General features: G+C 43.9%; 1 protein-coding gene and 1 long non-coding RNA gene across 8 annotated transcripts; one reads left to right on the forward strand and one right to left on the reverse strand.

The window, feature by feature from the left end:
- Positions 1-4,080: 4,080 nt before the first annotated feature.
- Positions 4,081-11,291, reverse strand: PDCD2 (programmed cell death 2). Of its 2 annotated transcripts, XM_050787127.1 has the most exons (6): positions 10,978-11,291; positions 10,186-10,428; positions 9,743-9,874; positions 6,708-6,811; positions 5,556-5,669; positions 4,081-4,435 (listed from the first exon to the last, which is right to left on the reverse strand). In XM_050787127.1, the coding sequence occupies exons 1-6, from the start codon at positions 11,258-11,260 to the stop codon at positions 4,277-4,279; spliced, it is 1,035 nt and encodes a 344-aa protein (XP_050643084.1). In that variant the 5' UTR covers positions 11,261-11,291; the 3' UTR covers positions 4,081-4,276. The 2 variants fall into 2 exon arrangements, with proteins under 2 accessions (XP_050643084.1, XP_050643085.1); XM_050787128.1 differs by lacking the exons at positions 4,081-4,435; positions 6,708-6,811 and having other exon boundaries at positions 5,582-5,669.
- Positions 11,292-11,390: 99 nt separating this feature from the next.
- LOC126952486 (uncharacterized) lies at positions 11,391-52,945 on the forward strand. Of its 6 annotated transcripts, none has more exons than XR_007724913.1 (8): positions 11,391-14,082; positions 21,981-22,046; positions 32,692-32,853; positions 37,424-39,374; positions 41,418-42,456; positions 43,239-46,713; positions 47,624-47,749; positions 49,621-52,945. It is a non-coding gene; the product is annotated as an uncharacterized LOC126952486 (long non-coding RNA). The 6 variants fall into 6 exon arrangements; XR_007724914.1 differs by having other exon boundaries at positions 43,239-44,140; positions 46,553-47,749; XR_007724912.1 differs by having other exon boundaries at positions 43,239-43,512; positions 43,886-47,749.
- Positions 52,946-63,775: the final 10,830 nt, after the last annotated feature.

Genomic DNA, 63,775 nt, shown 5'->3' on the forward strand with positions numbered 1-63,775 from the left:
TCAGGTGGACATTTGTGGGTTCTTAGGTTTCATTGTTAGGGTGGTTTTTTTTTTTTTTTTTTTTAATTGTAAAAGTACATCTTCAGGTGACTCAGGAATAAAATCAGAAAGGGGAGGCCCTTCCTTCCTTCCTTTCTCTTCTGCCTCTTTCCCCAAGATAATGACCAGATTAGTGGGTATCTTCTAAGCCCATTCTGTCTATCCTCTCTGGCATTTGATCCCATTTTTGGAAAAAAATGATAGAATGCATTCAATTGTATAGCTTTCCCTTTTTTCAGTCAATATATCATAAACCTATTTCCATGATTGGGAATCTAGGATGCTCTTGTTAGGTACCTTCACTTACTGAGCTATTCCTGTAATTACAGTCATTTACATGCCCTCCAGTTTTTCAATATCATAAACAGCGCTGCAGGAACATCCTTGTATGTGTATTTTTTGGATGAGTGCAGGTATTCATGTAGTAAACTTTCCTGGAAGAAGAACTAAAGACTATACATTCTAAGTTTTAATCAGTTGATACCAGATTGCAGTCCAAAGAGAACGGCGTATGAAATGCCCTTTTCTTGCGTTTCCCAATCATTAGTGATGCCAATAATGTATGGATTAACTGGAAAGACATCATTCCAATATTATCTCCTATCTAAGAAAGAAGTATCCCTTCGGGTATGTAGGTCTTATGTTCCTCAGTAAAGTTTTACAATCTTTTTCACACAGGGCTTTTATATTTCATAAGTATTACTTCCTTAAGATATTACCATTTCTGTTGTTTTATTACTGGAAGTTTCTCTTAACACTTTAAAATTTATTGTTGATAATATTTTTGTTATTCCAAGTTTACTGAACTACTATTACTGCTGATTTAGTTGATTGCATTGAAAGTTCTAGGCATGTAATCATTTGTAAATAGTAATTCTATGTTTTCCTTTCCAATATTTTTCCTATCAGTGCCTAGGACTTTAATGTATATAACTTTAAAAAAAATCATCTTTTATAGTTGTAGCTACATATACAGGAAACCTAACAAATGTATAGCATAATGTATTATTCAAAGGCAGATACCCTTGCAGCCACCAACCAGGTCAAGAAACATAATTTTGCTGCCTGTCCTAGAAGCCCCTCCTTATGGTCCTTCCAGACACACACTCCTGGCTTCCCTCAAGCAGGAACTATTATCCTGACTCTCATGCATTTAAAGATAATTGAAGTTCCTTATCCATTTCTTTTCTTTCCAATTTACAGGCCATTTAGTGTTTAGAGCTTCCCATAGTCTGGGGTTTGCTAGTTGGAAATTCATGGTGTAGTTTCCCTATTCTCTGTATTTCCTGCAAATTGGAAGCTGCCGTGTAATTCCTAGATCTATTAATTCATTAGTGGGTTGCAATGGCATTTTAGTCATTTCTTTTTCATTTATTAATGTGAATACTTTTATAAAAGGATTATACTCCATATAACAGGATAAATACTTGCTTCTTTCCCTTTTTAGGTTTTCAAGATAAAATGATTTCATATTAATATGTCCAATTCAAAGCTCACAGGGTTTTTATTTAACCAATTCTATATTATATATACTCTTCCTTCTACAATGAGAATTTTATTTCTTAAAGACACAGGGGATGAGGAATTAGAATGTCCCATAATTACTCATTTACTTTACATATTTACTTTATCATTACTTTATCTGTTATATGTGCAATTTTTTTTGAGACATGATCTCACTCTGTTGCCCAGGCTGGAGTGCAGTGGCACAATCATGGCTTGCTGCAGTCAAACTCCTGGGCTCAAGTGATCCACCTCAGCCTCCCGAGTAGCTAGGACTACAGGTGCACATCAACACACCCAGTTCACTTTTTTTACTTTTTGTAGAGACAAAGTCACTCAACTGTTGCCCAAGCTGGTCTTGAACTCCTAGGCTCAAATCATCCTCCCACCTCCACCATACCATTCTTAAGAGTAACAAAAATACTATCACCAATATGATTGCCAAAAACACTTAAAACCGTTTTTTTTTTTTTTTTTTTTTTGGCTGTACTATCTGAAACTGTCAAAGGATATTTAGTATCTGAAATAAAAAGGCAAAGCTGAATATGCTGCTCTCTACAGCAGAGGAGAGCTGCTGTGGCTGGACAGTATCTGAACCAAGCAGATCTTAAAACTTTGTAGGTATTGAGAAATGGTGGATGCATGGACAGCACTGTCTGTGGAGCCATGATTACGTAGGTGAGACTTCTCATTACCTTGTAGTGTTTTAAAATGTCTTCACATTTCTAAAGGCAACTTGCTTAATGCATTTTTTAATTTAAATTTTTTATATTGTACAGTTTATTTTTAATATAGTTGCTATTTTTTAACACAGATGCCCAGTCGGTGCTGTGACATTTTCTTTCTAGTGATTTGGACCAGTTTGTCTCCCTCTTGATATACCTGTTCCAAATGGAAAGGCCCTGTAAACTTTTAGGATCATCTCTGGAGGTTGACTGGAATAAACACCAATGACAGCTTGGCTGAGTACGCCAAAATACCTGCAAGAATGTCCATATCAAGTAACAGTTTTTACCACAGAAAGACCGTAACACGTTTGCTTTAAAAGCCCGTAGCATTCATAACGTACTAACACATTCTGCCTATGCAGAATAATACATAATTTTAGATATGAAGGCCCTACTAGTCCAGGTTTCCTTACGCCACTGTGCTTCCTACTAAGTGTTGTGACCAACTCGTCACTAGTTGATGACAACTTACTCCAGTAGCCACAGGCTGACACCATAGTTATAGGTGGTTCTCATTGATTTAGCCATCCCAGGTTCGAAACTAGTACCCTCTAGCTCTTAAGTAGCCTAGTGTCAAACCTCCCCATGGGAGAAACTCCATACTGCAGTTTTCCATATGGTGCTATGTATAACTGCATCTTACACACACAGTTAGTACAAATTGCATATACATACTTATATAATACGGACTACTAGGACAGAAATTTCTAAATTACAAATCAAATAGACAATTATATTAGCAAGTGACGTTACCTATGAAAACGTGAGGATTTATGGTGGCAATGCATTTCAGTTAACAGGGATGTGTTAGGGGACAATGTGAGCCAATGTAGATTAAGGAAATAAGCCTGAGAAATTGATCAGAATTAGCCGTCAGTATTCAGGCACTGATCAACAGCAATGTGTCTTCAGGGCAGGCATCACTGGTGCTGAGAGAACTGGGAATTGTCAAGTGTGAGCTACTAGGGGATGGAAGGAACCTTAGTGTAGTCTTCGGAGCCACTTGCTTAAACAAATATATCAGAAACATAATAGGCCAAGGTCCTTAAACAAATATATCAGAAACATAATAGGCCAAGGGTCAGCCCTTTGAAAACTGACTTCAGGGCCTTCCTTTCTTCAGGCTGCTGCCTCCTAGGCCAGACCCTTATCCTGGCTTACATTCCATAAGCCTTGTAAATGCGACAGGGAACATGTGTACAACGCTGACATGGAAAGGGAAGACCATCGCCTTTTGCCTTTCAGTGTCTCATCTGTCAGCAGGGCCACTGGCTGCCGAAGATCGGTTCTGAAGGTAGAGCCTCTTCCAGTTCCAGTTCTGTGATCACAAAGCCACTGTTCCTGATCTGCCAGCTGTGATACTGCTGCTTCAGAATGACTGGGTTTCCTGTTTCTCGTACTCACCAACCTGAGGTTTGGTGTTTTTCTAATGTTCTGGGCTTCCAGTACATACTAGAGCCTGTGATAATCAGCTAATGATCAGACAAGTTTGTTGGAGTTTTACCTAAGTATTTTTCTTTGTGTTTTAAAAAACTTAGGGTGGGAAGTGCTCTCAGAGTGAGATAGTTTGACTTCATTAGGCACATAACCCATTTTTATTATAAAAAGAAATGCACGTATAAGTAAAACGATCATTTTAGTTAGTCCCACCATTCGTTGGTAACCAGTGCACTAAGTGTACATCTTTGCAGATTTCTGTGCGTACATACAAATATTTTTACAAGAATAGGATCAAACCACGAATACCACCTATAATGGTATCTTGGTTGTCAATGTAGGTGTTATAATTAAGACTGTGTAGCCTTCCACGGTGGATGTACCAAAATTTATTTAATTCTCTGTCAGTGGACACTTTAGTTTCAGTAATATGTAGACACTGTGTAAGCAATCTCTCAACATCTCTGCACCTTTATTTTTGGTATAAGTATTTCCTTAGGATAAAATCCCAGAAATGGAATTGCAAGGTATAAAAGAGCATTAACATTTTTCAAGGCTTTAAGATGCCTTTACGGTGTAGCTGTTACATCCTGCTTCCACACAAATTCTTCTGTATAGCCAGTACCCAAGCTGCAGCTCTCAGCACAGGTGAAGACAGCCAGGATGCCCCAGTCAATGCTCTTGCCCAGTCTGTCAGCCTTCAGGTAGTTTAGGAGCTGAGGCATGACCTGAGAAGAGGGTGACACAGTTAGAAAGCCGCTTCACAGCAGGGAGCACTACTTTTAAGAGACCTTCTCAGCCAGGATGATTATAGGAATCTTGGTCTTTCAATCCTCATACTACAAAGCAGGATTATAGACATTATACAATTAACATGTTTTAACAATCTAAAACTTCCTTATGACTTCAAAGCCCCTCTCACCTTCTGTTTGATGTTTTCCATTTGAGAAAGAAGTTCACAAGTGGCTGTTAATAAATTATTTTCATTACTAATATGCCACTCAAAAGGGCTGAGGCTTCTATTTAGGCAACTTTTACTTTGTATCATTGCAGATATTGTTACTCTTGACTCAAGAAACACTAATTACTAGTCATGAATACAAAAAGGACATCTGTCAATGTAGTTATAGAGACCAGAGAAGAATCTCAGAAGTAGTCTAATTGAAAGAGTGAATAGGCAGAACAGCCACCATCCTGTCACCTCATTTTGGACCCTGAGAGCTCTGGCACTAAGAACCAAGCAGAGTTTTGGTTATGGTCCTCATAATTCCTTTTTTACCCAAAGAAACAAACCAATACTAGCTATGACTTTGGGAAGATTAGTGAATCCATAGCTCAAGAGCATTTCCACCCAAAATGGATTTTGGTATTTTGATGCTAACAGATCCTTTTGGGCAGGGGGGCACATTTTTCTTTAATGCTTATATCCATTTGTTCTAACAAATCCACAAACTAAGATTAAACAGTAAAGACTCCTCTCATAAAGTATGGAGTCAAAGACTTCAATTAATGGAACAAGGAAGGTATAAATTATTTAAAATAACAAAAGTTAACAGAGGCACTAACAATAATGACGTAACCACACTGGAGGTGAGACAGTGTAGATACACTCATCTTCACAGAAGTCAGTCAACAGACAGTGTCTGAAAACTAGGAAACAGAAAAAGACAAGACAGTTCCTTCCAGGGAACTAGCCCCAAGGTGAGGCAGGAAACTGACGGTTTTCATCATAGGCCACCCTTCCGTACTGCCATTGGACCCATGTGCACAAATTACCTTGGCGCAGTTTTTAATGTTTAAAACAATCATGGTGATTACACACTAAAATCGTCCTTATTTAGGTCATACCTGGAATTCCAGTATTCTCTTGGCACCACAGGGGCAATCTGGAATATCCTTTTCTTGAGGAATATTTTCACCAGAAATCCAGATGGGGGCAATACCTCTGCCATATCTAAGAATCTAAAATCAATGAGGATCATGTTCAAATAATCAATACCTTACCTAAAAGTTTCCAATGGTAATATGCTATCTACTCCATGAATGTTCCTACTCTTGATGTAGCACTGACCCAAAAGGCATGTCACAGTTCCTCCATCAGACCTGGCTGTGCCAGTGTGCCATTAATGCCTTCTCAATACCCCAAAGTGACTATTTCAGCTTATCTGACTCGGAGGGCATCAAAATATATTTCCTAGATGATGCTTTTACTACCTAATGTTGGAATGTTAGTCCTATGAATATATTGTGAAGGGACTAAGAATGAGCCTCTGCTCTGATTGCAGAGTTCTGCCCAGAGTCTGTGCCTGCCTTCATGGTTAAAAAATTTTAGGAGGGACAAATACCAAGTGAAACAGTGTTTTGAAAACTACTACAAACATAAGTAACATTTCACCGTAATAAGCTTCCTACAGCAACTGAGTAGTTTTCTGTATTTTGTCTAAAAGCATATGCATTGCTAAAAACTGCCTTAGTGTTTAAGACCTAGATCTATTCTTCCTATAAACCCCTGGGTATTTATTTGAACCAGTGACTGGTTTATGGGTTTTTCCTCCGTGATTTACGTTTATGGTAGGGGAGGTTAAGGAGAAAATGTTAACATGCCACGTTTGTTTTACAAGCCAAAGGTACCTGTTGGAAATGGGCAAAAATCACCTTTTTTCTTTTTGTGGGGGGGCCATTTGTGCCTAAACCTCATGTACCTCAGGCAACATCTCATTCATCTCCCATCCCTGATGCTTTCTTTAGAAAATGAACCCTGTATGATAAACAGTATAACCTTTAGTCTTTTAGTAACTATTAAATGGATCAGCACTGCAAAGCACCTTTCTACATGGCCCATCTGTGTGAGAAACTCCTCTAACAAGATAACAAAAGCCTGCTTTTATAGGCTCCTAAGGAACAGACTAGTGTTACTATGAAGTTATTTCTTCTCACAGATTATACTCATAAAACATGGCCTGAAGAGAACACAGTGAGGAGCTGTGAGTTCCACTTTACCTGTTCTGGTTCAAGGGCTATCTGAGTTTTAAACTTCTGAAAAATTGTATCTTCCCTGGATTCATGTTTTGCCATGGAATCCAGTTCTTCCTCAAGTGCTTCACCTGAAAAATCAACGTAACTATTATGAAAACAGGAGTAATCCCCACAACTTGTCAATTCACACCTGGAGAGGGGACCCCCTTTTAATCAGATAGCTTTCCCTATTTATTCACTCATTCAAGTTGGACCATCTGAATTTCCAGGTACTCCATGCAGCTCTATTATATGGGCTCCCATTTAGTGCATTTCCTTAAAGCTTCAAAATAACAGAATGGTCAAGGGCTTAGGACTGCCCAGCACATCACAGGACACCTAACAAATGTGAGCCCTTCTTATCATTAGTATCCTCAGCTGGTAGGCTCACTCACTCAGTCATCAAATGTTCATTTCCAGCCCATTTCTGGCCTGGTGCAGTGGCTCACGCCTGTAATCCCAGTACTTTGGGAGGCTGAGGTGGGCACATCACCTGAGATCAGGAGTTCAAGACCAGCCTGGTCAACATGGTGAAACCCCGTCTCTACTAAAAATATAAAAACTAGCCAGGCGTGGTGGTAGGTGCCTGTAATCTCAGCTACTCGGGAGGCTGAGGCAGGAGAGTTGCTTGAACCCAGGAGGCAGAGGTTGCAGTGAACCGAGATGGTGCCACTACACTCCAGCCTGGGAGACAGAGTGAGACTCTGTCCTAAAAAAAAAAAAAATGTTCATTTCCTTCTCCACATTTCTTCCTGGGATTACAGCCACCCTGAGCCACTGCTGTCCCCAGCAGACCCATGTCTCTAAGTATAACCATTAGTCTTTGTAATGTACATTAAAATAGAACTGATATACCTTGAGTAAGAGAAGCTAAAGTAACTGATGAAACTGGAAAGACTGATGGTGTTCACTTGCACCATCAGGTCTGATGGAGGAAGTGTAGGATGCCTTCAGATTGATGTTCCATCAATTATACGAGGAAAGTTTCAGTGTAACCATTAGGACACTGTAAACGCTGTTCCCTCAGGCCCTACTGCCTCCTGCCAAACTCTTTCATCTGGGAACTCAAATTCAAGTCTCAGGTAAAACACGGCTACCTCCAGGAAGCATTTTTCTTTTTAATTCTCCTTTTATTTTGGAACATTTTGAACATACACAAAAGTGGAAATACTATAATGAACCGCCATGTACCATTAATCAGCTTCAACACTTATCAAGTCCAGTGTTTCCTTTCTCTGCCACTTCCAACTCCATCATTACTCTGAAGTAAATCCCACACATATCACTTTATTCATAATTAAGTTATGTACCCCTAGAACTCAAACTCTTTCCTTTTATTTACCAATTTGAAAATAAGTCTGTTCCTAAGTATCCTACAAAGATGATTACTGAGTTTTTTAAAAGTATCATTTTGAACCCGTTAAACATATCTGATGCAGTTAGTGTCCTTGGAGATGTTCAAACTGTCCATCTTTTGCCAGCAGGAGCCTTTTCATGTTGCTTGAGTTCTGACATGGCCCTAGTAATCCTTCCTGGCATCCTTAATCTTTGATATGACCACGTTCCCACATTATATGAACATTTCCTGACCCAGTTCTGGAACCAACCACCTCTCCAAAGAGCCTGGAGTTCCTTTTAGAGAGAAATGGTACATAGACACAATCAACATTATCTTCCTCCTACGCCCAGCGCCTCAGTTTTCAGTAACACCAACATAATTACTCATTTCCTTTATCCCCCCAATATACACACAACCATCTCAAAATAACAGCAACAGGTTATTAATAACATGTTTATTGAAAATACTAACACTGTTACATTCTTTTCATTCTCAGGGTATATTCCACTAGAGATGTACTGTCCCATGTGTTGAAGTCACCTAGAAGAGTTCTTAGTGTGGTTATATGACTACATCAAGAGTTTTTTACTTGTGATAATTAGGGACTGCTTTTTAACTTACCTTACTTCATAATCTTAAAATACACAGTTCCACAGTCACATTTATACTAATAAGGCATATTTGAAGTCCAGCTTTCATCCTTGATCCTCCTACTCTAGGCTCTGCCTTCTCCTAAAGGTAAGCATTTTCATGATTGTTTTTATCGTACAGGTATGAACACACGTGTGGTCCCTTCCAGGCAGTCTTCAGTGATGTCACATGTGTTCTGATGGCACCAGTATTATACTCTTATCAGTCATTACATGGAATGTAACTTCCCCAAGTATTATTTGGGATCCTCCATGAGACTGTGAGCATCTGACCACTGGAGTGTTGCTTCCCATTATATCCCTATTATCAAGCACAAGGTCAGGCACAGAGTAAGACTCAAACATGTTTTGGAATGTAGGACTGGTATTAACTACAAACCAGTAAGCTAATGTTTTCATTTTGAGTCTATAAATCTAATTTTGTGGCGGTTTTGTGTATGGCTCAAGGCTCAAATTGTAAAATTTAACATTATGTGACCAAAGCAAGTTATACCCAGAACCTCAATTTCCTCACCTTCAAAATGGGGCAGTTTCTGACTTACTGGTCTGCTGTCAGGATTTTAATGAGCTCATGCACAAACAGTATGTAAGGTAAGTGCAGGATAAATGTTGGCTACTATAATAAAATAAACCTCTAAGATACTTGGTCAGCACAAGTACTACCCGAGTATGCACTGTAAGTAAACTGACAAAATTGTGTATCTAAAACTGGCCAGATGAAAGAGAAACTTTTAAGGGGCCCTTCTGCATGCCCGACACTGTGCTAGGCACTCACACTATCCCAACCTGAGAAACAGATCTGGGACCCAGAGGAACTTAGCAAGCTTCCAGCGTCTTGTGCAGCCCTATTTATGCGACCATCTGGATACCCACCCTTGTCTTTACAGGGAGCGGAACACACCTCATAGGTGTCAGAAAACACAGTCCGGGAAGTATATTTTCAGCTGAGGTACCTCTGCTCTAGACACACTGAGCTTTCTTCCAAGCATTATGTTTAACCACTTAATGGATGAAGTCCTCAAACTGCTTACCCATGCTCCCTGTAATCTCTGAGTAATCTTCCTTTTCCACAACCTCAGGCATAATCTCCTCTTCTGTTTCTATTACAATTTCAAATTCTGGAAAAAGGAAGTTGTGGTCTGGAATTATATGGTCGAAATGATCTGAAACGAAAGGGACAGCACTATTAGTAATCATTTGGTTTTGAAGACAGTTTAATAAATGGTCGTCTCTAAAGTACTATATTCCCTATAGTTCTGGCATTTTAGATAAAGGGTCATAAATTAAATGCCTGTATGGTGACATTACTCAGTGATTCAGACTTTACAGCCTCTTTTTTACAAAGGTGTTCCAGGTATGAAAAATTTTGAAGTACTATACCTTCCCTAATTTTAACTTTAAAGTTATCCTGGAAATATTTGGGTTGACAAAGGCGATGAAACCGAACTGAGATTTTTAAAAAAAGATTACTCACCTGGTTGTGCACAAGTCTGCTTATGTCCCAATCTCCAGTCTAGGGTCTGATGCTCCTTGCTGCAGTAATACGCTTTGTGGCATCTGGAGCACGTTTTGGGGCCTAAACAGCCACAAACCCTGCAGAGATGAGCACCAGACTTAAGCTGGAGACACACTGATTCTCCTGTTTCTGGGGGAGGATTCTCAGAAGGTGGCTCATATGAGTAAAAATCGTTTTTCCTGGGTAGCTGATTCCTAAAAACTAAAAGAGAATGCAGAGAAAAGTTATATCTTCAAACAAAACAGCAATTCAAATATTTCATCCTCTACACATAAAACTGAAAATACTTTTTTAAAAAATGAAAGTTTTTGCTTTCAGGAATAAGCTTTTAAAATCCCGAAACTAGATTTCGTCTGGTACGCAATTGAGTTGCCTCCTGGAGCTAGTCTGAGTTAATCCAATTAGTAAGACTGATCGTTAAGAACGACTGCCAAAAATACGAAAAAGCTACTGGGACCCATCTTTCCAAGACAATTTCTATTATCTGAATAGCACCATACCTAGCACCCACTGATTAAAAGCTGGGGGCTACCGATGCGCATGGGCAGTTAGAAGCTTGTGTAGTAAAAATGAGGACATCCTGGAAGGGCCCGGGAGAAGGTGCTCCTGGGGAAGCGCGGGGGAGGGAGCTCGAGGATGGGGCGGCAGCGGTGCTTTCCGCCGTCTCCCTCCTGGCTCCCGGAATTAACGCGCACGCGTGGCAGGCATGGCCCCGTCTCGGCCCCGTCTCGACCCCGTCTGGCGGCTCACCTCGCAGGCCGGCACAGCACGGCGGCTCGCGGCAGCAGAAGAGGAAGATGCCGCGGTGGAAGGCGTCCGCGCGGCCGGGCAGCGGCGCGTACACCTGCAGCAGGAAGGAGAGCGGGCGGCCGCACAGCGCGCAAGCCAGGGCCCGGGGCCCGGGCAGCCCGGCCGCGCCCAGCCATGCCGGCCGCCCGCCCACCTTGCTGGGGAACTGCTCGCTGCGCAGTCGCCACGCCGGCGCTGACTCGGCGAAGCCCAGCTCCACAGGTCTGGCCCCGGCGGCAGCCATGCGGGGCGCGAGCTGGCGTGAGGGGCGGGGCTGGCGTGAGGGGCGTGGGGCGCAGCCCACAGCCGGGCCGGTAGGCGGAAGTCGGGCGCGGGGCGGAAGGCAAGAGGCGGGCACTTTCCGGAGGGCAGGAGGCGGGAACGCGTCTAATGGGAGCGGCTGCAGGCAGGACCCAAGCGAGGGAGCGGGGCAAGGAAACCTCCCAGCGTTGGCCCCGCCCCTGGCGCCTCTGCTTCCGAGCCGCTTACCTGGTTCCTCCGGGTGCTCAGGGATGGTTCTGGTCTTTGGAAGAGTCGCAGCTGGTGACGGCGCCCCCCTCACCTCTGCTCATGTCCTGCTGTGGGCCTGCGGGTGACCACCAGCCAGGCAGAGCCGTCACTCAAACCTTGCCTGCTGGTGTCCTCAGGATGTGGGAAACCTGTGCGCTGGCCAAGTGTTACCCAGGAGTAGGCAGTGAAAGATAAATGAAGGTTGAACAGGTAAAGTGAGGACCGTACAGTGGAAAGCGAGAATCCTGTGTGCCCTGAAGGTAATGAAGAAGCCTCTGCAAAAGAGTCTTTTCTGTCAGTCTTAAGGTCTCTGTTTTAACGTTAATGCTGGCTTGCTGTGCCTGAATTCCAAGGGAGGCGTGTATTATGAGGCATGGCCAACCCTCACCCGTCATTGCCTGAACTGGTTTTTCAGGTTAACTTAAGAATGCCCTTGGGCAAGCAGAGGGTCCATCAGTAGGTTGGAGGGTTTCGAATTTTACTGTTGGTTTGCAGAGGTCTGAAAGAAACATGCACCAGCTGTTCTCTCTGAAGACTTCTACCTGTGAGGTCTCATTTACATAACAAGACCGTGGTTGTCAGCCAGGTCTCCCACTCCCATAACCTGTTATGCCACAATCCAAACCCCCATTCTGTAACCTCAAGATGGTATATAAGCTTCTGAACCCCATTTGGGGCTTCAGCAAAATCACTCTAGTTCTCCCCCATGTGCATGTTAATAAATTTGTATGCCCTTTCTCCAATTAATCTGCCTTTTGTCAGTTGACTTTTCAGTGAACCTTCAGAGGACAAAAAGAAAGCTTTCCATTGGCTACTACAGTGGCTTTAATGGAAGTAAAGTCATCAACGTTTATTTTTGACAAAATCACAGTTTAATTGGCAGTATATTTGTTTTCTTTTTGTTTTATTTGAGATGGAGTCTCACTCTGTCGCCCAGGCTAGAGAGCAATAGCGCGATCTTGGCTCACTGCAGCCTCCGCCTCCCCAGTTCAAGCATTCGCCTGCCTCAGCCTCCTGAGCAGTTGAGTAGTAGTATATTTGTAATGGTACATAAAATAATGTCTGTTTTTAAATAAACATTTACATTGTGAATCAAAAGTTATCTCAACTCTCCATCAATTTTTTTTTCTTTTTTGAGATGGCATCTTGCTCTGTCACCCAGGCTGGAGTGCAGTGGCTGCAACCTCTGCCTCCTGGGCAAGTGATCCTCTTGCCTCAGCCTCCTGAGCAGCTGGAGTTATAGGTGTGTGCCACCACACCCAGCTAATTTTTGTATCTTTGGTAGAGACAGGGTTTCGCCATGTTGGCCAGGCTTGTCTCAAATTCCCGACCTCAGGTGATCTGCCCGCCTCAGCTTCCCAAAGTGCTGGGATTATAGGCATGAGCCACCGCATCCGGCATCCATCAGTTTAGAAAGTTTATTTCACCAAGGTTAAGGTTGCGCCCATGGCAGCCCCAGAAGGCCCTGACAACATGTGCCCTAGGTGGTCAGGGTACAGTTTGCTTTTGTACATGTTAGGGAGACATGAGACATCAATCAGTATGTGTAATATGTACTTTAGTCAGGTAAAGCTGAACTTGAGGCAAGGGCTTCCAGGTCATGAGTAGATAAGAGGCAAAAGATTGCATTCTTTTGAGTCCTTGATCAGCCTTCCACTGAATACACAATTTAGGCTGGCTCAGTGAATCATCATTTTTACATAAACAGTAGGGGAGGGGAAACAATCATATATGCATTTGTCTCAGGTGCACCTTAGAGGGATAACTTTTGAGTTCTGTCCGTCCTTTTTCCACAAGGAATTTCCTTGTATGCAAATTTTAAGGGAGGTATGTAGCCTCTTATCTTGGTAGCTATATCTTATTTAGGAATAGAATGGGAGGCAGGTTTGTCTGACATAGTTCCCAGCTTGACTTTACCCTTTTAAGGGAGGAGATCACCCCTCATATTGTCTTATGCCCAGTTTCTGCCTCCAAAGAAAGATGAAGTGAAAGCTAAAAGGCAGAAATCCACAAGCAGACAGCTGAACGCCACACCCTGGGCCTGGTAGTCAAAGATCGACCCCTGACCTAATCAGTTATGTTATCTATAGATTACAGACATTGTATAGAAAAGCACTGTGAAAATTCCTATCCTATTTTGCTCCAATTTAATTACCAGTGCATGCAGCCCCCAGTCACGTATCCCCTGCTTGTTCAATCGATCACGACCCTGTCATGTGCACCCCCTTAGAGTCATGAGCCCTTAAGAGGGACAGGAATTGCTCACTTGGGGAGCTCGCCTCTTGAGACAGGAGTCTTGCCAATGCGCCCAGCCAAATAAACCCCTTCCTTCTTTAACTCGGTGTCTGAGGAGTTTTGTCTGCGACTTGTGGAACATCCCTGTGGGGGACTCCGACCAGCCCAAGTGACGTGGATCCTGAGAGCGCTCCCAAGTAGGCATTTGCCCCGGTGGGACACCTCGCCAGAGCAGTGTGTGTCAGGCCCCCATGGAGAATCAATGCAGGAGCTGAACACCGGGAAGGAACGGGCACTTGGAGGCTGGACATCTAAAACTTGGTAAGACTAGTCTTTGAAACTTGCCCCCTCTGTTTGAGTGGAAGCATGGCCTGATCACCCATGGCGTGCCTTTATTGGCACTTTGGTTTTGGTTTTGGTTTTGACTTGGTTTGAATTGCTTGACAGGATTGGTCTTGGGAACTTGCCCACTCCATTTGAGTGGAAGGATGGCCTGATCACCCTTCGTGTGCCTGTACTGGCACTTTGGTTTTTGTTTTTGACTTGACTTTGATTGCTTGATACTTTGGTTTTGGTTTTGACCTGGCTTGGATTTCTGGATACTCTGATTTTGGTTTTGGTTTTAGTTTGGCGCAAACTGCAAAAGTGTGTGTGTGCCCTTTTTACCCATTCTTTGTTTTGTGGTGTGCATGTGGTGTGAGCATGGTGTTTTGTCTCAAAGAAGCATAGGTCAGGCACAAATAAGCCCATGCTACTAGGAACTATATTGAAAAATGTCAAGAAAGAATTTAAAGGAGACTATGGAGTACTATGACTCTAGGAAAACAAAACTTTGTGTAAGATAGACTGGCCAGCATTAGAAATAGGTTGGCCATTGTAAGGAAGCCTGGAGAGGTCCTTTGTTTCAAAGGTATGGCACAAGGTAACCTGTAAGCCAGGGAACCCAGAGCAGTTCCTATACATAGACACTTGGTTACAGCTGGTTTTAGATCCCCTGCCCCCAACACACAGTGGTTGAGAGAACAGCAGCATAAGCGGCTGGCAGAGGCAAGGAAAGACCAGCAGAGAAAGGAAAGCAAAGAGACAGAGAGGAAAAAAGGCAAAGAGAGAGAGGAAGAGACAGAAAAGAAGAGACAGACAAAGAGGGAGTCAAAGAGAGAGAGAGAAAGAAAGAGGCAGAGAGAGAGAACAGATAGAGGCAAAAGAAAAGTCAAAGAGAGAGATATACAAGTAGTTAAAAAGAAAGTGTACCCTATTCCTTTAAAAGCTAAGGTAAATTTAAAACCTATAATTGATAATTGAAGGTATTCTCCATAACCTTATAACACTCCTGTACCACTTTGTTGTCAGTGTAAACAAGGACTTATCCTGAAAGCACTGAGGCCTTCCTATCAAAAATCCTTAACCCGTTAACCAACAGATGGCCCAAATACATTCAATCTGTAGCAGCAACTGCTTTGCTAACAAAAAAAAAGTAAAAAAAACCCAAAAAACTCTTAGAAGAAACCTCATTGTGAGCACACGTCACCAGTTCAGAAGAATCCTAAGGAAAGAAAAAAAAGGACGGACTCATCACACCCGAGTCAAGAAAGTGCCATGACCTCCAGAGTCATGGGCCATAGTCCCAGTGGAAAACCCTACCAAATTAAAGCTAAGAAAAATTTAACTCTTTTCATCTATTCTATTACTCTTTTTTCTTTTCTCATTCTATTGCTGACCATCTAGTTATTAACATAACCAAGTCAATTTCACCTCTAACTCTTGCATTTAATGCTTGCTTTGTTATACCCTGTGAGGACTTGCCAAGTCAAAGACAGCTTTCTACGTCAGAAAAGTACTTCTGTCCCTCCTGACTCTCCTCAGACTGGGCATTAGTAAACTGGGACCATTTAATCCAGGGAGATTTCGATAAAGACCCCTGTGCCAATCAGGAGTGTTGCCCCCTGATGTAGAGCTTTCATGCCACAGTTGGTCCAATGTTCTGTGGACCACTAAAGAGCAAGGATGGACTGCCCCAACCAGTTTTTGTGATTTCTTAAAACCATACATTCATTTTACTAGAGGATCATAGAATTTAAAGACTTAAAACAAACTTTAGCAATTAAGATAGGATACCAAGATGCAAATGCCTGGTTAAAATAGATCAAATATTCCATCTGCATGTTAAACAAAAGCAATTGTTACACTTGTGCACATGGCAGGCCAGAGGCCCAGATTGTCCCCTTTCCACTAAGGTGGTCCTCCAGTTGACCAGGTGTGGGCTGCATGGTAGCTCTTTTCAAGGATTCTACAGCCTGGAGTAATAAGTCATGCCAAGCTCTCTCTGCTATATGCCAAAGTCCAGCACCATGCGAGTCAGCCCCTGAGGGCCATCCAGCTTCCATCTCCCAAAACTAAGTTCACTTCGTGTCTCTCACAACAGGGAGAAAACTTAGTGTTCCTTGGAGACCTGAAAGGATGCAGTGAGCTTAAGAATTTTCAAGAGCTTATCAATCAGTTAGCCCTTGTTCATCCCCAAGCAGATGTGTGGTGGTATTGTGGTGGACCTTTACTGGGCACTCTGCCGAATAACTGGAGTGGCACTTGCACTTTAGTCCAATTGGCTATCCCTTTCACCCTGGCATTTCATCAACCAGAAGGAAAAAAAATAAGACATTGGAAAGCGAGAGAAGCCCCTTATGGGGCTTTCGACTCTCATGTCTATTTAGACACAAATGAAGTCCCATGAGGAATACTAAATCAATTTAAAGCTTGAAATCAAATAGCTGCAGGATTTGAGTCAATATTTTAGTAGGTGACAGTTAATAAAAATGTAGATTACATAAACTACATCTATTACAACCAACAGCAATGAGCTTTTCATGAGTTAAAAGAAAAACTCATGTCAGTCCCAGCCCTGAGGCTACCTGACCTGACAAAACTCTTTACACTGTATGTGTCAGAAAGAGAAAAAATGGCAGTTGGAGTTTTAACCCAGACTGTGGGGCCCTGGCCAAGGCCAGTGGTCTATCTCTCAAAACAACTGGACAGGATTTCCAAAGCCTGGTCCCCAGGTCTAAGGGCCCTAGCAGCAATGGCCCTGTTAGCACAAGAAGCGGATAAAGTAACCCTTAGGCAAAACCTGAATATAAAGGTCCCCTATGCTGTGGTAACTTAATGACTACCAAAAGACATCATTGGTTAACAAATACTAGATTAACCAAGTACCAAAGCTTGCTATGTGAAAATCCCCACATAGCCATTGAAGTTTGCAACACCCTAAACCCCACCACCTTGCTCCTGGTATCTGAGAGCCCAGTTAAATATAACTGTGTAGAGGTATTGGACTCAGTTTCTTCTAGCAGGCCCAACCTCCAAGACCATCCTTAAACATCAGTAGACTGAGCGGTACGTGGACGGCAGCAGCTTTGACGACAAGCCCTACTCCAGTCACACTCAGAAGCTGATTGGTCCATGCACAGCCGAAGCATAAGGAAACTCATCGCAGGACTCATTTTCCTTAAAATTTGGACTTTTACAGTAAGGACTTCAACTGACCTTCCTAGACTGAGGACTGTTCCCAGTATATACATCAAGTCACTGAAGTAGGACAAGAGGTTGCTACAGTCCTATTGTTTTATGGTTATTATAAGTGTACTGGAACTCTTTAAAAAGAACTTGTTTGTATAATGTTATTCTATACAAGGTATGTAGCCCAGGAAATGACCAACCTGATGTGTGTTATTCTCCATCTGAGCCTTCCATGACCACATTTAAAAAAATAAGATTAAGGACTGAGGACTGGTGGGGGCTCATAAACGATACAAGTAAAGTGTTAGCCAAAACAGAAGAAAAAGGGGTGCCCAAACAAGTCACTTTAAAATTTGATGCCTGTGCTGTCATTAATAGTATTATGTTAGGAATAAGGTGTGGTTCTCTTAATTGGAAAAGAGGCTATATGACAGAAAATAAGTACATCTGTCATAAATTAAGACTGTGTGGAAATAAATGTAAATATTGGTCTTGTGTCATCTAGGCCACTTAGATTTAAAAAAAAAAAAAAAAAGAAAAGAAAAGGATCCAGTTCACCTTCAGAAAGGAAAAAATGGCCCTTCCTGTACTAAGAGACAATGTAACCCCTTAGAGCTAGTAATAACCAATCCCCCGATCCTCGCTGGAAAAAAGAGGAGTGTGTGACCTTAGGAATTGACGGAGCTGGACTGGATCCTTGAGTAAATATCTTGGTTCAAGGAGAGTTTACAAACGCTCTCCTGAGCCAGTGTTTCAAACTTTCTATGATGAACTAAATGTGCCAGTAGAAATTCCAAGAAAAACAAGAAATTTGTTTTTACAATTAGCCTAGCATGTAGCCCAGTCTCTCAATGTCACTTCATGTTATGTATGTGGAGGAACTGTAATGGGAGAACAATGGCCATGGGAAGCCCGAGAATTAGTAACTACAGACCCAGTTCCTGATGAATTCCTGACTCAAAAGAATCACCCTGATAATTTCTAGGTCCTAAAAGCCTCAATTATTGGACAATGTTGCATAGCTAGAGAAGGAAAAGAATTCACTCACCCTATAGGACAACTTAGTTATCTGAGACAGAAACTGTATAATGGTACCACAAAAACAGTCACTTGATGGAGTTCAAATCACACAGAGAGAAATCCATTTAGTAAATTCCCAAAGTTGCAAACTGTGTGGACCCACCCGGAGTCCAACCAGGACTGGACAGCCCCCACTGGATTATTCTGGATATGTGGGCATAGAGCTTGCACCAAATTACCTGACCAGTAGGCAGGTAATTGTGTTATTGGCACTATTAAGCCATCTTTCTTCCTACTGCCCATAAAAACAGGTGAACTCCTGGGGTTCCCTGTCTGTGCTTCCCATGAAAAGAGAAGCATAGCTATAAGAAATTGAAAAACAGATAAATGGCCCTCTGAGAGAATCAGACAATATTATGGGCCTGCTACTTAGGCACAAGATGGCTCATGGGGATATCGGACCCCCATTTACATGATCAACTGAATCATATGGTTACATTTATGCTTGCTGCATAAATGCAGTCTTAATACAAATCCCACCTTGTTACCACCAGATAGCTGTGCTATTTAGAACTTGAGTCATTACAGACTTTGCTGCCCTGCACATTGAAGGTTCTACAATGTTCCATCTGTTCTCCTTAAATCTTTTCCTTCCAGAGTCATATCCATGGGGAAATTGAGAACACACTTGGTTTCAGTTACTAAAGTTTTGGATACAGCACAACTAAAATGAAGCAGCTGAAAGCTCCAAACACACTCACTGTCCAGGCTGAAAGAATGCTCCAGGGCTGACAGGGCCACTCTGCCATCCCTAACCCATGGCTTCCCACCCAGAGCCAAGCATTCCACTGCTTGCTAATCCTAGGCCAACAGGCAATGGGCAAGGTGGGGTGGTGGATAATGGGTAGATCATCATTTCCACTTAGGTTCATTGGCCAGAGCTTGCTTTGGTGGTAACATCTAGCTGCAAGGGAGGCTGTGGGATAGACCTTGCTAAAATTGAAGAAGATGGAGATAGTCAATTTTTAAAAAGGGGAGAAATGGATATCAGGGGAAAATCACAGTATCCAACATACCACTTTAATGAGGAAAGTTCTATTTGCAGGTGTCTGTCACCTCCCTCCCCCCCGCACCCCCCACCCATTCTGTGACCTCCCAGCAAGCTGAACCTTTCCTACTCTTGCCAGTGGAAGTTCAGCTCTGTATCCCTGCCTCAGGGCTCAATTCACTGCCTGTTCAGGAAGCTGTCCCAGACCCCCTTAGCCCAATGACAGTGTCTGCTGTGTTCAGTGAATGTGTGTATTACAGTGAAGTACACTCATCTTAAGTGTACAGCTTGTTGATCAAGATGTGGAACATTCTAGCATCCAGGGAGGTTCCTTTATGCCCTTTTCTAGTGAGTACCTACTCCCAGGGTAACCACTATCAGGGTCTGTATTGCCAAAGACCAGTTTATTATTAGGCTGAGCACTTTCTGTCTTCTCTAGTTCAATGTCATGTCTTCACGATCCATCTGTGTTGTATGTATCTGTAGACCTCACTTTTGATAGAGGCTTAGTATTCCATTGTGTAAGTGAACCGCAGCTTGTGTGTGTCCTGCTGATGGAGGTGGGGGCTGTTCCCAGCAGATGTTCTAGCCCATGTTCTCTGGTGGCCACATTCGGCACATAACATGCTTGCTGTTTTGACTACTCACACGGAAACGCATGCTCATGACCTTTAGCCACTTAGGATGACAGCTTTATTTATAAGATGGGGTCTTGTTCTGTTGCCCAGGCTGGAGTGCAGTGATGCAATCATGGCTCACGGCAGCCTCTACCACCTGGGCTTGAGTGATCCTATGTTGTATGTATCAGTAGACCTTACTTTTGATGGAGGCTTAGTATTCCATTGTGTAAGTGAACCGCAGCTTGTGTGTGTCCTGTCTCAGCCTCCCGAGTAGCCAGGATTACAGGCGCACCCCACCATGCCCCACTAACACTGGCTTTCAGTGATGCAAATCTGCCCTATGGGGGTGGTCTCCGTCATTGATCTTACCTACGACTCAGCACTGGGATTGTTCCTGGTTCCAGTGTACACAGAGACTGTGACCCCTATCTGGATTTGGGGTGAGGCAGTTGTACATCCTGGAGGACTTCAACCACAGCTTATTAGCTGTTTGTTGATTAATCAAAATTGGAAAAGATCCTTTATCTTACAAAATTTAAGGTCCCCGCTGCTGATGTGTGAAGGGCTTTCACAGCGCTTCTTCTAATTCTGTGGTTTGATTGGCTGCTCTTATGCATTTCCTGGCTTTCCTTGAGTTCAGACCAGCTGACCAATCTCTGGGGCCCTGCTGGTGGGCTGGATGTTGTAGGAGAAGCTGGGACCTGAGATGAGAACAGGCCTGGCACTGTGCCAGAGGTCCCAGGACATCTCTGTGCCGGGGCTCTTTGTGTACAATGAAAGTTGGACAATCTTTCTTGGAAAACGTGCCTGAGCTTCACGTGTGGAATGAAGACCTCACAGCAGTTTCACTCGTGGTGAGCTGTGGATACCCGCAGGGCCAAGAGCTTGCACTCCACCTTCAGCCTGGGAGGTGTGCCTGGCTTGCCTGGCTGGCAGCTCATCCCTTCTGCACTCATGGGAGGGTGTTTGTGAAGCCTTTGTCTCGAGGGCTGTCAGAGCACTGTGGGAATTTCTCTGCTCCTCCTAAAAGGCCGCCTGCTGAGTGGGTGCATTTATTTTCTCTTATCACATCAGTACGCTTGTCAAAAGCTGGATTACAAATCAGTTCTGTGATGTCAGATCTCTCTTTTTGCCTTGACTTCTGAGATAGGATAGATGGTACGCATATGCATGAGGTCCTGTGTGAGGCCCACTAGTGCCAGTCAACTGGCTATGTGGTGGCACACGAGTGATTGGTGCTGAGTATTAAATCCTATGCCACCTCAGGTGGGTTTGTTTTGTTTAAAAACTTTGCATGAATATGCTCCTTTGCCAGAGGTGGGATAGTTTGCCTGGAAGGTGACACTGTGTGTCTGCATGGACAGGAGCAGCAGACATCAGAGAGATGTGATTGAGATAAATGGTATGTTGATGTAACCCCACTCCACTCCTCAGGAGGTGAGCAGCTGGGATCCCTGCATGTGTGGAGGTCTGTCCCTTGAGGGTCTCACTGTTGAGGAGGCTTCACTCCACTCCTCAGCATATGAGCAGCCCCAGGTCCCTGTGTGCAAGGAGGTCTGCCCCTCAGAAGGGTTTACCTGTGAGCCCACACTCACCTGTCCTGCACCGCGAGCTGGTAGCAGTTCCCCAGGGATGTGGCCCCATGGGTTGTAGGAAGGACACCACTCAGGGATGAGCTGCTTCCTAAATGCCCTCATGCATCCTAGACCCTCTTCTCAGCAGCCTGAGCCTCTGATCCTGCCCATGAATGCTGGTGTGGGTGTGTTTGTCCCTGTGTCAGGTCTGTCTGGTGGAGATGGGGCAGGTGCAGTGATATGGTTTGTCTGTGTCCTCACCCAAATCTCATCTTGAATTGTACTCTCATAATTCCCGCATGTTGTGGGAGGGACCCGGTGGGAGATAATTTGAATCATGGGGGTGGTTCCCCCATACTGTTCTCGTGGTAGTGAATGAGCCTCATGAGATCTGATGGTTTTATCAGGGGTTTCCCACTTTTGCATCTTCCTTATTCTCTCTTGCAGCCACCATGTAAGAAGTGCCTTTCACCTCTCACCGTGATTCTGAGGCCTCCCCAGCCATGTGGAGCTGTAAGTCCAATTAAACCGTTTTTTCTTCCCAGTCTGGGGTATGTCTTTATCAGCAGTGTGAAAAGGAACTAATACAGTAAATAGGTACCAGTAGAGTGGGGCATTGCTGAGAAGATACCTGAAACTGTGGAAGCGACATTGGAACTGGGTAACAGGCAGATATTGGAAGTTTGGAGGGCTCAGAAGAAGACAGGAAAATGTGGGGAAGTTTGGAACTTCCTAGAGACATTTTGAATAACTTTGACCAAAAGTCTGATAGTGATATGGACAATAAGGTCCAGGCTGAGATGGTCTCAGATGGAGATGAGGAACTTGTTGGAAACTGTAGCAAAGGTAACTCTTGTTATGTTTTAGCAAAGAGACTGGCAGCATTTTACCCCGCCCTAGAGATTTGTGGAACTTTGAACTTGAGAGAAATTATTTAGGGTATCTGGTGGAAGAAATTTCTAAGCAGCAAAGCGTTTAAGAGGTGGGGTGCCATTAAAGGCATTCAGTTTTATAAAGGAAGCAGAGCATTGAAGTTTGGAAAATTCGCAGCCTAACAATGTGATAGAAAATAAAAACCCAATTTCTGAGGAGAAATTCTTGCCAGCTGCAGAAATTTGCTTGAGTAATGAGGAGCCGAATGTTAATCCCCAAGACAATAGAAAAATGTCTCCAGGAATGTCAGAGAGCTTCACGGCAGCCCCTCCCATCGTAGGCCCAGAGGCCTAAGAGAAAATGGTTTTGTTGGCCTGGCCCAGGGTCCCCGAGCTGTGTGCAGCCTAGTGACTTGGTACCCTGCATCCCAGCTGCTCCAGCCATGGCTGAAAGGGACCAATGTACAGCTCAGGCCGTGGCTTCAGAGGGTGCAAGCCCCAAGCCTTGTCAGCTTCCACGTGGTGTTGAGCCAGCAAATGCACAGAAGTCAAGACTTGGGGTTTGGGAACCTCTGTCTAGATTTCAGAAGATGTATGGAAATGCCTGAATGTCCAGTCAGAAGTTTGGTGCAGGGGCGGGATGTTCGTGGAGAACCTCTGCTAGGGCAGTGCTGCAGGGAAATGTGGGGTTGGAGCTCCCACACAGAGTCCCTACTGGGGCGCTGCTTAGTGGAGCTGTGAGAAGAGGGCCAAAGTCCTCCAGACCCCAGAATGGTGGATCCACCGACAGCTTGCACTGTTCGCCTGGAAAAGCTACAGACCCTCAGTGCCAGCCTGTGAAAGCAGCTGGGAGGGAGGCTGTACCCTGCAAAACCACAGGGACGGAGCTGCCCAAGACCATGGGAACCCATCTGTTGCATCAGCATGACCTGGATGTGAGACCTGGAGTCAAAGGAGATCATTTTGGAGCCTTAATATTTGACTGCCCCACTGGATTTCAGACTTGCATGGGCCCTGTAACCCCTTTGTTTTGGCCAGTTTCTCCCATTTGGAATGGCTGTATTTACCCAATACCTGTACCCCCATTGCATCTAGGAAGTGACTAGCTTGCTTTTCATTTTACAGGCTCATAGGGACTTGCATTGTCTCAGATGAGACTTTAGACTGTGGACTTTTGGGTTAATGCTGAAATGAGTTAAGACTTTGGGGGACTGTTGGGAAGGTGTGATTGGTTTTGAAATGTGAGGACATGAGATTTGGAGGGGCCAGGGGTAAAATGATATGGTTCGGCTCTGTGTCCCCACCCAAATCTGATCTTACATTATACTCCCAGAATTTCCACATGTTGTGGGAGAGATCTGGTGGGAGATAATTTGAATCATGGGGGCGGTTTCCCCCACTATGTTCTTGTTATAGTAAATGAGTCTCACAAGATCTGATGGTTTTATCAGGGGTTTCTGCTTTTGTATCTTCCTCATTTTCTCTTGCCACCACCATGTAGGAAGTGCCTTTCAACTCCTACCATGATTCTGAGGCCTCCCCAGCCATGTGGAAATGTAAGTCCCATTAAACCTCTTTTTCTTCCCAGTCTCAGATATGTCTTTATCAGAAGCATGAAAACAGACTAATACATGCAGGGAGCACAGGCCCAGGACTGCAGGCCTGGCCACCTCATTCACTTCCGTCAGCAGCCCTGCAGTAGGCTTTCTGTAGTGGAGGTCAGAGTACTCCTGGTGACCCACCCCACCCACCATAGACCCTGGTGTGGATGTCACCTAGCAGAGGCCGATTGAATTGTGTGGCTTGGGGGGTGGGGACAGAACCTACCACTCTTTATCTCCACTCAGAGCTGTGGGCTCTGGTCACACTCAACACAGCTTTTCGCTCATGGAATTATGAAAAGATTCTTTCATTTTTAAAAAGTGCCCTGAAAACAGCCACCTACCAGCAGTAAAGGGACAGGCCTAGGAAAGCATTGGCTTCTACTCAGAGATTAGGGCTTGTGGTTCAGCTGCAGGAAGGCTGAATCTGCCAGCAGCTCAGGCCCACAGTGTGAGCCCAAAACAGACTTACTATTCTGCACTATTATAATGCCACACATGCAAGAGGTCACCCTTTACTGTGCTTGCAACTTTGGGTTTTTGAGAAGGGCTCAGCAGCCATCCCTGTGGATGGCTGTGAGATGCTGAACGCATCTCTAGGCCTGGGGGAGAACAAACAGCTTGGTGAGCAAGTTGAGTGTATGAATTGCTCCCATTGGCTGGGGTCTTATACACTCACCAGGGCCTGTGTTGAGCACAGAACATGTATTCATATTAGATTCGCACTACTACTCTGGGATGAATGTTTTTATCCATTTTACAAAGGGGAAACAGGATCAGAGAAGTTAAATAAATTATCCAAAGTTACACAGCCAATACAGGTGAGGATTGGAACCCAGGTGTGTCCACTCAGAGCCTGGCTCTTTGCAACTTTGCTGTGTTTTCTGTCTGTATTTGTACAACTCCAGTGACCCAGTCTGCATCCCCTCAGCCCCTCCCAGGGGGCAGCACAGCTCGGATGCAGAACTGCCTAATTCCTCCATGTTTCATGAGCTCACATTGGAATGGGACCCCACTTTCTTCCACAGGCTGGAGTTCTAGGCATCTGCCTAAGTGAATTAACCTTTCAGGAAAGTCTTGTGAAGGCAGGGACAGATGAACAGCCTGTGCTCATGCCTCACACACTTGGGCCCAGGCCAACTCCCTGGCACCCCTCCCCTGGCCCCACTTCTCAGCACTAGAGTCTCCTGAGCCTTCACTTGTTCCTGGAGTGGCCCTGGCCCGTTCATCCTGCTCCCTTGCTGATGGGCCATCCTTGTCCATTGCCTCCGTGAGGGGCATCTCCTCCCACCTGGGGTGTTTCTTCCCACAAAGGGCACCCCTTGTATCTAACCTTCCATTTGGAATTCTCTCTCCCATCATTGTAGCTCTTTAGGTGTTTTCAAAATTGCCTTCTTGAATTCAGCCTCAGCTCCTCATTTACTAGCCTTGTGACTATGGGCAGGTTATTAAACCCCTCTAGGTTTCAGTCTCCTCATTTGTAAAGTGGGAACAATGTCACCTCCCTAGAGTTGCCATCAGGATTAAAGACAGCATGCACACAAAGCTTGGCATAGACTCTGTCTTCTCTCCTGTATGATAAATCCCTTCTGGACAGAGACCACATTCATAGACCTCTGTGTCCTCCACTTCTACCCCTCCCCAACTTCTACATTATCAGGGCTGGGTGCGTCGATGCAGAACACATGCGTGAACCAGAGTGGCAGGCCCTCTGCAGCGACTGTCTCTGCTCAGAGGGGACCACAGGGTACAGTGGGTTTAGCCATCACCCTGGGCAGTCTGACACGATGCTTGTCTGGGCAGTTCTGCGAGTGCCAACGGCTGGGCCATCATCACTGTGGATCTTGGGTGGATAGCACCTGGGCAGGCGCCAGGCTCCACCTCATCTGACTCATAGGTGTGTGGCCCGATTTTAAACGGTCCCAACGTGCCAGCCCAGGAAGTCATTCCGTAGCAAACAACTGCCGAGTCCCATGCTCCAGCAGGTTCCTCATTAGGATGTCCGCCTGTATTTCTTTTAAGACCGATTGCACTCTGTTTTCCTACATGGAGTTCTTTCTGTGTTTCTTAGTTTCCTACAGGACACAGATGTGCACATGTGCTCCCTGGCTTGAAGGTCCGAGGCGGCTCATGTTTGCCATGCACACGCGTGAGCTCCTTTACAGCTGGAATATCCCTGGGCTTGGATGGTAGGCCAGCATCGCCATCCCCTCCCAACAGACCCTGCTCTAGGCCAGGAGCTCTGACAGTCTAAGGCGAGTCTCAGCCCCTGCCAGTGAATGGTTTAGAGCTGCGCATGTGACCCCACCCTGACAGTGAGACTTGAGGGTCTTCTTCCTCTGATGTGGTGATACTGTGACCCTGTGACCCACCTGGATGCGTGGGGGAATGTGGGAGACACCTGAAGGCCCCCAGCACATCCTGGAGCCAACTCCCGTGTCAGCGTTTCCCTGGAGCATCTCAGACACACACAAGCTCCTGCTTGCCTGGCTGCCCACACCGTCCTCCTCGTTCCTGGGACTCTCCAGGCTCCTTTGGTTGTGCCATGGGATGAAATGCTCTCTGTCCTCATGCTTCACCTGATTATTTCCACTCCTTATACACTCAGTTTAAATCAGGGCCTGTGTTTTCCAGTCTTCTTTTGCGTCTCTCAGAGTTTGCAATTACATATTTGCATGTGTGATTACTGTCTTAACTTCTGACTCGAGCAAACCATCAGCCGCATGAAGACAGGTCAGTTATTCAGCACCTTGGAGTCAACACCCATTCAGGCCCAGGCCTCTCTGGCATTCATTTTGTTGAATGAATGAACACTGAAAGACAGCCGATAGCTGTGACTAGTGAGATGCTTACTGGGCTGTTTATGACCCTGTTTTTCAATCTTTAATGTGCACATGAATGCTGAATCTCGTGAGAGTGCAGATTTGGACTCTGGGTCTGGTGTAGAACATCTCCAGCTGGCTCTAGGGAATGATTCTGGTTCAAGGAATATCCTTGAGGAGCAGGAGCTAGAACTTTCTGAAACGACCTTGCCTGGGCCCAGCCCAGAGGTCCTGACTTCTTTGGCCTGAGTGGCTCCTGGCTTAGACAGGATTCCTAGCCCAGGGGCCTTGCCCATCTGTGCTGTGTTGTGCCAAAGTAACTTCTGACCTAATTGGGACCTCACTGCAGATTCGGTGTTGTGTTCTTGTGTGTGTGTGTTTAAATTTACTACATTGTAAAGGCTTCCTTGAGCCCCTAAACCCTTTTAAAATATCACTTCTGGCTGGGCGTGGTAGCTCACACCTGTAATCCCAGCACTTTGAGGGGCCGAGGCGGATGGATCACGAGGTCAGGAGTTCGAGACTACCCTGGCCAACATGTCTCACTGCTCACTGCCGTCTGCCCCGTGGGATGCGACTTCCTGAGCCCTGGGTTGGGCCCTTTTCCTGCTGTGCTCAGAGGCCTTGAACAAAGGTAGGGCCTGCCTCATGCTGGTCACCTGTCATTTAGTAAACGCTTTTAGTATCTACTGTATACCAAGCTCTCTTGGGGATAAAATGGAGACCACATTTTCTTTTACTGTTCAGCCCAGCACAGGAAAATATGGATTCAATGAGTAAGTTTCTACCTAGCTTGAAGAAGTGAGTTCAAATAGAGACACAGCCACTCAAGAGGACACTTCTGTGAACCTCCTGGCCTTTCTGAAGCCCTGGTGGCCTGGTGGTTCCCGGGGTTGCCCTCTCATAAATGGGATTTCTCAGACGTTCTTCTCTTTCTAGGGTCTGTTCTGCTGAAGGGAAGGATGTGGGATGGGGAGTGGGTGGGAAGTCCTCAGACTCTTAGGAGAATCCACTTGCCTGCAACAGACGCAGTGCCTGCCATGCAGTCGCTAGTGTGGAACACCACCTAGTGTGTGTGACCCGGTGGCTCCCACCCAAGTCTGACCAGAAGAAGGGGGGAGCTGGTCAGAGCAATTCAGTGCTTCCTTCTTGAGTTATTTGGAAGCAAAGCCTTTTGCAAGAAAACAGCCTTGCTTCTTGTCACCGTGTGCAAGTATTCTTTGAAACATTGCCTCCCTGTTTCTGTTGTTTGAAAACATCTTCACCTGCATGCTGATATTTGGCTCCAGATGGGGGAAGATTATGGCAAATGCAATGTCCACAAGGCCGGACTGGTGGGACTCATTGCTTTATAAGGGGCATGGAACACATTTCATGACTTTGTGCTCAAACCTTGTGCTGTCTTCCTGTTTTCTGACATTGTCAGCCAACATCAATTTAATAAAATTTTAGAGTTTTATTTTAAAACTGGTCAAGTCAGGCCACGCCTGTAATCCCAGCAATTTGGGAGACTGAGGCAGGAGGATCACTGGAACCCAGGAATTTGAGACCAGCCCTGGCTACATGGTGAGACCCTGTCTATACAAAAAAAAAAAGAAAAAAAATTAGAGTGTGGTGGTTGTGAGCTTATAGTTCTAGCTACTGGAGAGGCTGAGGTGGGAGGATTGCTGGAACATGGGAGGTTGAGACTGCAGTGAGTACTGCTGCACTGCAATCTGGGCAACAGAATAAGACCCTTTCTCCAAAAAACAAATAAACAACAACAACAAAAAAAACTGGTCAACAGGTTTAATTCATTAATTCAGTGAAGATTCCAGTGCCTGCTGTGTGCCTGTAGTCAGTGGTAAGCCACAGCAGTTTCCTGCCACTCATAATATGACAATTAAAACTTTTAAATGTATGGCTGCTTGGGGTCTGGGAAGTGGCCTGTTCCTCAGCAAATTTTGACTGATAAATTAATGCCTGGGTCTTCAGCCTGGTTCTTTGCTGGCCAGTGTGACAGGAGCCTGTCACATCTCTGGGGGCACCTTATAATTATGAGACGTAATCTTTCTCCAGTTCAGGGGCAGCTGTGAATCAGGGGTACTGCCCCAGTAGAACTATGAACATCCAGCAAAAGACTGTTTTCAAAATACTCCAATTAAATGAAAAAAGCATGAAGTGGGCCAGTGTGGGTAGTGTGTACCACTGTTTAGAAAAGAGGGAAGATAGAGACAATTCACATTTGTTTGCCTTCATATGCGTAAGAAATCTCTGGAAGGGCACATTAAAAGCTGAAATCATTGGTTACCTCTGGGGAGTGGGCTGGGTAGCCGGAGATTTCACTAAATACCTTTTGAATGTTGAGGTATGTGGTTATATAGCTCTATTCAAACCATAAAGAAAATATAACAGTGTACGATCCTAATTTTTTAAAAACATAAATGTTAAAGAAGCCTGGAAGAATGTCTTCTAACACATTAGAGTGGCTTTCTTTCTGGTGGGGTGATGTGCACAGTTAGACGTCCTTGTGTGGGGCCCTTGTGAGCAGCCCAGAGATGACTAGGTGTGCTCTGATCTTCTTGTCCTCTGGCAGCACCTTGGGTGTCACAGTAGACCTGGACTTCCCTCTTTGTATGCCTTGTGCATGTGGGAGGGGGCATCTACATTGAAACTTGCTACTTTCCCCAGCTTCTCTGACTACTTCAGGCAACACTACCTTGATTTGGGTGCAAAAGAGAGAAAGAATGCTTTTGAAAAACACGAGTATTTTGAAGAAATGACAAAGGACAATAGAAATGCAGTGTCAGAAACATTTGCCCTTCAAGTTTAATTTTGCTTTTTTGTGAAAACCAGCCTGAAGGGGGAGGTTAGCTGGGAGGGAACTGAGTCAGGCACTGTGGCAGAGAGTGAGCAGGATGACCGTGAATGGGGCATTCGGTTATCTGCCTCTATAAAGGGGATGCTACATCTCCCAAGTGCTTAAAGATTAAAAATAATATATGTGCATCTCATGCTGAAGTAGCTATGAGAGCTTCAACATGGCATGGGCCTTTGCATGAGTGATGGAAATGGCCAGGAGCTTCCCTCCCTTTGGTTTGTTAAAGAACATCACATGAGTTCAGGCCCTAAGGGTCCTCCCTAGTGTAAAAGGACCTAGGTACAAGAAAATACTGTTAAAATTCTCCTTTTCATTATTTTGGATGCTCGTGAAGGAAATGCAAACGTAAGTCCAACATGTGGGTGATGGCCACTTCATGTGTAGACTGAGCAACGGTGCGGCGGTTCCTTTGGGGATGGTTCTGAGTCAGAGCTGCACCTTGATCAGCAAAAGCGTGACATCCTAAAGTGTTTAAGTCAATAGTAACTGAGTTTAAGATGAAACCAGCAGGAGACTATGTTTTCAGTGGTAAGAAGAATGCATACACAGTTGGAGCGCTGGGTCAGCGTCAGGAAATAAGGATTTTATTTCCAGCCTGGAATCAAGTTTCTCTGTGGCTTTGAGAAAGTCTCTCACCCTCTCTGAGCCATCAGTGCAGGGGCTTAGAAGGTCACTTTCAATCAGGAAGCTTATGATTTAATTCAGGGCACGAAGACAGATATCCAGCCTTGAAGTACACACCAAACATGAGCCCTGTTTGTGCTGACAGTGAGAGAACCTCACATGATCAGGAGGTTTGTCCAAAACATACTGAATCAAGAACCAGGCAATCAGGCAAGCCAAAAGGATTTTTGATTTCTGTTTTAGACAGAAAGAGTTTTATACATTCTAGAATCATTCATGCTCTGATTTGTTTAAACATATGGTAAGTTTAGATAGACCCTCTTAGGTATCAAGAAAACTTTGTTTGTAGTATATTTTAACATGGAATATAAGATATAATGATGGTAATCGTGATGAATTATCCTTTAGTATAGAAGTTGAATGATGAAAATAGATTTATATTGCCAGAGCCCTGTGACTCCAGAAACATCATTCATAAACAGTTTTGGTTCCTGAATTAGAGAAGGACTGAGGACTTTCGTAGTTCGGGGTCAGGGTGGAGACAGGCATGTGAGGGAAGGCAAGTTCAACCCTGTTCGGAGTGCCTGCCCTCTGTCCTCCTTACCTAGCCAAGTTGGGCCCATTTTAACTGAAAAAGCCAGCCCTGCCAGCTGGGTTGGACCAAACCTCATATCCTGTGCCTCCTCTGTAAGGCCCAGCAGCGATGAGGCACGAGCCTTCCCGGAGTTCTTAACTCTTCATCTTCTAAATGGGTTGTGTGCTTACAGCAGATGCTGGCCTCCCTTGGTCCCTTGGAACATCCTGTTTGCCTGGAGCAAAAGCAGAGTCTCCACTGAGTGCCTGCTGGTGCTATCCTTGGGGTTTTCATGTTTCTGAACATGGCTTCTAGTTAGCCTTCAATTGCTGGGTCATATGGTAACTCTACATTTAACATTTTGAGGAACTGCCAGACTGTTGACAAAATCATTTGCACCATTTTACATTCCTACCAAAAATGTGTGAAGGTTAAGATTCTTACACGTTCTTATCAACATGTTATCTTTTTTATTGCAGCCATTCTGGTGAGTCTGAAGAAGTAACCCCTATGCTTTTGATTTGCATTTCCCTAGTGACTAAGGAGGTGGAGCATCTTTTCATGTGTTTTTTGGTCATCTTCTTTGGAGAATGTCTATTCAAATTATTTGCCCACTTCTTAATGGGATTGTCTTTTATTATTGAGTTTTAAGAGTTTTCTTTTAATATGCCTGGACCAAGTCCCTTATCAGACATCTGATTTGCAAATATTTTCTGTCATTCTAGATTAATCTTTCACTTTCTTCATGGTGTCCTTTGAAGTACAAAGGTTTTTAAGTTTAATGAAGACAAATTTGTCTATTTTTTCTTTTGTTGTTTATGCTTTTGGAATCATATTTAAGAAAGTATTGCCTAACTCCAGTAATGAAAATTTAATTCTATGTATTTGTCTAAGAGTTTTATAAGTTTAGCTCACATTTAGTCTGTAATCCAATGTGAGTTACTTTTTATATATGGCATGAGGTAGGAGTCCAGCTTTATTGCTTTGCATGTGGATATGCGGTTGTCCCAGCACCATTTGTTGAAAAGACTACTTTTTCCCCATTGGATTATCTTGACATTCTTGTCAAAAATAGATTGATTACCAGGTACAGTAGCCCATGCCTGTAATCCCAGCACTTTGTGAGGCTGAGGCAGGTGGATCGCTTGAGTCCAGGAGTTAGAGACCAGCCTGGACAATATGGCAAAGCCCTGTCTCTACAAAAAATACAAAAATTGGCCAGACGTGGTGGTGTGCACCTGTAGTCCCAGCCACTTGGGAGGCTGAGGTGAGAAGATTGCTTGAGCCCAGGAGATGGACCTTTCAGTAAGCCAAGATCATGCCACTGCACTCTAGCCTAGGCGACAGAGCAAGACCCTGTCTCAAAAAATGAATGAATAAATAAATTGATGACAAATACAAGGGTTTTTTCTGGATTCTCAATTCTATTACTCTGGTCATTTATACGTCTATATGTTAGTACTATGTGTAAGTTTTGAAATTGGAAAGTGTTAGTTCTCTAACTCTGTTTTTCATTTTCAAGATTTTGGGTATAGTGAGTCCTTTCAATTTAGGATCAGGTTGCTGATTACTACAGAAAATGCAGCTAAGATTCTGATGGGGTCATATTGAATCTGTAGATCGATTTGGGGAGTATTATTGTCTTAACAATATTAAGTTTTCTGGCTGGGTGCTATGGCTCCTGCCTATAATCCCAACACTTTGGGAGGCCAAGAGAAGAGGATCGCTCACACCTAGGAGTTCAAGACCAGCCTGGGTAACATAGGAATGACCCCATCTCTACAATTTTTTTTTTGTTTAATTAGCCAGGTGTGGTGGCGCATGCCTGTAGTTCCAGACTCAACAGGCTGATGCAGAAAGATAATTTGAGACAAGGAGGTTGAGGCTGCAGTGAGCTGTGATTGCACCACTGTACTCCAGGCTGGATGACAGAGAAATGCTTCATTTGAAAAAAAAAAAAGAAAAAAGTAAGTCTTCTAATCCATGAGGATGAAATGTCTTTCCATTAATTTTGATCTTCTTTATTTTTTAAGCAATGTTCTGTAATTTTCAGTGTGTAAATCTTTCACTTATTTTGTTTATTCCTATTTTATCACTTGTAATGCTGTTGTTAATGGAATTTTCTTAACTTTTAAATTGTTCATTGCTACTGTTTAGAAATACAATTATTTTTCTGTGCAGGTATTGTATACTAAAACCATGCTGAACTCATTTATTAACTCTGATAAGGTATTTTTATGAATTCCTTAGGATTTTCTACATATAAGTGCATATTATCTGTGAATAGAGATACTTTAACTTCTTTCATTACAATCTCATGTCATTTATTTTCTTGCCTAACTGTCCTGGGTCAAAACTATAGTACAGTGTTAAATAGATGATGTGAAAATAGACATTCTTGTTTTCTTGTTGATCTTGGGGTAAATCATTGTCTTTAACCATTAAGTATGATGTTAACTGTGAGTTTTCGTAGATGTTCTCTACGTAGGATGAGGAAGTCTCTTTCTGTTCCTAGTTTGTTGAGTGTTTTTCATCATAAAGGGTGTTATATTTTGTCAAATACTCTTTTTGTATCTATTGACATGATCATACGGCTTTTGTCCATTTAATATTGTTTATTACATTGACTGATTTTGGAATGTTAAAACAACCTTGAATTCCTGTGATAAATCTCCCTGGTCATGGTGTGTGGTCCTTTTTATATGTTGCTAGATTTGGTTTGCTAGTATTTTCTTGAGAATTTTTGTGTCTCTATTCATAACAGATATTGTACTGTAGTTTTCTTTTTCTGTGATGTCCTCTTCTGATTTTGATATCAGGTGAAAACTGACCCCATAGGATAAATTGGGAAGCATTCCCTCTTATTATTTGGAAAAATTTGTAAATGTTTGATTTTGATTCTGTGAACACTTTGTAGAATTCACCAGTGAAACCACCTGAGTCTGGACTTTTCTTCGTGAGAATTTAAAAATTACTAATTCAATCTCTTGTTATACATTTATTCAGATTTTCTACTTTTTGAGTCAGTTTTGGTAGTTTGTGTCTTTTTCTAGGAATGAGCCTATTTCATCTAGGTTATCCAATTTGTTAGCATACAGTTACTCGTAATATTCCTCTATGATCCCTTTTTTACAATAAAATTTTATTTTAGGAAAGTTTTAGGAGGCTGAGACAGGCAGATCCCTGAACTTCAGAAGTTCAAGACCAGCCTGGACAACATGGTGAAACCCCATCTCTACTACAAATACAAAAATCAGCCAGGCATGGTGGTGCACACCTGTAATGCCAGCTACTTGGGAGGCTGAGGAAGGGGAATCACTTGAACCTGGGAGGCAGAGGTTGCAGTGAGCTGAGATCATGCTACTACACTCCAGCCTGGGTGATAGAGAGAGATTTTGTCTCAAAGAAAAGAAAAGAAAAGAAAAGTTTTAGATTTCCAAAAAACAAAAAAAAAAGTGAAGATTGCACCCAGAGTTCCCATATACACCATAGCCATTTTTCTTTATTATTAACATCTAATATTAATATAGTATATTTGTTATAATTAAGAAGCCATTACTAATACATTATTATTAACTGAAGTTCATACTTTATTCAGATTTCCTTAGTTTTAACTAATGTCCTTTTTAACTTAATGTTCCAAGATCCCATACAGGATAACACATTGCATTTAATTTTTTTTTTTTTTTTTTTTTTTGAGACGGAGTCTCGCTCTGTCGCCCGGGCTGGAGTGCAGTGGCGGGATCTCAGCTCAGTGCAAGCTCTGCCTCCCAGGTTCATGCCATTCTCCTGCCTCAGCCTCCAGAGCAGCTGAGACTACAGGTGCCCGCCACCTCGCCGGGCTAGCTTTTTGTATTTTTTAGTAGAGACGGGGTTTCACCCTGTTAGCCAGGATGGTCTCGATCTCCTGACCTCGTGATCCGCCCGTCTCAGCCTCCCAAAGTGCTAGGATTGCAGGCTTGAGCCACAGCGCCTGGCCGCATTTAATTTTAATGTCTCCTGATATTTTTTGGCTGTATCCCCATGCAAGTCTCATCTTGAATTGTCCACATAATCCCCATGTGTTGTGGGAGGGACAGAGTGGGAGGTTATTGAATCATGGGGGTGGTTACCTCCATGATGTTCTTGGGATCATGAGTGAGTTCTCATGCAATTTGATGGTTTTATAGGGGGCTTTCCCCCAACTTCCCTATGCAGTTCTCCTTTATGCTGCCATGTGAAGAAGGACATGTTTGCTTACCCTTCCATCATGATTGTAAGTTTCCTGAGGCCTCCCAAGCCTTGCAGAACTATGAGTCAATTAAACCTTTTTTCTTTATAAGTTACCCAGTCTTGGGCGTGTCCTTATAGCAGCCCAATACAAACTAATACAGTAAATTGGTACCACAGAGAGTGGGGTGCTGTTATAAGGATACCCCAAAATGTGGAAGCAACTTTGGAACTGGGTAACAGGCAGAAGCTGGAACAGTTTGGAGAGCTCAAAAGAAGTTATGGAAATGTGGGAAAGTTTGGAACTTTCTAGAGACTTGGAGAGCTCAGAAGACAGGAAGATGTGGGAAAATTTGGAACTTCCTAGAGATTTGTTGAATAGCTTTAACCAAAATGCGGACAGTGATATGGACAATAAAGTCCAGGTAGAGGTTGTCTCAGATGGAGATGAGGAAATTGTTGGGAATTGGAGTAAAGGTCACTCTTCCTATGCAAAGAGACTGGGGGCATTTTGTCCCTGCCCTAGAAATCTGTGGAACTCTGAACTTGACAGATGATTTAGGGTATCCGGTGGCAAAGCATTCAAGAGGAGGCAGAGCTTAAAAGTTTGGGAAATTTGCAGCCTGATGATGTGATAAAAAAGAAAACCCTGTTTTCTGGGGAGAAATTCAAGCCTGCTGCAGAAATTTGCATAAGTAATAAGTAGCTGAATGTTAATCACCAAAACAATGGGGAAAATGTCTCCAGATCATGTCACAGGTCTTCACAGCAAGCTTCTCCCATCATAGGCCTAGAGGCCTAGGAGAGAAAAGTGGTTTCCTGGGCCAGGGCCAGGGCCATCCTGCTGTGTACAGCCTTGGCACTTGGTGCCCTGTGTCCCAGCCACTCCAGCCATGTGTAAAAAGGGCCAACATACAGCTCAGGTAGTTGCTTCAGATAGTGCAATCCCTAAGCCTTGGCAGCTTCCACGTGGTATTGGGCCTGTAAGTGTGCAGAAGTCAAGAATTGAGGTTTGGGAACCTCTGCCTAAATTTCAGGGGATGTAGGGAAAGGCCTGGATGTCCAGGCAGAAGTCTGCTGCTGGGCCAGAGCCCTCATGGAGAACCTCTGCTATGGCAGTGTGGAAGGGAAATGTCAGGTTGGAGCCCCCACATAGAGTCCCCACTGGGGTACTGCCTAATGGAGCTGTGAGGAGAGGGCCACTGTCCTCCAGACCCCAGGATGGTAGATCCACTGACAGCTTGCATTGTGTGCCTGGGAAAGCCACAGACACTCAATGCTAGCCCATGAAAGCAATTGGGAGAGGAGCTGTACCCTGCAAAGTCACAGGGGCAGAACTGCCTAAGGCCATGGGAGCCCACCTCTTGCATCAACATGACCTGGATGTGACACATGGAGTAAAAGGACATCATTTTGGACCTTTGAGCTTAAAGACTGCCCTATTGGATTTGAGACTTGCATGGGGCCTGTAGCTCCTTTTTTTGGCCAATTTCTCCAATTTGGAATGTGTGTATTTATCCAATGTCTGTACCACCATTTTATCTAAGTAGTAACTAAGTTGCTTTTGATTTTACAGGCTCATAGGCAGAAGGGACTTGCCTTGTCTCAGACAAGACTTTGGGCTTGAATTTTTGAGTTAATGCTGTAATGAGTTAAGACTTTGGGGGACTGTTGGAAGGGTATGATTCTGTTTTGAAATGTGAGCACATGACATTTGGGAGGGGCCAGGGTGGAATGATATGGTTTGGTCGTGTCTCAATCCAAATCTCATCTCGAATTGTAGTTCCTATAATCCCCATGTGTCATGGGAGGGACCTGGGGGGAGATAATTGAACCATGGATCTGTTCAGTCAGTTGGGAGGTTAGGATTTCATTTTCATTTATCAATGCTAATGGGAATGATCAGGCTGTCTTCATGTCAGCTGAATTTGCAAGAAACTCCTTGGATGATGTTAATGGCAGCTGTATTTTTTGGGAGCTCTGCTCTAATTTGATAAAGTAAGTTCTGGCAAGATTTGTTCCTTTATCCTCAGTATCTCAAATGTTTTCATTCCAATAATCTTTATAACAATTTTTGATGTCTGAGTGGGTTCCCACACAGTCATCTATTGTAAGACTTTCTGATTCCTTTTTTTCCCTTTGGTCATTATGGATAGGGTTTCTGTACATAATTGCATGGTACCTTTTGTTTGGAAATAACATCAAAGTATTTGCTAAAGTATTTAGGAATGTGATTTTTGGATTGTAAGGTGAGACTTGTTGAGCTTTGGGAAAAACTGCCCCACTTGTAATAGGGGAAGAAAAATAATTTTCTCTCTCTGTTTTCAGAATTCTTAGATGGGACCCTCTGTAACAAATGACAGATTAAAAAGAGAAAAATGTGGAAAAGTCTGAAAACATGTATACCTTATGGATACATGGGAGACACTCAGGGAAAAATGAGTAAATCTCCAACAATTGGCTTTCAATTCAAGTGTAAATACTATCTTCAACTTAAAGAAGATTTGAGGTGCAGTAATGGGAAGGTAACCAGCAAAAGGACAGTAGGTAAAATTTGATATACAGACTTAAGTGCGTGCATTCTCTGTTGATAAGACTCTTCAGTGATTTAGTTATCCTTCTCTTCTTGGTGGAAAGAGAGATAGGTAGCTTTTAAATGGGGATTTCCTTTATAGATGTTAATTTTCCTTACACAAGAGTAACTTCTACTCTGTTTTCAGAACTTCTTTCATAGCATTTTTTCAAAATAATCATCTTGGAATAATTATTAAGCCAAAGAGACATATTTTGGGTTGGCATATTCTGGATTCCTACCATTATATTTTGAGGTGGCATATTATGGTCTTCTACACTGTGTTCCACCAGCAATGAAGAGTTCTTGTCTTTCCTCCAGCAATTTGTCATTTTTTTAGAGTTTAGCAATTCTAACAGATATATACCAGCTGTGCTATCTCATTGTGGTTTTCAGTTCTCTACTATGTTGAGCATCTTTTTGTATGTTTACTTGCCATCTGTAGATCTTCTTTGGTGAGGTGTCTGTTCAGATCTGTGTACATTTTTAATTGGGCTGTTTAACTTATTGTTTAGTTTTAAGGGGTTTTTTTTTTTGCATATTTTGAATACAAATTCTCAGATTTGAATTTTGCAAATATTGTCTTTCAGTATGTGGCTTGTTTTTTTTTATTCTCTTAATAAGATCTTTTCCAGGGTGTAAACTTTTAATATTAAAAAATCCACATTATTATTTCTTCTATGTGTATCGACTTTTTGTGTCGTTTGTTAAGATTCATTACCAAACCCAAAGACACATAGCTTTTCTTCTATGTTTTCTTCCAGAAATTGTAAGCCAGGTGCAGTCGCTCTCGACTGTAATCCCAGCACTTTGGGAGGCCGAGAGGCAGGCGGATCACGAGGTCAGGAGATTGAGTCCATCCTGGATAACACGGTGAAACCACGTCTCTACTAAAAATACAAAAAATTAGCCGAACGTGGTGGCGGGCACCCGTAGTCCCAGCTACTCGGGAGGCTGAGGCAGGAGAATGGTGTGAACCTAGGAGATGGAGCTTGCAGTGAGCTGAGATTGCACCACTGCACTCCAGCCTGGGTGACAGAGCAAGACTCCATCTCAAAAAAAAAAAAAAAAAAAAAAAAAAAAAAGAATATTGCTGGCTACATGCCGATAAGTAGGACGAAGGGAGCATTCTTAAGAGAAACTTGGCACCATAAGTACAGATTAAGGCAGAGGACATTCAAAAGAGATAGGCAGGTGCAGTAGGTACAGACGTGACCACCATGAGACCTTCCTGAGATGGCAGGAAGGAGCCCAGTCCCAGAGTGGATTTGGATTGATCACCGCACATGTGCCCCAACCAACAGTGAGGGGGTCCCACAAGCCCAAGTGGGGAAAGTTAGGGATCTAAGGCAGGAGCAGGAAAACCAGACAAAGAAAACAGGTGGAGACTTGAGACAGAGGCATGAATGTGAAGAAACCCAAATTAAAATTTCCTGCACAGGACACTTGGCCTGTTTTCCTGCACAATCAGCCCACTCTTCCCTTGGGTCCTACCTATTTTTTTCTACAATAAGCTGTTTACACTGTATTTATTTTCAATGAAGTTATCTGTCATCTTTGTACTGCCTCCTGGTGAAAATCTTTCTTCCAAGTTAGACAAGAACTGGGACATCAGCTCTCTCCAGCGATAGCTCCTTTTGAGTTTGAATTTCCCAAACTGATGGCGCTGAATTACTGGTGCTCCGACTTTAAGTGGTGCAGAAAGAGGTTAGTAGGGGGCACTAGCCTCACACCTGGAGCAAGAGGGTCCTGCATAGTCCCCCAGATGCCTACAGGTGGTGTGCCACCACTACACGGCAAGCAAGAGGGCCAGGCAGTGTCCCCAGCTGCCAGCAGGGGGGCGCACGGACACCACACCATGAGAAAGGGGACCCTGCTGTGCCCTCGTTGCCAGCAGGGGGCATGCTGCCACTACACTGTGAGCAAGAGGGTCCTACAGTTGTCCTAGTCACCAACAGGTGGCACATGGGCACAGCACCATGAGCAAGCAGGCCCTGCAGTGCTCGGCTGCCAACAGGGGGTGCCTGAGTTAGCCTTTTCAGATTCCTGAGGTTCTGCCACCTGCCTGCCTCCCAGAGCCGTGCATAGCCTATGTGAGGGCGGAACTACATTCTTCTCAGCACAGACCCAGAGGGCACCACGAAGGTGGAGCTGCATTCTGCTCACCACAGACTGGGGGACACTGTGAGGGCAGAGCTGCGTTCTGAGCAGCACAGACCCAGGGGTTACCACGAAGGCAGAGCTGCATTCTGCTCAGAACAGACCCGGGGGCACTGCAAAGGCAGAGCAGTGTTCTCCCCAGCACAGACGCAGAGGACACTGTAAGGGCAGGGCTGCTTTCTCCTCAGCACAGACCTTGGAGGCACTATCTCGCTTTGGGACAACTCAGGACCAAATCCACGGTGAGCGAAATCCTTCCTGTTTGCAGCCCTGAATCTTGAGGGTCACAGACTAGTTTGAAGGGCTCGGTGTGGAAAACTGGAAACCAAAAGACCCTCTAAATCCTATGCGCTGAGGTTCTCCCCACCCAAGGCGAGATGGCTGCAGTGCAAGGTCCATACTGCAGCCTCAGAACACAAAGGCATTCTTCATAATGCAGTCATGCCATCTGAAATACGAATACAACACCTGCAGTACTCATGTACCAAACATCTGTAATGCTGGCACACTACCTAAAAACAAAAATGTTTTAAATCCTCACTCCCCATGCAAGCTGCAACCCAATACAGTGCTCACAATAATGAACACTGACATAATCAACACAAATGTAGCCACTAGCATATGGTTAGGGTTGCTCAGGGTTAGTGGTTACAGTTAGGGGTTGGGGTTACGATTGGGGTTAAGGTTAGATTTGGGGTTAGGATTAGGGTTGGAGTTGGGATTAGGGTTATGGTTAGGGTTTAGGGTTATGACTAGGGCTAGGGTTATGGTCAGGGTTACAATTTAGGGTTACAGCTAGAGTTAGAGATAGGGTCAGGGTTACGGTTTAGGGTTGGAGTTGGGATTAGTGTTATGATTAGGGTTTAAGGTTATGGCTCGGGTTAGGGTCAAGGTTACAGTTTAGGGTTACGGCTAGGGCTCTGGTCAGGGTTACGGTTAGGGCTTGGGTCAGGGTCAGGGTTAGGGCTGGGGCTTGGGTCAGGGTCAGGGTTATGGCTGGGGCTCGGGTCAGGGTCATGGTAACGGCTGGGGCTCAGGTTATGGTCAGGGTAACGGCTACGGTGAGGGTGAGGGTGAGGGTCTTGGTGAGGGTTAGGGTCAGGGCGAGGGTCAGGGTCAGGGCGAGGGTTAGGGTCAGGGCTAGGCAAGGGCAAGGGCTAGGGTGATGGTTAGGGTGATGGTGAGGTTGAGGGTTAGGGGTGAGGGTGTGGGTGAGGGTTAGGGTGAGGGTGAGGGTTAGGATGAGGGTGAGGGTGAGGGTTACGGTGAGGGTTAGGGTTACAGTTAGGGGCGAGGGTTAGGGTTAGGATTAGGGTTAAGCATTAGGGTTAGGGTTCGTGTTTGGGTTTGGGTTTGGGTTAGGGTTCGGGTTAGGGTTCGGGTTCAGGTTCGGGTTTGGGTTAGGGCTAGGGCTAGAGTTCTGGTTAGGGTTCAGGTTTGGGTTTGGATTCAGGTTAGGGTTCGGGTTCGGGTTCTAGGACCTTTGACTGCAGGGAATCAAATGGCTGATCACCTAGTTGCTACTGCCATATCTAATGCTAGACAGTTTCACAATTTAACCCATGTTAATGCCTCTGGTCTCAAATGCAGATGCAGCATTACCTGGAAAGAAGCTAAAGCTGGGTGGTTTCAATATGGCCGATTAGGAACAGCTCCAGGCTACAACTCCCAGCGTGAGTGACACAGAAGACAGGTGATTTCTGCATTTCCAACTGAGGTACCGGGTTCATCTCGCTGGGGCGCATTTGACAGTGGGTGCTGGACAGTGGGTGCAGCCCACCGAGCAAGAGCCGAAGCAGGGTGACGTGTTGCCTTACCCAGGTAGTGCAAGGGGTAAGGGAATTCCTTTTCCTAGCCAAGGGAATCCCTGACACACAACACCTGGAAATTCGGGTCACTCCCACCCTAATACTGTGCTTTTCCAAGGATCTTAGCAAACTGCACACTAGGAGATTATATCCTGCACCTATCTTGGAGGATTCCATGCCCACGGAGCTTCGCTCATTGCTAGCACAGCAGTCTGAGATCTAACTGCAAGGCAGCAGCGAGGCTGGGGGAGGGGTGCCCGCCATTGCTGAGGCTTGAGCAGATAAACAAAGTGATGGGGAAGCTCTAACAGGGTAGAGCCCACCGCAGCTCAAGGAGGCCTGTCTGCCTCTGTAGACTCCACCTCTGGGGACAGAGCATAGCCAAACAAAAGTGTGCACAAACCTCTGCAGATTTAAATGTCCCTGTCTGACAGCTTTGAGGAGAGTAGTGGTTCTCCCAGCACGGAGTTTGAGATCTGAGAACGGACAGACTGCTTCCTCGAGTGGGTCCCTGACCCCCGAGAAGCCTAACTGGGAGGCACCCCCCAGTAGGGGCCGACTGACTCCTCACACAGCCAGGTGCCCCTCTGAGATGAAACTTCCAGAGGGACAACCAGGCAGCAACATTTGCTGTTCAGCAATATTCACCATTCTGCAGCCTCTGTGGCTGATACCCAGGCAAACAGGGTCTGGAGTGGACCTCCAGCAAACTCCAACAGACCTGCAGCTGAGGATCCTGACTGTTAGAAGGAAAACTAACAAACAGAAAGGACATCCACACCAAAACCCCATCTTTACGTCACCATCATCAAAGACCAAAGGTAGATAAAACCATCTTTTCTCATTGGTTAATGGCCATCCTGTGTCCGTAATGATGGTTAGTGTCCACCATAAAAATTTCAAATACAATTATATTTTGTGGCTAATAAGTTGTAACATTGAATTAGCACTAAGAATCTTCCTGCCATGAAGTCAGTTGTGTGTTCTCTGCATTCCCTGACCCTCACTTTTTGTGTAAAGTTTTGTGTATTACCTGATGAATAGAACAAAACTTGTTTGTGCCCATTAAACAGGTAATTCATGTTTTCAAAAGATAAGCATTATCTTTCTTTTATCACTTCTAATAATTCAACTCTGTAGTCCTGATCAGTGTGGCTTACAAACTGGAAGACGAAAGACATTTTTAAAAACCTAATAGCTAAGTTAGTTTTTGAAGCTATTAATATTGCTAAAATTATTGCTATAGAAAAGAGAAAAGAGCATGTTGAATAGAACTCTGTTATTAGAGATTTTTCCTGAAAAAGTCACATGTTATTTCTTCTCACCTCCACTGGCACAAAAAAAAAAAAAAAAAAAAAAAAAAAAAAAAAAAAAAAAAAAAAAAAAAAAAAGCTATATGGTCTTGCAAAACTTTAAGCAGGTGGGTTGGAATGGGCCAGAAGTATGGTTAGAGGTGGGGTCATGGTCAGGGTCAAGATCAGAGTCAGGGTCAAAGTCAGGGTCAGAATTAGGGACCAGGGTAGGGATCAGGGTTTAGGGTTAGGGTCAAAGTCTAGAGACAGGATTGGGGTTAGGATTAGAACCAGAGATTTGTTCTCCTCAGGACCCACCAGAGAAGAGGCCATGGCTTTGGAGCACCTGGTAGTGTGTCCACAGTGAAGACTAGAGTTTCATTGTCCTCAAGACTGACCTGGGGAGATGTGGCTGTGGGCCAGTGAGGAACGTGAGGCAAAAGCTTCCTGTCTGCTCCCTGGGTGCTAAAGGGAGCTCTGCCATGGGCTTTACTTCACACGTTATATCCTGCAAGTCTTGTTTTACAAAAGCATCCCTTCCTCGAGGCTTTGGTTGCTCATCATCACAGCGTGTCATAACATATGGTAAGATTTGGGTTTGCTTCAGCGGGGAGATCTTGGTACAGAGAAAGGAGCAATGCTTAGAGCCACCTCAGGACAGTTGGGATGAAAGCTGGGGATGGGTGGAGGCTGGAGGAAACATGTGCACCCCCTGTAAACACTTTTATTCATGCTTTCATTACTCATTTTTCTTACAGTGTTAAAGTAGTAAAAATGGTATTGAAAAATTGAAGAGTAGGCATATTAAAACTTGCAACATTATTTAAGTTTAAATATATTATTTGTACCTCATCAACATTTTTTATTTTGTTGAGAAAGTCTAAGGTTAATTGGCGGCATATTTTAATAGTAGATAGAATAATATCTGTTTCATAAACATTGACATCCTACATTACAGGTGTGAACCGTGAAAGTCTGAGACAGGTCTCAGATTTTTTAGAAAGTTTATTTTTCCAAGTTTGAGGATGCGCCCCTGATGCCTCTGCAGGAGGTCCCGACAACACAGGCCCAAGGTGGTCGGGGCCCAGCTTGGTTTTACACACTTTAGGGAGACGTGAGACATCGATCAATATGTGAAAGATGTACCTTGGTTCAGTCCAGGAAGGTGAGACAACTTGAAGAGAAGGCCAGACAGGGAGCCTCCAGGTCATAGGTAGGTAAGACACAAATAGTTTCATTCTTTTGAGTTGCCGGTTACCCTCTCCCGATGAGGCACTCAGATACACGTTTCTCTTGGTGAGCAGACGGGTGACTTTGGACAGAATGGGAGGCGGGTTTGCCCTCAGCAGCCCCAGCTTGACTTTTCCCTTTAGCTTAGTGATTTTGGGTCCCCAAGGTTGATTTTCCTTTCACAAGGTCTAACATGTTTTCCTATGAGCATTAAGTATTCATTGGGTATTTTATTACACAAGGCACAGATTTTTAAAAAATCATCAACTTCATGACTAGCTCTATAGACATAACAACATAGAGGTTCAACTAAATTTGGAAACATTCCAGAGTTTTGGTTTCTAATACTTCTTTGTGATTCTTTAAAAGGTAAAGTATTTTTTTTCCGTAAAGCATAGTAACATCTAAAATCACCCGTAGAATGTCCTTTCATTTTTTTTCTCTAGTTTCCCCATTTTCTGCAAAGCCTCATTGAGGAAATTGACTTTTAATATCCTTTTACACGCTTCTGTTTTAGAAATCTTTGTGGTAAAACATTGAATATTCATGGTCACAAGTTCTGTTCACATTCTTTCTTTCTTTGAATATTTTTTTCCCAGTGGCCAATATTTGATTCTGTTGTATTATGGCTAAAAAGTAGGCATGGAACAAAATAAAGACAAGAAGTCTTTGGAAGAAGTGATCCAGTCACAGTGAATCAATTTGCCATTGGAACATATTTTTACAAAGTCACTCTTTTGAAAATATTTTGTAATGAATTGAAACAGAGTCTGGTAGGTTATTTTTTTTCCTGGTCTAAAGTGAACAGCATTTTAGAGAATGAACCCAGGATACAACCACAGCACAAGAAAAAAATATGATAAATAAGTTTACACATATGTGTTACCACTGTAACAGAAAACATGTAAAGAACGTTTATTTTGATTTATATATCAGTCTGTATTGTTTAATTTTTTTGTGTCATAAATGCTCTTATTTAAAAAACAGGACTAGTTAACAGTGTCAATTACTAGCAGTTCATGGTATAAATAATTAAACAAGGAAGTGTTAGAAAAATATAACAATGTTTCAAATACAGCTATATTTTATAGCAGTTTTTGACTTACACAGAAATTGCAAAAAAGAAAAATTGCAGAGATTTCCACTGTAGCGTCAACCTACTTTCTTCTCTTATTAACATCTTCTGTCAGTGTGTCTCACATGGCTTATTAATATCTTACATAATGTGTCACAGTTAATGAACAAATACTGATAGACTATTATTAACTAAAATTCATATTTCATTTGGATTCCCTTAGTTCCATCTTACCCTGACCTATCCAGGATCCCGCATGACATGTAGTCATCACGTAGGTGGCTCCTGGATGTGACAGCGTGTCTGGCTTTCCATCTCATGATGACCTTGACAGTATTGAGGAGGATTGGTCAGGAATTTTGTAGAATGTCCCCCATTGTAATTAAACATGGAATTTTTCTTATAATTAGACTGGGGTTCTGGGTCTGGAAGAAGTAGATCACAGAGGTGAAGTGCTACTCTTGTCACTTCATTTTCTCATGGTGAACTGTCGCCTTTGATGTTCACTTGGATTGTTCGGCAGAGCTAGTTTGTCAGGTTTCTCCACTGTGATGTTATTTTTCCTCCTTGTCCATACTGCACGTGTTCTTTCGGAACAAGTCACTATGCGGAGCCCACACTTACAGAGTGAGGAGCTCCACCTTCTTGACGGCTGACTGTCTACCTCAATTATTTGGAATTCTTTTGCAAAGGTGATTTCTATTCAACTCCATTTGCTTATTCACCTATGTATATAAACACAGACACCTAGATAATTACCTAAAGCTTTAGATACTATTCAGCACTACAGCATTATGTTGCACAATTCATTCCTGTGTTAGTCATGGGTAGCTCTTTTTATTGGCTCCTATTTTTCTTTCAATAAAAGAATTAATTTTTATTTATTTTTATTACATATTTTAATTTTTTTTGTACATATTTACTTTCTGATACTTCAAGATTATCTGGCTCATATATTTACTGTCCCAGTTCTAGTACCAGACATTTCTTCAAAGAGCCTGATTCCTTTGAGAATGGTAGGAAAACTTACATCTGACTGCTGAATGAGCACATTATATCTTGTCCCTCCTTAGCAATGCTAGGAAGTATACGTGTGCATCTAACAGACCTATACACCCCTAATTATAAAGGTTTCTGTGTGGAACTGTATGTATCTATATTAAACCAAATGTAAGTTTATGTTGATGTCTCCACCTCTGATCTACTATCATATGAATCATTCTAGCCTTCTCCCCTTGCTAATTTGTAATCTCCCACTTCAACAGTGAGAGACCTGGTTCCTACCATCTGCAAGTTATGTAAGTCATTGTTTTATTCCAGATAAGGATACTGTGGTTTTACAATTGTTCACAATTACTCCTGTTGGAAAGAACTTTATAAAATGGAATCCAGTGATGAAGTGTAGTTCATTTGCCTTCAGCCTACAGAGTCTATTCATTTTTGAAGTGACTTAGGTCAACACCATTTTCCCTACACCTTCAGTAAGTTTTTTCATACATTTGTGTCTTAGTCCACTTTGTGCTTCTGTAACAGAATACCTGAGGCTGGGTAATTTATAAGTAAAAAAGGTCCATTTGGCTCACAATACTGGTGGCTGGAATGTCCGAGATTAGGCAGTTGCATCTGGTGGGGCCTCAGTCTTTTTCACCTCATGGTGGAAAGTGGAAGGGGAGCAAGGGGTGCACCAGAGATCACATAGCAAGAGCGACAGCAGGAGGGAAGCCAAGGAGCCCAGACTCTTGTTAACTCCTACTCCTGCAGGAATTAATCCATTCCTGTGAGAGCAGAACTCACTCATCCCCATGGAGGACATTAACCTATTCACGAGGATTCCGTCCTCATGACCCAAACACCTTTCACTGGGCCCCACTGCCCCACACTGCCACACTGGGGGTCAAATTTCAACACGAGTTTTTGCAGGGACAAACCACATCCAAACCATAGTAATTTGTAGCATAGTTAATTTCTTTTTCACATGATGTATTCTGTGTTGTGATACTCCACATCCTGAATAATTTTATTTAATTTGAATAGAGTTTGGCTTACCTGTTTGGCTGTAAAATTCTGCGTGTTTTGACAAATGCATAGTGGCAGGTACCCACTATTAAAGTATCATATGGAATGCTTCAAACCCCCACTCCATGGAACCAATGGCTTCCCATCTGTGTAGTTTGCCTTCTCCAGAATCTCATTAAATGAAGTCACACTGTGTATATTCTCCTCAGACTGTCTTCTTCCACTTAGCAATGTGCATGCAAGATTCACTAATGTCTTTGTGTGAGTTGGTAGCTTGTTCCTTTCTACGGCTAAATAGTATTCCATTGCATGAATGTACCACAATTTGGTTATGCATTTGGGGAGCAAAACCTTCCTCTTCTAACTTTGTTCCAGGGTTGGAGACCTTCAAATTAACTGACAATAGATACATTAATAGGAGAGACAATATTTGGCTTCTTATTCCACAAGTATCATTGTAGGACAAAATTCATCAGATGGCAGGATCCAGTTTACAAACAGGTAAAACTAGCCCAAAGACAAGAAACTAGACTAGAATCTGATAACCCACAAAGGCTATAGATTTCCTTTTATTTATTTAAATTTTTTATTATACTTTAAGTTCTAGGGTACATGTGCACAACGTGCAGGTTTGTTACATAGGTATACATGTGCCATGTTGGTTTGCTGCACCTATCTACTCATCATTTACGTTACATATAGTTTTCCTCAAAAAAGATTTTTTTGAGACAGGGTCTGGCTCTGTTTCCCAGGCTGGAGTGCAAAGGTGCAATCTCAGCTCACTGCAACCTCTACCTCCTACGTGCAAGCGATCCTCCCTCCTCAGCCTCCTGATTAGCTGGGACTACAGGCACATGCCATCATGCCCATCTAATTTTTCTGTTTTTAGTAGACACGAGGTTTCACCATGTTGCCTAGGCTGATCTTGAACTCCTGGCCTCCCAAAGTGCTGGAATTATAGGCATGTGCCACCACGCCCATCCAACTTATAGTTTTCCATTGAAATATAAAATTTATCTCCGTAGTAACCATCATTTTTGATCATAGATAATCAAAGTAAGATTATTCTTGTTTCAAAAATAAGTCTAGCCTTGTTAGATTTTGCCTGATCATTTATGTAAATGCAGCAAGAACAAGAGTTGACCACATAGGTGCTTTCAAGCTTCCTTGCTGCAAATTTTCATACAGAATCTCAGATTGGACTTTTAAAGACCTTATTGAGGCTAAAAGCCAAGCCAAGAACATACTATCAAATTTCAGCTGCAGTCCTTATAGCTTTGTGTGAATTCCTCTCTGCTTGAGGCCCTCAAAATAGCCCCAAATTCCTGGGCCTACAAGGAAATGTCCTTCCTTACTAATCTGTAAGGCTATGAACCCCATAATCTAGGTATCAGACTAGCTTTTCTCAGAGTGCTTTGTAAGCATTGACTCCATAAAATTCAACCTTAGTTCCTTACAATTGCTAGTCATAACTAGTCTGAGGTACACTTCCTAAATATGATATTTCAGTAAAAGCCTTGATAATATAACCAAACTTTCCAATTATGTCCTGTTACAAGGTGAACAGATTCTTACTGGACTTTTGCTAACAACTATATTGTCATGAAAGTAAGAGTATTCAGTAAGAATTTCAAAATTCTAGAGAAATCAGGTGGGGAAAAAAAGATAAATGCTCCATTTCTGTTTACAAAAGCATAATCTACTAAAATTGTTGTGAGTTAGAGTTAGCTTAAGAGTGGCCAGGTGCGGTGGCTCACGCCTGTAATCCCAGCACTTTGGGAGTCCGAGATAGGCGGATCACGAGGTCAGGAGATCAAGACCATCCTGGCTAACATGATGAAACCCCGTCTCTACTAAAAAATAAAAGAAATTAGCCGGCATGGTGGCGGGCGCCTGTAGTCCCAGCTACTCGGGAGGCTGAGGCAGGAGAATGGCGTGAACCTGGGAGGTGGAGCTTGCAGTGAGCCCTCCAGCCTGGGCGACAGAGCGAGACTCCATCTCAAAAAAACAAGAGTTAGCTTAAGAGAAAGAGATTTCTTTTTCTTTTCTTTTTTTTTTTTTTTTTGAGACTGAGTGTCGCTCCGTCTCAATTTCTCAATGTGATAGGCAAAAACATGTTTATTAACAGGCCAAAATTCTAGTTTCTCTGTAAAAATAAGAAGCCAAAAGTATATAAACCTGAATTACTTATGTTCAGTAATTAATGTTTTAGTATTATATCTTATTTATAAATGATGTAGATATTTAATGGAAATATTTTACTTAGCTTAACTTTAAGGTTAAAAATTACCAAAAGTATTTTGTAAACTACTATTAGGCAGATTTACTGTAAAAAACTTATTATTGAAATAATGTTTTTCGCTTTTCACAAGATGGCACCAAAAACGAAAGAAGCTCCTGCCCCTCCTAAAGCTGAAGCCAAAGCAAAGGCTTTAAAGGCCAAGAAAGCAGGGTTGAAATGTATCCACAGCCCCCCCAAGAAAAGATCTGTACCTCACCCACCTTCCAATATCCCCAGACACTGCGACTCTGGAGGCAGCCCAGATATCCTGGGAAGAGCGTCCCCCAGAGAAACAAGCTTGACCACCATGCTATCATCAAGTTTCCACTGACCACTGAGTCAGCCATGAAGAAGATAGAAGACAACAATATGCTTGTGTTCACTGTCGATGTTAAAGCCAACAAGCACCGGATCAAACAGACTGTGAAGAAGCTCTGGGACGTGGATGTGGCCACGGTCAACATCCTGATTCGGCCTGACAGAGAGAAGTAGGAATATGTTCGACTGGCTCCTGATTAGGATGCTTTGGATGTTGCCAAAAAACTTGGGATCATCTAAACTGATTCCAGCTGGCTGATTCTAAATAGATGTATATGTTTTCACCATAAAAAAAAGGAAATAATGTTTTTCATAAGAATGACAACTTAAAATCTTTACGCTTATAGATTTGATTCTAATTATCTAGTAAGTATAATATTAGCTTCTGGTAAGCACTCAAGCAGAATAGAAACTTGTTTGTTGGCCGGGCATGTGGACTCACACCTGTAATCCCAGCACTTTGGGAGGCTGAGGAGGGTGGATCATGAGGTCAGGAGATCAAGACCTTCCTGGCTAAGACTGTGGAACCCTGTCTCTACTAAAAATACAAAAAAAAAAAAAAAAAAAATTAGCTGGGCACGGTGGCAGGTGCCTGTAGTCCTGGTTACTTGGGAGGCTGAGGCAGGAGAATGGCCTGAACCCAGGAGGCGGAACTTGCAGTGAGCCGAGATCGCACCACTGTACCCCAGCCTGGGTGACAGAGAGAGATTACATCTCAAAAAAACAAAAAAAAAAAAACAAAAAAAAACTTGTTTGTTTTATATTTAATAGTGGTAACTCCTCTGAAGACATAGTTGTTTTATTACACAAAAAATATTAAATTTATCTTATTTAACTAAGTTGTATCCAAATCATGTTAACTTGAAAAACATTTGGATCGGTTCTTATATTTCTAGGAGTTTGGGGAATATTTATTTATCAATGATTTTTTTTCCAAGCCAAGTTAGAATAGAACACTTTTAGAGGATTTTATAAATGAATTTTGTGGTGCTATCCAGAGTTAAGAAAAATCACATACAGAACATACATTAATAGACATACAAACACAAATAGAGATCTCATAGCTTTCATCCTGAAATTTTAGTCACGAATCAGGCATAAATATTCTGACGGTTAATTTTAGATGTCTGCTGGATTGGATTAAGAGATACTAACATAGCTGGTAAAGCACAGTTTCTAGGCATGAGTGTGAAGGTGTTTCTGGAAGACACTGAGATAAGGAAGATCCACTCTGACCCAATGTGGATGGGCACTGATACGATTTGACTGTGTCCCCACCCAGATCTCATCTTGAATTTTAGCTCCTATAATCCTTACATGTTGTGGGAGGGACCCGGTTGGGGACGACTGAATCATGGTGGTGGTTACTGCCATGCTGTTCTCATGATAGTGAGTGAGTTCTCATGGTATAATGATTTTATAAGGGGCTTTTCCCCTTTGGCTTAGCACTTCTTGCTGCTGCCATGTGAAGAAAGACATCTTTGCTTCCCCTTCCATCATGATTGTGAGGCCCCTCCAGCCATGTGGAACTGTCAGTCCATTAAACCTCTTTGTTCTTTGTAAATTGCTCAGAGTCAGGTACTTCTTCATAGCAGTATAAAAACAGACGAATACAGGCACCATCCAATTGCTTGAGAGCCCAGATAGAACAAAAAGGAAGAGGAAAGGTGAATTATCTCCTTCTGAAATGGAAACATCTTTCTCTTGCCTTTGACATCAGAACTTCAGGGTCTCAGGCCTTTGGCCTCAGAACGAGAGTTACACCATTGGCTTAACTGATTCTGAGTCCTTTGGACATGGACTGAGCAATGCTACCAGCTTTCCTGGTTCCCCAACTTGGAGACAGCCTATCATGGACTTTCTCAGCCTTCATAATTATGTGAACCTTCTCTTATCTGTCTATCTATATATATCCTACAGATTGTGCCTTTCTGGGGAACCCTGACTAATGTGATGACAATAATAAAAAATTTACTAGTTTATATAGAAGACTTGGTTTTTGTCTTTACCCCATTTTATGTTTGTATTATAACTGTGTTGCTGGAAAATGGAACAAGTTATTATCTTCTTCATATGAGGGCTAAAGCTTTTTATCACCAATGTTTTTGGAGATTTTTAAGATTTTCAAGATTTTCTTTTGACATATAATCTTATGAAGCTGATAATTAAATTTTATTTTTTCTATTTTATTTTTCAGCCTCAGGTGTTTGCTTTTGCAGATCCTTGAGCACATTGAGAGCCTCCAAGGCATGGAGTGGGGTTCCTAAAGTTTCAGTGATTATAGGGAGTTGAGAGACTCAATTAGGAAAGGAAAGGTCTAAAGGAGGCAATTTGGAAGATCAAAATTTTCTCAAAAGAACTATTAAAGTTCTAAATAATTCTTAGTAAAGTCATGCAAACAGGAAAGGAAGTAGACAGAATTAGTTCCATATTGGTGGAACACACAGCAGAGGTTTGAGAAGGGAGAATTTAGTCAACTGAGAAGTTCCCATGAAAGGAGCAAGATCAAGATCACAGAGACACCATGAAACAAAAAGCCAGGAATAACTTCCAACCCAAGAGGAGAACATAGAGGCCTCAAAACCAAAGCTAGGATAAGAAACTTCTAGCCCAAGATTTACCTTTCAGACAAAGAAGCCTGAGATTCCAACCCACCTTCAGAGAGTACTCACTCAAAATGTTATTCAAACTGTAGGCTTTTTAATGACTTAGCCCTGCATGCAAAAGGCATTCCCTAAGGTGGCACAGAAGATGGAGCCCCCATATCCAAAGATAGCCAAGGAGAAAGAAAGACCCCTGTTGCCAGAGCCAGTGGGCAAAGGTAACAAAGAAAGAGACAAGGGTCCTTATGGGATGAGACCCTTGCAGATTTAGACTTATACAAACTCCTGAGAACTGGCAGGATGACAACCATAAATGGGGTACTAACATTTCTACTCATTGGATTACAAGTTCTCAGGCATCTAAAATGATTAACAAAATGGAGATTTCTAGGGCTTCTGTGGGAGAGTATGGAAGGTCTTTTTGAACTTTTTAATGCTGTCAACTGGAGAATGATGAGCTTCATAAATTCGGAAAGGAGAGATTTCATTATTTTTTTTTTTTTTGAGTCGGAGTTTCACTCTTGTTGCCAAGGCTGGAGTGCAGTGGAGTGATCTTGGCTCACTGCAAGCTGCACCTCCCAGGTTCAAGCGATTATCCTGCCTCATCCTTTCAAGTAGCTGGGACTACAGGCATGCACCACCATGCCCAACTAACTTTTGTATTTTTGTTAGAGACAGGGTTTCACCATGTTGGCCAGGATGATCTTGATCTCTTGGTCTCAGGTGATCCACCCGCCTCGGCTTCCCAAAGTGCTTTGATTATAGGCATGAGCCACTGCACCCTGTGAGAGATTTATTTCCTGTAAAGGGTTGCAGCCTGCAGCATAGTCCTGACAGGCTAGGAAGCATAACCTCCAGCCAGAAGTCAGAAACAGACACTTCAAGGGAGAGGTAAAGGAAATAGTAATTTAAACTGAGTGGCATGGCCAAATACATATATTTAATAAGCTCTAGGAGGAGTCATGCATATTTATGAAAGGAGAAATGCATGCATGCACAATTGAGTTTCTTGCTCCTTCATGGGTCCAATGTACAAAAAAATGGCAGTGTTAACATGATCCCAGGGTGGAGTGTTCAGCCCTCTGACATTAAAAATTGAAGCAGAGGATATGAAAACTCTCTCTGTGCATCCTGTGTACGCTGTCCAGAACCTCTCCATCATGGGTGGTCTCTTATCAGGCAAGAGAGGAGAGGCAGCTTCAGGCAGTTGTTTGAAATCAGTGGTGGAGTCTTTTGAAAGGTTTGTTTCCGTTAAATCCTTAGGGAAGAAAGCCTCATCATGGTTAGCAAAGGAGGGGATATAATGAGGTGTATCTGACCCCTGTCTTCCTATCGTGCCCAACTTGTAATACGGGAGGAAAAATAATTTTCTCTCTACCTTTACGGAATTCTAAGATGGGACCCTCTGTAAATCTGAGAACTCAGTTTTGAAAGTCACTCTGGGATCCCCTCAGCCAAGAGTGGGTCTGTTCAGTCAGTTGGGAGCTTAGGATTTCATTTTCATTTATCAGTGCTAATGGGAAGGTGTAGGCTGTCTTCCTGGCAGCTGAATTTGAAAGAAACTCTTTGGATGGGGTTAATGGCAGCTGTATTTTCTGGGAGCTCTGCTTTAATTAGATAAAGTAAGTTCTGGTAAGATTTCTTTCTTTATCTTCGGTATCTCAAATGTTTTCATTTAAATAATCTTTATAACAACTCTTTTTTTTTTTTTTTTTTTTTTTTTTTTTTGAGACAGAGTCTTGCTCTGTTACCCAGGCTGGAGTGCAGTGGCACGATCTTGGCTCACTGCAAGCTCCGCCTCCCAGGTTTATGCCATTCTTCTGCCTCAGCCTCCCAAGTAGCTGGGACTACAGGTGCTCGCCACCACACCCGGCTAATATTTGTTGTATTTTTTTTTAGTAGAGACGAGGTTTCACCACGTTAGCCAGTATGGTCTCGATCTCCTGACCTCGTGATCCACTTGCCTCGGCCTCCCAGAGTGCTGGGATTACAGGCATGAGCTACCGTGCCTGGCCCCTATGACAACTCTTGATGTCTGAGTGGGTTCCCACACAGTCATCTGTTGTAAGACTTTCTGATTCCTTTTTTTCCTTTGGTCATTATGAATAGGGCTTCTGTGCATAATTGCATGGTAGCTTTTGTTTGGAAATAATATCAAAGTAGCTGTCAAAATACTTATGAATGTGATTTTTGGATTGTAAGGTGAGACTTGTTTAGCTTTGGGAAAAACTGCCCAACTTGTAATAGGGGAGGAAAAATAATTTTCTCTCTACCTTTACAGAATTCTTAGATGGGACCCTCTGTAACAAATTACAGATTAAAATGAGAAAAAAGTAGACAAGTTTAAAAACATGTATACCTTATGGATACATGGGAGATATTCAGGGAAAAATGAGTAAATCCCCAACAGGTGGCTTTCAATTCAAGTGTAAATGCTATCTTCAACTTAAAGAAAGAAGAGTTGAGGCTCAGTAGTGGGGAGGTAACAAGCAAAAGCACAGTAGACAAGGGTAAGTTTTCTTATACAGACTTAACTCCATGCGTTCTCTGTTGATAAGACTCTTTAGTGATTTAGTCATCCTTCTCTTCTTCATTGGTGCTGAGAGAGAGAGAGAGAGAGATCTTTTAAATGGGGATTTCGTTTATAGATGTAAATTTTCCTTACACAAGGGTAACTTCTCTGTTTTCAGAACTTCCTTTTTAGCATTTTTTCAGAGTCATCAGCTCAGAATAGTTCTTATGCCAAAGGGACATATTTTGGGGTGACATATTCTGGTTTCCTACCATCATATTTTGGGGTGGCATATTCTGTTTTCCTACCATCATATTTTGGGGTGGCATATTCTGGTTTCCTAGCATATTTTGGGGTGGCATATTCTGGTTTCCTGCCATCATATTTTGGGGTGGCATATTCTGGTCTTACACACTGTCTTCCACCAGCAATGAAAAGAGTTCTTGTTTTTCCTCCAGCAATTTGTCATTTTTTTAGAGTTTAGCAGTTCTAACAGATATAGACCAGCTGTGCTATCTCATTGTGGTTTTCAGTTCTCTAGTATGTTGAGCATCTTTTTGTATGTTCACTTGCCATCTGTAGATCGTCTTTGGTGAGGTGTCTGTTCAGAACTGTGTGCATTTTTAATTGAGCTGTTTAACTTATTGCTTAGTTTTAAGAATTTTGTATATATTTTGAATACAAATTCTTTCTCAGACCTGTATTTTGCAAAATTTTTTTTCAATATGTGGCTTGTCTTTTTGTTCCATTAACAAGGTCTTTTCCAGAGTGTAAACTGTAAATATTAAGAAATCCACATTGTCATTTCTTCTATGTATATCAACCTTTTGTGTCATTTGTTAAAATTCATTACCAAACCCAAAGGCACATAGCTTTTCTTCCATAGTTTCTTCTAAAAATTGTATAGTTTTGCATTTTTGGTGTAAGGATGATTTTGAGTGACTATTTGTGTAAGTTGTAAAGTTTTCATGTACATGCATATCATTTCCTATGGTTTCCAATAATCATCCCCTCACTATTTTTGGGAAAGACACAGGATAGTGGGCTCTGTTAGAGCAGATAGACAGCTAGACATGAACAGGAGGGGGAGCTCCTGGGAAAGGGAAAGTCTGGGAAGGCTCACCTGGAGGGACCACCAAAAATGCACATTTAGTGGCATCTGTAATGCTGGAGTGGATAGGCACTTGTCAATTGTGGGTAGGAGGGAGAAGAGGTACCTATGCAGAAAGAAATACCCTAGAAATCCTCTTAAGATGCCCCAGTCATCATTCATTCTGCAGTAAAAATGTCAGAATATTGCTAGCTACATGCTGATAAGGACAAAGAGGACATTCTTAAAAGAAACCTGGCACCACAAGTACAGATTAGGGCAGAGAAGCACATTCAAAAGAGATAGACGCAGTAGGTCCAAATGTGACCGCTGTCAGCCTGCCTGGGATGGCGGGAAGGAGCCTGGTACCAGAATGGCTTCGGATCAATCTCCACACATGTGCCTCAACCAACAGTGAGGAGGTCCCACAAGCCTAAGTGGGGCAAGTTGGGGACCTAAGGCAGGAGCAGGAAAACCAGACAAAGAAAACTGGCAGAGACTTGAGACAGAGGCAGGAATGTGAATAAGTCCAAAATAAAATTCCCTGCACAGGACTCTTATGCTGCTTTCTTGCACGATCAATCTACTCCTATTTTTCTACAATAAGCTCTTCACACTGTATTTTTTTCAATGAAGTTATCTGCCATCTTTGTATTGCCCCTTGGTGAAAATCTTCCAAGTTAGACAAGAACTGGGACATCAATTTCCAGAACTGATGGCGCTTAATAACTGGCACTCTGACTTTAAGCGGTGTAGAAGGCGGCCTTTAGGGGGCGCCAGCCGTCACACCTGGAGCAAGAGGGCCCTGCATAGTCCCCATCTCCCTGCAGGTGTTGTGCTGCGACGACACTGCCAGCAAGAGAGCCCGGCAGTGTCCCCAGCATCCAGCAGGGGGCGAACGACGACTATACTGTGAGCAAGAGGACCCTGCAGTGTCCCTAGCTGCCAGCAGGTGGCGCACGGGCACCACAGCATGAGCAAGAGGATCCTGTAGTGCCTCCAGCGGCCAGAAGCGGGCGTGCCCCCACTACAAGGCAAGCAAGAGGGCCCGGTAGTGTCCCCAGCTGCCAGCTGGGGAGCCAGCCGCCACTTCACTTGGAGCAAGAGGGCCGGGCAGTGTCCCCAGCTGCCAGCATCGGGAGTGTTGCCACTACACTGTGACCCACAGAGCCCTGCAATGTCCCCAACTGCCAGCAGGCGGCGCGCCGTCACTATACTGCCAGCAAGAGGGCCCTGCAGTGCCCTGGCGCCAGCAGGGGGCGCTGGCCACCACTGTAAGAAAGAGGGCCCTGCAGTTGCTCTAGTCGCCAGCAGGGGGCGCACTGGCACAGCACCGTGAGCAAGAGGGCCCTGTAGTGCGCGGCTGCAAGCAGGGGGCACCGGAGCCCGGCTTTTCAGATTACTGATGTTTCGCCCCTCTCTGCGCTGCTCTCCCGGCCGCGTGCGTCTCTGCGCCTGCACCGCGACCCTCCCCCTCCACCGCGCGGGTGTGCGACTCTGCGCCTGCGCCGTGCCGGTCTGCGACTCTGCGCCTGCGGGCGACTCTGCGCCTGCGCCACGCCGGCCTGCGACTCTGCACCTGCGGGCGACTCTGCGCCTGCACCGCGCTGGCCTGCGACTCTGCGCCTGCGCGCGACTCTGCGCCTGCGCCGGCCTGTGCCGCGCCCGGGGCGTGACTCTGGGCCTGCGCTGCACCGGCCTGCGACTCTGCGCCTGGGCCGCGCCGGCCTGCGACTGTGCGCCTGCGCTGGTCTGTGACTGTGCCTGCATCGCGCTGGCGCGGGGTTCTGCGCCAGTGCCAGCAGCTGTACCTTTGTGAGGGCGGAGCTGCATTCTCCTCAGCCCAGACACTGACAGCATCGCGAGGGCGGAGCTGTGTTCTCCTCTGCACAGACCTTGGGGGTACCGTGAAGGCGGAGCAGCGTTCTACTCAGCCCAGACCCTGGCGTGGGGGGCACCGCGAGGGCGGAGCTGCGTTGTGCTCAGCACAGACGTTGGCGGCACCGCCTCGCTTTGCGACAACTCGGGGCCGCATCCACAGTGAATAAAATCCTTCCTGTTTCTAGCCCTGAATAACGAAGGTCAGAGACTACTTAGAATGGTTCAGTGTGGAAAACGGGAAACCGAAATCCCCTCTGAATCCTGCGCACAGAGGTTCTCTCCACCCAAGGGTTTGGGTTTTAGGGTTAGGGTTTTAGGGTTAGGAATAGGTCGAGGGCGAGGGTGAGGGTGAGGGTTAGAGGGTAGAGATAGGGTTAGGGTTAGGGGTTAGGTTAGGACTAGGGTTAGGGCTAGGGCTAGGATTAGGGGTTAGGGTTAGGGATTAGGGTTAGGGTTTTAGGGTTAGGGCTAGGGCTTTAGGGTTAGGGCTAGGGTTAGGGTTCGTGTTCGGGTTCGGTTTTGGGGTTAGGTTTAAGGTTTAGGGTTAGGGTTTTAGGGTTAGGGTTAGGGATTAGGGTTAGGGGTTAGGGTTAGAGGTTAGGGTTAGGGTTTTAGGGTTAGGGTTAGGGTTTAGGGTTAATGTTTAGGGTTAGGGTTAGGTTAGGGTTAGCGTTTTAGGGTTAGGGTTTAGGATTAGAGTTAGGGGTTAGGGTTAGGGTAGAGTTAGGGTTAGGGTAGGGTTAAGGTGAGGGTGAGGGTTAGAGGGTTCGCTTTAGGGTTAGGTTAGGGTTAGGAGTTGTGGTTAGGGTTACGGTGAGTGTGAGGGTTAGGGGTTAGGGTCAGGGTCAGGGTTAGGGTTTTAGGGTTTTGGGGTTTTAGGGTTGGGTTAGGGTTAGTGTTTGGGTTATGGTTAGAGGGTTAGGGTTATGGTTAAGGTTAGGCTTTTGGGTTAGAGTTAGGGGTTAGGGGTTAGGGTTGGGGTTGGGCTTGGGGTTGGGTTTAGGGATTGGGGTTAATATTAGGGTTAAGGGTTAGGGTTAGGGATTAGGGTTAGAGGTTAGGGTTAGGGTTTTAGGGTTAGGGTTAAGGTTTAGGGTTAGGGTACGGTTAGTGTTAGGGTTTTAGGGTTTAGGGTTAGGGTTAGCTTTTAGTGGTAGGGTTAGTGGTTAGGGTTTTAGGGTTAGGGTTAGGGTAGAGTTAGGGTTAGGGTAGGGTTAAGGTGAGGGTGAGGGTTAGAGGGTTTAGGTTAGGGGTTGGGGTTAGGTTTAGGGTGAGGGTTAGGGTTAGGTTAGGGTTAGGGTTTAGGGTTAGGTGTTAGGGTCAGGGTCATTGTTAGGATTTTAGGGTTTTGGCGTTTTAGCGGTAGGGTTAGGGTTAGTGTTAGGGTTATTGTTAGAGGGTTAGGGTTATGGTTAGGGTTAGGGGTTAGGTGTTAGGGTTGGGGTTGGTTTTGGGGTTAGGAGTTGAGATTAAGGTTAGGGTTAAGGTTTAGGGTTAGGGTTAGCGTTAGGGTCAGGGTGAGGGTGAGGTTGAGGGTGAGGGTGAGGAGTTAGGGTTAGGGGTTAGGGTTAGTGTTTTGGGGTTAGGGTTAGGGGTTGGGGTAGGGGTAGAGTTAGGGTTAGGGTTAGTGTTAGGGGGTTAGGGTTAGAGGGTTAGGGTTAGGGTGGTTAGGGTTAGGGTGGTTAGTTTTAGGGTTTAGGGTATAGGCTTAGGGTTAGCAGTTAGGTTTAAGGTTTTAGGGTTAGGGGTTTAGGGTTAGGGTTAGAGGGTTAAGTGTTAGGGTTAAGGGTTAGGGTTAAGGGTTAAAGGTTAGTTTTAGGGTTGGGGTTAGGGTTAGGATAATGTTAGGGTTAGGGGTTAGGGTTTTGGGGTTAGGGTCAGGGTTAGGGGCTAGGGGTTATGGTCAGGTCGAGGGTGAGGGTGCGGGTCAGGGTTTATGGTTAGGGTCCGGGTTAGTGTTAGGGGTTAGGTTTAGGGGTTAGGGTTAGTGTTAGGTTTAGGGGTGGGACAGGGTGTCATCCCTCAGTTCACCTGAGACAAATACCTATGTGATTGCTTCCTCTGCCCTGTGTAAAATGCATCTTCACTGAGCCACACTAAAGTGTAAGTCACCATTCCTCTACCCCCACTCACAAGTCAATTGTATATTTACCAAAAGGCTTATGAAAGACTCAAAACAATGCAATCCTTTGTCTCTTGTCCACCTATAACCTGGAAGGCCCCCACCTTTGTGTTTTCCTGCCTTTCCAGATGGAACTCTGTCTCCGAAAAACAAACAAAGAAAATGTGGCTTTTAGACATTTGGATGTGGGAGTTTTTCTTGCAGGCCAGATGTCAGACCCTTGCCTGAGACGGCGGTGTGGCCACTAAGGAGATGGTGGCCCTCATGCTGCCCCAGTCTCACTCCTACAGGCTCACCCCCAATCTTTCCCACGATGCAATGCGACTACAGAGAAGTGGAACATACTCACTTTAGGTACTGCTGATACTCATGCGCATTCTTCCCGTGAACAGCATGAACGTTGACCAGCTCCAGCGTAATGAGGAACAGGATCAGGCTGAGCACAGGGGACAGTAGTCTGATACTAAAAACAGATGAAAGTAAATTCAAACCTGAGGAACGTTGGTATTTTCCACCTTCATCAGGAAAAAGATGTTTCACCACATCAACATCCTTAAGTTCCAACTTCTCAAAAAATAATTTTCCTAATCCTCAGAGCCCAATGCCTGCTTCCAGCCCCCAGGCCCGTGGCTGGCAGGAGTGCCCGGTGTAGCCCTTGCTCCCGGCCCATCCTGCACGTCCGCATTCCTTGCTCATCAGTCATCATCTGAGACTCTCAGACATCTGACGGTCTATGTCAGGGCTGCCAGGGGCTCTGCACACTCACGGGGCACCAGGCAGGCCCAGTCTGTGCCCAGAAGCCCCCCTGCTCCCTGCCCTCTGACATCTAGGGAGGGACTCTCACCAGAGGAAAACAAATGGCCTCAATACGCTCAATGCCACCAGATTAAAGAAATCCCAACTATAGTAAGATCTTATTTTTCCCATGAAACTAGTTGAGACATTTAAAAATATTCTGGTTTTGGAGAGTGTTAATAAGAGAATACCTTGTCTTATAAACTGCTGGTAAGAGTGTAAATTGAGTAGCACCCTTCTGAAGGGGAATCCAGTGGTATCTATTTAAAACTTTAAAAACACAGATACCACTCAACCCAAAAGTTCTAGAAATGTATCCAAAATGGTCATTTCTTAAGGATGTAGCACATTCTAAAATATATACTGTAAGTGAAGGAACCATAATGCTGTTAATCTGCTATTAAGTTAATCTGCTGTTATATTTTAAATCCAAATCCAGTTAATCTGCTGTTATACTTTAAATCCAAATATTCATTTAGGTAGATAGAACTCACATTTCCATAGGCCAAATTACAAACACTATTTAAAATAGTATGTACTATAACTTTCTATGAAAATCAGCATGGGGAGTCCTCACAGTCCTCAGATAACATCATTTCATTCGACACCGTTTCATCACAACATCAGTGAGAAAAGAAATCGATACACCGTGAGGGCCACGGTCTGTGTGGAGAAGCACGTTCTGCATGGGTTTTCTCCCATCCCCCAGTTTCCTCCCACATCCCAGAGCCGTGCACATTAGGTGAAATGGCACATCTCCATGGTCCCAGAGTGAGTGTGGGTGTGTGACCGGCCCTGCAAAGGAACCATGTCCTATCCAGGGTGGGTCCTGCCTTGTACCCGGAGCTGCTGGGATAGGCTCCAGCCACCCACAACTCTGAACTGGAATGAACAGGTTGGAAAATGAATGAATGAATGAATGAATGAATGAATACAAATTATAAGAACTTGTAAAGTCTACCATCATCATACAAGTGCTTGACAGTGCGTGTCGGTACAAAAGTGCTCAGTGACCCACAGATTTGTTCCTGTTGGTGCTGGAGCTGTGGGTGGGGGGAAGGGGGCGGGCCTGGGGAGGTCTCGCTCTGCAAACATTTACTGCCTCATTTAACCACCACAGGACTGCCGTCACTCACTGCCTCGCCAAACACTGAGTAGTTCTCACTTGTTTTTATTCATCTTTCTTAAATGTCCATAGAGCTCATATGTGCCTCAATGTTTAACACTGTAAGTGTTTTGGATCTTTCTTTAGAAGTTTGGCAATATTTTTATGACCAGAAACATGCTGTGGGAACTTAACTTTTGTTTCCACCGTGCAAGGAAAATAAATCTCAGTACCCCAAACTCACTAAGCCAAAGGGAAAAGTCAAGCTGGGAACTGCCTCAGGCAAACCTGCCTCCCATTTTATTCCTAAATAAGGTGGCTACAAGAGAAAAAAGCTACATACAGACCTCCCTCACAGTTTGTCCACAAGGAAATGCCTCATGGGCCTCAAGATCTCTACCCGGAAAGACTTCTGCTGAATTTCACCCTGGCAATGCAGTTGCCAGCTGATCTTCCCAGGGGTGGGACAGGGCGTCATCCCTCATCTCACCTGAGACAAATACCTATATGATTGCTTCCTCTGCCCTGTGTAAAATGCAGCTTCACTGAGCCACACTAAGGTGTAAGTCACTATTCCTCTACCCCCACTCACAAGTCAATTGTGTATTCACCGAAAGGCTTTCGAAAGACTCAAAACAATGCAATCCTTTGTCTCTTGTCCACCTATAACCTGGAAGGCCCCCACCTTTGTGTTTTCCTGCCTTTCCAGATGGAACCAATGTACACCTTACACCTACTGACTGATGTCTTATGTCTAATTAAAATGTATAAAAATGTATAAAAGCAAGCTGCGTCCCAAGTACCTGGGGCACATGCTGTCAGGATCTCCTGAGGCTGTCACAGCACGTCCTTAACCCTGGGAAGGTAAACTTTCTAAAAGGATTGAGCCCTGTCTCAGATACGTTGGGTTCATACTATCCGTTGTGAACTCCAAGTATACCAACACCTGTCGATGGGTTCAGTGAGGGGCCTACTGTGTGTGTCTTCAGTAGGGACTGGAACTGCATCTGTGACAGCTTCCTGCCCCACAGTGCCCCTCCAAAACAGGAAAGTGAGCGCACACCTACTCCATATACGCAGGTAGTTCTGCCGCTGGCGAGACCGCAGCGTCCTCTCCACCCACTGCCTGTGTCTCAGCTCCGAGGCAATGGTGACCTGGCCAGACACGTGGTGACACTGCTTGCCGATGCTTTGGAGCACAAGCAGCACTTCCAGCACAATCCTGGGGCAGAAGAGGGTAGGAAAGGGTGTGCTGCAGAGCTCACGGAGCAGCTGGGGTCACCTGCAAACAGAGCCAGACTTGGAGCAGGCATTGTGATCCTCACCTGTACCTCACTCTCCTTCTGTACCTGCAAGGCTGCGGCTTTCTGGGAGCCAGGGCTAGCTGCGTATCACTGGTGGGTCTGCAGGGACAACCGTGACATGCGGCAAGTGTTAATTAAATACACTGAATTGTGGCAAACAGAATGTGACATTCACAGTCTCATCAGATGTGCCACGCTTGCACAGAGATTGTCATAACTGATCTCATAATTCCTCTTGGAGCAGTTACAGTGGGATTCTAAGACTACTTTATAAAATCTAAAACATAGAAAATGTCTAAGTTTGCTATGCTAATCTGCAGAATCAATGTTTCAACAGTTGTCAGGATGTCCTGGAACTTACGTCTCAGTAGGAAGATGATCCAAGTCCTTTAAAACACAATGATTCTCAGGCACATGATGATACAGCCCATCCGTCATTTTTGTAATTAAAGAGTGGCTGGCATTTGTTTCAGAATTATCTTCTAATCTGAAAAATAGAAAATATTTAAAGATATA

Source organism: Macaca thibetana, chromosome 4, assembly GCF_024542745.1.
Source record: "Macaca thibetana thibetana isolate TM-01 chromosome 4, ASM2454274v1, whole genome shotgun sequence".
In the NCBI taxonomy this organism is placed as follows: domain Eukaryota; kingdom Metazoa; phylum Chordata; class Mammalia; order Primates; family Cercopithecidae; genus Macaca; species Macaca thibetana.

Excerpts from the sequence above, each read along its gene's own strand:
- PDCD2 (XM_050787127.1), bottom strand. The coding sequence starts at position 11,260 with ATGGCTGCCGCCGGGGCCAGACCTGTGGAGCTGGGCTTCGCCGAGTCA. Across the intron at positions 6,812-9,742 it reads AGAGATTACAGGGAGCATGG|GTGAAGCACTTGAGGAAGAA; the intron begins GTAAGCAGTTTG and ends TTGATTTTTCAG. Across the intron at positions 5,670-6,707 it reads TAGCCCTTGAACCAGAACAG|ATTCTTAGATATGGCAGAGG; the intron begins GTAAAGTGGAAC and ends CATTGATTTTAG.